Raw genomic sequence first — 72,089 nt, 5'->3', positions numbered from 1 at the left:
CCCCACAGGATTGCGGGCATCATGGATCATTGGCTCAATAGCATTCCTTTATAATTATACCTGGAGTCAGACACAGAATAACATTGAGTTAGCAATGCCATAAGGCCTTGAATAGCAAGTTCCAATACTCAGAGTTTTAGACATGTGACTATCATCTCACATTACTCTCAGAATCCCTTAAACAATGGGAACATTTTAAGGTGAGCCTTAAGTAGTTTGCATAAGTTCTTACACATGTACTAGTTTCTGATTCAATCATACGCCTAAGTAAAATGAAATTTCCCATTAAGATTTCACAAGATAGTTCATGTTACTACTCTTAATAGACATAATACTCTGTAATAATACTCTGTTTTCCAAGTTTATTTACCCTTCTCTAACTATATTCAATATGAAAGAACAAGATACTGCAGAAATTGAATCTTATAGATATGATAAGTTCAAACACTAATGTTAACTCTTGTTTATGCCATGGAATGAATCCAGATCTAAACAGTAAGATCTTTGCCACTTTTGCTCATTACAGTCACTTAGATGCTTTAGTATTCATCACTAGCCTTAGATCCCTGATGCTGCTTCCATTGAACTGCTGACTCTGACTCTGTTTCTCTGAAAGCATCCATTAAGGCCAGTCCAAGGACACAACAAACCTAGGAATGAAAATCAAAACTCACAGTAGGTTTGGATATAATTGTTATCAATATCAAATTATTAATGCAACAAATTAACTTGCAAATTGAATATTACACCTTCTAAAAATCTCACAAAAGATTTCTTCATAAAACTTTTTTCCTTTCTTAAAAACAGCTTACAATTTATCCTGATGTTAATTCCTAAATACCACAAAACTTCTAGTTACCTAAATTCTCTAGTCAAAAAAGGTGTTTATAATGAAGACCCATTTACTCACTAAGAATTCCACTAAACCAAGTACTTGAATATGGTTGATAAGAATTACAAAGGAGATATTACAAGATCTTTTCTTGGAAAGACACCAAGTTCCCTTTCACAAAAATACTTTTGTAAATACTTGATTTAAACAGTAACTCCAAATAGCTTAGTTAACAGTCTTAGTTTTTTTTAATGTTTATTTATTTATTTTTAGTTTTCAACTTTCATTTCCACAAAATTTTGAGTTCCAAATTTTCTCCCCATCTCTCCCCTCCCCCACTCCATAACACCTTACATTCTGATTACCACATTCCTCAATATGCCCTCTCTTCTGTCACACCCCTCTCTTTTCTTATCCCCCTCTTCTCTCTTTTCTTGTAGGGCAAGACAGATTTCTATACCCCGTTACTTGAATTTCTTATTTCCCAGATGTATGCAGGACAGTTCCCAACATTTGTTCCTAATACTTCCAATGCCAACTTCTCTCCTTTCCTCCCTACCAAAGTGAGTGAGTGTGTCATTCCCTGCTTAAGCTAAATATGAAGAGGGTAAGATTCACTTTTTCCCTCTTACCTCCTCCCTTTTATCCTCCATTGCAAAAGCTTTTTCTTGCCTCTTTAATGAGTGACAATTTGCCCCATTCCATTTCTCCCTTTCTCCTCCCAATATATTCCTCTCTCACCCCTTAATTTCATTTTTTTAGATATTATCACTTCTTATTCCACTCACCCTATGCTCTCTGTCTATATGTGTGTGTATGTATGTGCATATGTGTGTATGTGTGTGAGTGTGTGTGTGTGTGTGTGTGTGTGTGTGTATAATCCCTCCAGCTACCCAAATACTGAGAAAAGTCTCAAGAGTTACATATATTATTTTTCTATGTAGGAATGTAAACAGTTCAACTTTAGAAAGTCCTTTATGATTTCTCTTTGCTGTTTGCCTTTTCATGTTTCTCTTTACTCTTGTGTTTGAAAGTCAAATTTTCTATTCAGCTCTGGTCTATTCATCAAGAATACTTGAAAGTCCTCTATTTCATTGAATGACAATTTTTTTCTCTTGAAGTGTTATACTCAGTTTTACTGAGTAGGTGATTCTTGGTTTTAATTCTAGTTCCTTTGACTTCTGGAATATCATATTCCAAGCCCTTCAACCCCTTAATGTATAAGCTACCAGATCCTGTGTTATCCTGATTGTATTTCCACAATACTTGAAATGTCTCTTTCAAGGTGCTTGCAATATTTTCTGCTTGACCCGAGAACTCTGGAATTTGACTATAATATTCCTAGGAGTTTCTCTTTTCACATCTCTTTCAGGAGATGATCGGTGGATTCTTTCAATATTTGTTTTGCCTTCTGGTTCTAGAACATCAGGGCAGTTTTCCTTGATAATTTCATTAAAGATGATGTGTAGGCTCTTTTTTTTTTCTTTTTTTGATCACGGCTTTCAGGTAGTCCTATAATTTTTAAATTGACTCTCCTGGATCTATCTTCCAGGTCAGTTGTTTTTTCAACGAGATATTTCTCATTGTCTTCTATTTTTTTCATTCTTTTGATTTTGTTTTGTAATTTCTTAGATTCTCATAAAGTCATTAGGTTCTATCTGTTTCATTCTAATTTTTAAAGACCTATTTTCTTCAGCGAGCTTTTGAACCTCCTTTTCCATTTGGCTAATTCTGCTTTTTAAAGTATTCTTCTCTTCATTGACTTTTTAGACCTCCTTTGTCAATTGAGTTAGCCTATTTTTAAAGGTGTTATTCTCTTCAGCATTTTTTTTTGTCTCCTTTAGCAAGTTGTTGACTCATTTTTCATGATTTTCTTGCATCGCTCTCATTTCTCTTCTCAATTTTTCCTCCACCTCTCTTGCTTGATATTCAAAATCCTTTTTGAGCTTTTCCATGTCCTGAGATCATTGTACATTTATTTTGGAGGCTTCTGATGCTAAGTATTGTTCTTTCTCATCCAAAAGGATGGAAGAAAATACCTGTTCACTAAAAAAGTAACCTTCTATAGTCTTATTTTTTTTCCTCTTTCTTGGGCATTCTCCTAGTCAGTCACTTGACTTTTGAGTCCTTTGTCAAGAGGAGGGTATATTCTGGGGGCCTATAAGTTCTCAGTTCTTCCAAGGTAGATCAATCAAAGGAGAGGAACTTACTCCTCTCCTGGCCTGCACTCTGATCTGGGAGCTACCAAAGCTTTTCTGCCTAGCATCTACAAGTAGAATTCCCTTTCCAGAGTCTCTACCAGCTCCACCACACCAGCCAGCACTCTTCCTCACCCCCAGACTGCCACTCACGTTTGAGACCCAGATCAGCTGCTCAAGTCTCCTGGGGGCCTTAGGCCAAGGGCTCCAGAAATGGACGCTACTGCTGCTGCTGCCACCACTGCTGCCACCACCTCAGGCCAGGGGTAGAGAAAGACCCTACACCCTTCTTGCCTAGGATAAAAAGCTTTCTCACTGACCTTTGAAGTATCTTTGGAATTTTTGGGTAGAGGGACCTGAGAACAGGATTCTGCCCCAGTGACCAGTTCTGGTCCTGTCCCTGCTGTGCCACCCAGCCAAGGCTGGGCTGAGCTCCATGGGCTGCAATCAGCTCTGCATTCTGTCTGATAGTCCTTTCCTACTGGCCTTCCAGGCTACTTTGGGCTGGAAATCTCTTTTACTCTGTCATTTTGTGGCTTCTGCTGCTCTAGAATTTGTTTAGAGTCATTTTTTACAGATATTTTATGAGCTGTGTGGGAAGAGCTGGAGTATGTGTGGCTTTCTACTCCACCATCTTGGCTCTGCCCCCAACAGTCTTAATTTTCATAAATGAGAGCCAAATAATTTTAGCTGAAACTTCACTTTTAAAATATGGACAAAATTTGGAAGTTTATTATTTCTTAAACTATAGTACTTTAAAATATGACAGCACAGTGTCAAATAGAATGACATAACAGTTTCCTGATTCATTCATCACTTTTTTTTTCCTTCTGAGAGTACAATTCTTAATCTAATAAAGATTGTAAGAGAAACTACTTTCTAACAACATACACGATACAATTGTTGCCAAATAAAACAATATAAGGAAATTTAGAAATATATCAATACCATAAACAGTTATCATGCATTTAAAACTTTAAATAAAACTGCTTAATTACCAATTAGGCGACCTTAATTTAATTGAATGTGCTTTCAAATTACTTTTCACAGAAAATCATTCATCTCTGCACCACCAGCACTGTACTGATGACATGTAAGAAAACTCATAAAAAGTTACCAAGTATGAAATATTTACTTTTAATTAAACAGTTAACATTCAGATAGCATTTGTCTTATACCCAGTATTTTACAAAAATGTGATTCTCACAACATCCCTGGGAAATGGGTTCCATTATTATCCCCTTACAGAACAGTAAACTGAGGTAAATAGAACTTTCTTGAGGCCATACAGTTAATAAATTTCTTAATGCCAAACAATAATATCTTTTTTTGTGCTTAATCCTGATAGGAAGAGCACTCTCAGATGGTGTTCCTATTCCTTCAGGACAGGTTTTGACTCCAATTAAATCTGGATTTATGATAGCTAATGGTAGACATTGTAATTATTTTTAAAGTCCAATATACTTGGCTCTTTAAATGAAAATATTATCCATAAATTAATACATTCCATTAAAAAGACAATTCCAAGTTCTGAATACTTTTTCTTCTACTTCCTTAAAGAGCTGAATTCCTTTGAGACTTAGCAGATAAAGAGCTGATTTAAGCAATCCAGCTCCCTATTTCCATTCTCCAAGGAATTTCAGACTGTATTCGCTAGGAAATGCATATAAAATATTACAAACAGTTTGAAATCACACCTGTCATCATTAGGTTAGCTTAAAATGTGCTGGGCCAATATTCTAAGATTAGTTTGTACTACTGCTTTTGATTCAGACAAAAAGAGACCTAAGGAATTTGATTTAATGCTGACAGGGCATGGTCAGTTTCCCTAGGCAGATACCTCCAGAGCTTCCAGAGGTAATAATTAACTGAATAGTACAAGGAAACATTTTAAGATTTTATATAATAATCTCAAATCACAATAACCAATGTCTCTACCATAAAAAATATTTATGTAATGTTAGATTTAATAAGGCCTTCTTACAGATTTATCCTGAAAGGCAGGTGGAAATAACCCTCTACAATGTTGTCTGTTGGTGTAAAGCAAAATCAAACTTCCTCGCACACTTTCAACATCCTTAAACCATATGAAGCTGGCACAAGCCCAGGACAGAGGGGGTGGTCAAAGCACATGGACTTGCTGTTGATCAACCTATCCCCACCTGCCCCCAAACTATTTTTCTCTACCTTCCATGTCTTTGCTCAAGCCTTTATTTATCTTTCCTAATCTTTCAAACCCATTACTCAGTCTACTTCCATTTTCCTTTACATTGCAAATTACTCCAATTTGTTCCGCTCCTCTGCCGCTTTAGAATCTAGAGAGACTTAATGCTTATTTATTTATAAATCAAGAGAGTTGCATTTCTCTCACACCCTTCACAAACAGCTTTTATATTGTTAATATACATTTTAAACAAATCACTGAAATCCTAAAGTGATCATATTTAAGGCTATTATAGAAAAGTCATGATCAAAGTATCTTAAGAAAATCCTGTAATTTTGCAGTTTTAAATACATTGCTCTGACATCAGATACATTGGCTGGAGGGATAAAAAGACAGTTCTCTAGATTTAATTTAAACATAATCTGTAAACTTTAGCATTAGGACATAATTAAACCTGAATTCAAACTCTTAGCTTTTCTCTCTCAGCCCTCACTATGTTGGGCTCCTGGGTATAGACTTCTATCAGTCTAAAGCTACTGCTAGCTGATTCCACCTTCCAACTAACTTTTAGGAGAGTCTTGCCCTACTTTTTAAATTCCATAGTTTGTTATCTAACTTTATTCTTGTATCCCAACTTGGCCAGTGTTGAGACCACCCCCAAAAAAGTTTCAATCTCAAGCTGAAAGTCTACAGTGGGACTTATTTCACAATGTGCTCTCTAATTACAAGCCTTAGAAGTTCCTTAGAAATTTATCTGGCTGCATTTTAAATCTTCCATCGCAAACATGACAGTCACAGAGATATGGACAGAATGAAAGACAGAGTGCACATGAATTCAATTTTCTTGTTGGATTTTTAGGCTTTGTTGTTTTGTTTTTTTTTTAAGATGAAACAATTTAGAATTATATTTAGACTGGTCAAAATTCAGAGTTATCTTTTAGTTCCACATCCTTTTAAAAGCAAGCAATTCATATTACAATTCAATTTATCCCATGCCAATTTATTCTGCTTTCTTACAGCCAAATTATAAAGGATATCCTTTCAGAGGAGACCTATCTTGAGTCCTTTGCCCCCAGAGCAGCCTGAAGAGAAAAGTGGTCTGCAACCTAATACAGGGAGTCTGAGAGATAAGGAGCAGGAATTTGGGGAGATTTTCTCCCTTTAGGAGAAAAAATGTCTGGTTGGCACCCAGTCCCAGCACTGTTGAGAGGAAAAGTCCAGTCTCTAAATCCCAGTCCAAATCCAAGACATATGGCACCATTTAAATGTTAACCTTCACAGAGTTTGTTCTAAGACAGACAAACAAAATTAGGTTGCATTCATGTTTAATTTCTCTCACAAGCTGGCATGCACTGCATGGGAATTATAGTGCAGAACTGACTCAATTTGGGAGTTGGGGTGCCCAGTTTATATACCTTTTCAACAGGGGCTGATATCACCCTACAATCATTTTATCTCTGTACAGAGGAAATACCTGTTCTATCAGACTACCCCCCAACCATTTGATTAAATCAATTCAGGCTTGGATTAGGGTTTGATTAGGATAAGGAGATTCTATGCAATCTTATTATCAGTATGGTCCTTGTAAAGGAGAGACTGAATTTGGAAGGAGGAGGGGAAGGAGGGAAGCTCTGAGTCTCATTACTAAGAAAAATCTTTTTTTCACTATATACATATACATGCACTTTCAGGACCACTTTCCATTGAGATGGCTATTCAATTCAACAAAATTAGATGAACACTTATTAAGTGCCAAGTATGTATAATATACTATGATAGGTGAAGAAGAATTAGAATTAGAAGAAGAAGAAGAAGAAGAAGAAGAAGAAGAAGAAGAAGAATTAGAATTGGAAGAAGAAGAAGAAAAAGAAGAAGATGATGATGATGATGATGATGAAGAAGAAGGAGGAGGAGGAGGAGAAGGAGAAGGAGAGAAGGAGGAGGAGAAGGAGAGGAGGAGGTGGAGGAGGAGGAGGAGGAGAAGAAGAAGAAGAAGAAGAAGAAGAAGAAGAAGAAGAAGAAGAAGAAGAAGAAGAAGGAGGAGGAGGAGGAGGAGGAGGAGTAGAAGAAGAAGAGTAGCAGTTCCTGTCCTCAGAGAACTTACAGTCTAGTAGGGGAATACAGGTATACAGAAAAGGTGACACAAAGTTTATGTCACATAATAAAAAGTAATTTCAAGAAAGTGACAGCATAGTTTTTGAAAGGCGACATGATGTAGTTGTGAATAGGGAACTGGAGCTGGAATGAAGAAATCCTTAGCTTAAATCCTGATTTAGATCCTTTCTCTGTGATGCTAGGCAAATCAACCATCCTCTTTCTGTCTTAGTTTCCTATAAGAGGGTTGGATGGGATGGTCTGCTTCTAAGGGAACTTAAACAACTATGATTTATTAGAGAGAGGGGAGGAAATCGGCATTTATATAGAATCTCCTATTGTCCCTGGGCACTGTGCTAAATACTCTACAAATATTATTTTGTTTTATTTAAGTCCATCCATCTGGGTTGGGTTCTAAGTAGTGCATATTGCTATCTCTAATTTTCTTCTTGTTTGTTTCAGCAATTAAATTTAACACACCTTTAACTGTAAACTATGTCTGGGTCCTGGGAGTGCAAAGATCCCCAAAGGGGGAAAAAACCCTTGCCCTGAATGAGTTTATATCCTCCTGGGGAATATGTCGTATTGTCAGATAAATAAATGTCAAGATAAGCCAAGAAGGGGGAAAGATCTATTTAGTTAGAAGGATTGGAGAAAGGTTTCTCTGAAGAGGTAAAAATCTATGCTGAGCCTTGAAGGAATGTAAAGATTCTGAAAAGCAGAGATCAGGAGAAGGCCATATCCTACACTCATTGGTATGAATTATGCAAATGTACAGAGGAGGTATTTGGAACTAATAGTAGGCCAGTTTGACTGAAATATGTAAGAGTTATTTTTGTTGTTTGTCCTTCATTCTCAAAAAAAACATCGATAACAGGGAGAGGATGCCGTACCATGCAAGTGAATTGGATTTAAGTGAGGCAGTGCTGTGAAAAGTCACCAGTCTCACTTTCTCCTCTGGAGTCATCTGAGTTCAGTGGGGAGACATAGATCAGGATGACTGGAGATGGCCCTGGATATAATGGGAGACCTTAACCTTGAAGGTCTTCAACAACTCTCAGCTTGACTAAGACAAGACCCATTCAGTGATTAAGGCTAGGTAGGAAATGAGACAGAGAATGGTCTTCTTATCTAGTAAAAAAAAAAAAAATCAATCTGAGAGGGAAACACCCTCAGGATTTCTGTCCAAAACAGAAATAAATGCTACTTACAGTCAGTCTGAGCCAATCAGAACAAAAAACAATGGTGAAGAGGGAGTTGAAGTGTGTGAGATACGCCTGAAAAGTCAGGGTTGGAAAAGAAAAGTAGAGAATCTTCAATAGCAGGCCTATTGGATTTTTGTCCCATGGTGATGGTACACCATTACAAGCTTTACATCAGGAAAGTGAAGTAGTAAGACTATGGACCCTGGTCTCCAGGAATCTTTGAACTCTGGGTCATGTGGGGCTATGATCCATAAATTCACATGCTATTGGCTACTGTTGGCAATCATTTGCTGATTCCTTCATTCTATGGGTGGTTTTGGTTAGAACCTGAAGCTTCTCATGTCAAAGTCATTGGTTTGACCCCTGATGGGCCAGTTAATCTGAGCCACAGTCTTTTCCCAGGTCAGTTGTTTTACTAATGCATGCCATTAGTTCAAAGTGGCTTAGATGAGAAAATGTGTATAGGATATTGCAAACCACCACCACTTTTAAGAAACAGAAGATGGTTCAGTAAAATAAGCTTCTCATTTGTAGGAGAAAGATTGCCAGACTTGGATTCTGACCTAAATTTTAACCCCACCTTCACTACTTACTAGCTGTGTGTCCTTCAGGGATTTTTTTCCCTTCCTTTTGAGGCTTCATATTTTCCTACTCTAAAATGAAAATGAGAAGTATTTTTACTCCTTATTTCCCAGGGTAAGGAGCGCAAGCCTTTGCAAGCTGCAGTGGTGCCTTATAAATGTGAACTATTATTATATGTAAAGTGGGGAGAATATTTGCTCTCCCTCCCCCCCCCCCCCCAAGCTAGTATGAAAACCCTTTGTAAACTATAATGTAGACTTGAATAAGTTGAAGTAATTATTAGATCTCAGAAGGATGGCACTTTTCTATCTAGGTTAGATCCCTACCACTATTTCCTAAAATGATCCTCTCTCCCTGAGGCTCTCCAGCTTGTCTAGTGATTCAGCACATTCACTGAGCCAAAGCCTAAGCATCTCAGCAGCCCCTCCTTTGCACATGTTCCCCTTCCAAATAGCTCAGACATCTGCTTCAAAGACAACCTGGAATCATCAGCTAGAGCAAACTGAATCCAGGTATGAGTCATCGACACTGTACAATGCATTTATATCTCTGACTCAGAATCCGTGATGACCCCCCTTTGGCTTAAACAGGAAATCCAAAGATGGCTTTCAGTTTATAAGATTATTGATTGCTCTCAACCTACCTTATACACCACTATTCCCTTGTCCCCACATGAAAATTCCTCTCCATTCAAATTGTTTCACTCTCTAGGTCCCCCCCAAACAACCCAAACAATCCCCCTCCTCCTCCCATTCTCCACCAGTCCACTCTTCTCATTTTTTCAAAACCGCAGTCAAATTTGATCTCCTTCATGATCCTCCTAGCCTGAAATGATGCCTTCCTCCTCAGGACTTTCACAGCACTTGTAGCCTATAGGAAGAACACATACTCCATGGTTTGGTATGTAAAGCCCTTCACAGAGTTGGCTCCAGCCCACCTCTTCCAGACCTACTTTGTATTTGTATTCCTGTTCACTCACCCCATGTTCCAGATAAACCAGCCTACTAGAACTCTGCGCTCCCTCAGGCTTGGAATGTGCTCTCTCTTCCCCTCTGTCTTGTAGAATCCTAAACTCCCTTCATTCCTCAAATCAGATGTCACATACATGTGTATATATAGAAATATATATATGTATATAATGTTTATATTTACGGCCTTTCCAGATTCCTCCTTCTACTAATTAGTGTTCTTTTTCTTTCTTAAATTACGTTTGTAAAAAGTATATCCTCCCTGAGGTCAGGGACCAGTTTCCTTTTAGCATTAGGAGTCAAGCATAATATTTTGAATATAACAGACAATAAGAGTATGTTGTTTATTACCAGCCATTTGGCAACTAATCCTGTAAATCCTTTTGACATCTCTTCCAATGTTGTCTTAATCTACCGTTTAACTATTTAGTTTTTATTTAACTACTTTTAGTCCTAGGTCTTCGATGAAATGGTGAAGGGTCTTCGGGGGTGGGAACAAACCTTTTCCCTTTACTCCTTTTCATCCCTTATAATGCCTGGCATCTGTCTTCCAATTCAAACGTTTACTATCAGCTGAGTATGGCACTGAAGATCATAAGTATTCAATAAATATTTGCTGATTTGACTTGGTTATTATAGAGATTGTCTCTCTCTCTTCAAGTAATCAGAAAAGTTGATATCATCTTATTTGTTTCTGTTATCCCTTCTGTGCTTTGAAAATCAGGACTTTTCCCATGGTGGATCCTTACCTTGCAGCGTTTCTGCCTTTTCTGTTCTGACAGCACATAATTCAAGACCTATCTAATTAAAGGAGGAATGCAGCCATACGTTTCCAACATATTGGTGGAGCATATTGCTAAACTGAACAGATACCATTGGGAGTAATGCTGTACTGGTCCTCTCCATTTCGGTGATATCACTATTACAATGGAGATAAACCTCAGGGGGGAAATAGAGGGGAGGCACAGGAAGGAGACCACATTTTAAATCATTTTTATTAATGTCTCACCCGTGCAGTGTTTATCAAGTACTACCAGTCTTTTATCTGAAGCCAACAGAGTGACATATTAGAGTTCCAAATCTGGTAAGAGGTGGTCTTTCCTTGGCAAATGAATGGCAAAGTACACCTGGCTTAGAAGTAATTGAGGATAAAAAGACAGTGGAGGAAGCTGGACATGGGGAAATGCTTCATCACACCATATGACTGGAAAGGACAAGAAGTGAAGAAACCAACTTTTCCATAGCAATCTAATACAATTGGTCATTGCACTCAATTAAAGCAACACCTAGAATCTGGCATCTAGAACTTGCCAGATGTGTGACCAGGAGAAAGTCATTCAATTTTTCAAGGACTCCGTGTAAAATGAGGAAATGATACCTTTGGTCACTTGGCTCACACCTATTGGAAAGATCAAATGAGATAATTCCTGGAAAACATTTTAAGAGCCTTAAATCATTGAGCAAATGGCTATAAGTCAGTCAGTCATTCAATAGGTCTTGGTTGTATCCACTGTATGCCTTACATTGTGCAAGCAGATAAAAGGAAAAGGTAAAAAATGGTCTCTGCCCTCAAGGAACTCATATTCTAAGGAGAGGTGGGGCAAAATATGCAAATACCTATGTACATACAAGATATACACAGTGTGCATAGAAAGCAATCTCTGTGGGAACGTTTGTATATACTTGGGTGACAGGAGAGGGAATGATAAGAGCTGAAGAAGGTAAGATTTCATCTGAGTCTTAAAGGGAACCAGTGAATTTATTATTACTACAGAGATAAACCATGAAGTCTTTTTTGCTGGGTGAAAGCGTAGCTAGCACTGACAAAGGCATTGCCACTGCAGAACTCTAGAAGCTCTTGACTTCCAATTTGCCTGACTCCTGTCTTTAAGGTTGGGACAGAGAGCATGGGTAATACTAGATGTCCCTGAGGTGGTACTGCCAGAGTTATGCCCATCTACACTGGCTTTCCACAATCTAGTTGTATAATGAGTTGGCCAGGTGGGGTTAGAAAATATTTTAGCAATAAAGGTGCAACCTTTAAGACACTCACCCAGTGTTTAAGAGATCAATTAGTGTGTCAATTTAGGCTTTCCCAATGCTTGCAGTGTTCCACACTGCTCATCAGATTGTGCTTTGACTATTTCTTCATCCATCCCCTTCCCTCCTCCAGCCAACCCAAGTCCTGACCTTGGTTCTGGATCCTATCAAGAACTAGACTATATGTACGACCTAGAATATTGTTAGAAAAACAGAAAAATCTCTAGTCTCTGCACCAAGCCCCCATTTCTTAATTTTGGGGGGCCTAACTTCTTCATCCATGACCAGTTTCGTTCATGGGACTTCAAACGCGAATGAAGTATCTGATATGTGCCAGATACTGCGTTAAGCAGTGGGGCTGCAAAAAGAGACAAAAGGCAATCACTGTCCTCAAGGAATGCACAATTTAAGGAGAGAGACAACACATCAACAAATACGTATGAAGCAAGCTATATGCAGGATAAATAGGAAATAGCTAATAGAAGAAAGAAATTTAAATGGGGGGGGGTGGATTAAGAAAGACTTCTTGTAGAATGTGGGATTTTAGTTGGGGATTTCAGGGATATCATTAGTCCAAGTGGAGATGAGAGGATTTTCTGAACATGGAGGACAGCCAGAGACAATAGGTACAGTAGAGATGGAATGTCTTGTTGGTGAAACAGCCAGGAGGCTAGTGTCGCTGGAATAAGGTATAAGAAGACTAGAAAGGTCTATGGAATTTATTGAAATTTTGTATAGTATTATCTAACAAAAAAAAAGATAGCATAGTAAACTTAGTGTAAAGAACTTTTGAGAATGAACCAAAATTTAACAAAATTTTTATGCAAGATCAATTCCTCTCCCACCACCACCACCTCCACATTCCCTGCCAGCTGCTCCCAGCTAACAGATGGCAGGAAAGAAGGAAGGAAAAGAACTAAGGGGCTTGTACTTCTTTTGAAAGGAGCAGGAACTCAGAGAAAATAGGAAGCACTAAGGTATAGCATCTCCTTCCATTCAAAATCACCAGAGCTGAGATAGTCACAGTGAGGTCAGTATAGGTCAGCATCATTCTCATTCACTCTGGTCTAACTGGATTTTATTTATTCCTGCTTTTGTCTCCTCTAGCTTTTTCCTGCTGTAGATCTCTAAAGTCTGGCCTTAGTCTAAACCTCTTCCTCCCTCCACTGTACCCCACTTCCTGCATCTGTAGTGCCAGTAAGGCACCTATGGGTGCAATCAATTGGAAGGAATAAAATGGGATGATGGACCAAACAAATGTAAAGCTCCGCCAAAGCCCTTCAGAAATAGCTGAATATGGGGCCACATGTGAATCCCATCTTGTCATCTGCTCATGTATACCACCTCACAACCATATCTGGAAGGGGCAGCGGATGGGGGGGAAGGATGGGCAAAGGGCAATGCAAAAAGTAATTCATGTCTATATTTATGTGTATGCGTGTATAATAATGTTAGTGTTGGTAATAACAATAGCCACCATTTCAGCCAGTGTTCATAGAGTTTCATCCCATCCTCACAAAAATTTTGATAGGTGCCATTATTATTCCCACTCTACAGATGAGGAAACTGAGGCAGATGGAGGTGAAATGCCCAAGGACATCTACCTGGTAGGCATCTAAGACTTGAACTCAGGGCTTCTTGATCCAACAGCAGCACTTTATCTACTGTGCCACCTACCCTCCAAATTATTGGGATAGTATTTTTCATGGCATGAAATTTGCACTTATTTTAACAGTCAGAGTAACCAAACTGTGGGGAACGAAGCACCAGAATAGATGCCCCTGTCAGCTTGTGCTTTTACCATAAATCTTGAGTAAATTTCAGTCAGGGTTGAAGTGGCATGCATCAAGTTGAATCACAAGAAAAGAAAAGTATTCTTCTGGACATTCAGTTCAGATTTTTTTTGACACTTCTCCAGCAATTTGAGAGAAATGGTTATTTTTCTGTTATATTAATAACCAATTATTAAATTAGGATTAAGACTTTTTCTATTTCCTCATTCAGGGACCAGTGGCTATAGGCCAGTCAGTTAGTCTCTGAAGGGCACTGATGATAGATGAGATTGCCTAACTCCTCCTAGAACATACTGCTCCATCTTGGGCAGGGCACCATGCAAGCAGAAGACCTTATTTCTGTTTAGTATAGAAACAGAATCTAATCTAGGTGAATTTCAGTCCCAAAGCTATGTCTTTGCTCTCCTCCATTGGAGTTTATGGTAACCCAGCTCATGAAGGAGAAAAATCACCAGATTGGTCTGAGTAGAGATGGACTCCTCATCCAGATTGCTGGAGGCACTTGTTTTATGATCAAGACATTCTCAGCAGGAGGAGCTGAAGGCCTTCAGCCCACCTCCTCATTGGAAAGTCTATTCCTCCCCTAATTAATTGTTCACCAACCAGGGTTGATTTTAATCTGTCAGGGGCACCATTTTTTCTAAAATTATATTAAGGCATCAATATCTCCATTAAGTATTTTTGGTGACTGAAATCACTGACCATCAATTTATTGATTATCAGCTAGTCTTATTAATAAATTGATTATTAATTACCCAGAAACTCTGTTTCTTGGGTTTCTTATTTGTCTCAAATTCATAATAAGTACACTTTCATTGTAGTAGATACAAAATTTACTTTTTTTCCTAAATGATTAACGAAAGGGTTATCTAGAATATTTCAAAGTAGTGAGTAGTGGTCAGTAACATTTTTTTAAAAAAGAGATTTTCTTATTTTTACTTACTTTCCTTTTAAGACAATTCAAAACATCTAAAATGTATGTCTAAGTGACTTTTCCTAAAGGATAGGTGGCCATAGAAATGAAATGACCGAAAGGATGAGTGTTTCCTTGACATCTACCAGTATTAAGCCAGGTAATGGTCACACCAAAAAAGATGATTCAAAATTTCAATGGACCTGTGTCAGGAAAGATTTAATTATTCTGCAGAAGCAGATGATAACCATTCCATACTTTGTTATCTTGTGAGATTTATGAGATTCTTATGGTTGATCTTTCCCAGATTTCCGGCATCACTGTCCCCCCTCCCCTGCCCACCCTGCAGGCTTTTCTCTAGGTCATTTTCTATCTTGAGAATTCCCATGAAGCCCTCCAGCTGTCCCTTTGTCATCCCTCATTTGTCCAGCATGACCGGTGTACCTCCTCTTCCTGTCATGTCTTTGCTCAGCAATGATCATTATGTCACTTGGCCAGCATATTCAGCATTAGGTGATGATGAGAAGAGCAGTTCTGATGTATTTGGTAGTTGACAAAATATTTTCTTTTCAGTGATATCCCAAGTTTGTAGTAAGGCAATTTAGGGAAGCAGGAGGACTAGGGTCTTTATTGTAGTTTGCTTTGGAGAAAGGTAGAGTCTTTGATCTGGAAAAACAACAGGGAAAATATGGAAGAGGGAAAGGGAGGGGTATGGAGGGGAGGGAAGAAAAAGAAAAAGGAGTCGGGGGAAGAGAGGGAGAGTGGATTAGATCAGGAACTCTAAACTTCAAGTTTTGAAGATTTGACTGACTCATTTGCCATTAGGTCCTAATATCCTTATACTAAGGGAACATGGTCCATTTATCTAGTTCCTCACCAGCCCTTACCACCTGCTCAATGCCAGGCAGCTGTGCTATGAGAGTCTGTAAAAAGGAAATTTTTTTAACACCAGGTATAACATGGAAATAACAAAAGAACACAAAACTGAGACAGTAATTCAATATTCAAAATAATTTGAATGCTGCACCACATAAAAATAAGTCAATTAGTTGGTAATATATTATTGGCTTGAATATAAATGCAATCACTGTGTCAATTATAACCAGATTGTCCAAATGAAAATTATGTAGCCATGGCAACTGAGCTCAACTTTTTTTTTTTAAGAAGAACAATGGAAACAAACAATGAAGCTTTTAAAGAATTGGAGCAGGAAGGAAGGAAGGAAGGAAGGAAGGAAGGAAGGAAGGAAGGAAGGAAGGAAGGAAGGAAGGAAGGAAGGAAGGAAGGAAAGAAGGAAGGAAGGGAGGAAGGGAGGAAGGGAGGAAGGGAGGAAGGGAGGAAGGGAGGAAGGGAGGAAGGGAGGAAGGGAGGGAGGAAGGGAGGAAGGGAGGAAGGGAGGGAGGAAGGAAAGAGAGAAGGAAAGAAAGAAGGAAGGCAGGAGCATCCTTATACCCACTGCCCGAGATCTTCAGTAGGCTATGCCTTTGTTGGTGACTATAACCACTTCCCTTTTTATTAGTCATCTAAGTTCTTCATTAGCATGAGTGTCCAACAAAGGATTGACTGTCATCTGCTCTGCTTGTGAGTCAATGTCTACCAGAATGGAGATAAGCCACCCTTATTTAAAGACAGAGTGAGTCGTCAGCACCTCTGTGAAGGAATGTCCCCCTCCCCCTTATTAACGCTCAAAGTTCTACCTTTTGCAAAGCTTATGAGATCAAAAGAAACAAATGATGGTATCTGGCAAGTAGATGACTAGTTACATAAAGGTGTCTTTTCCTCTTGAAGAGAGAGAGAAAGTTTCCTAACCTCTCTCCTGAATTTGAATCTCACCTCACTGTTGGGTGGGTATCTCAAACTGAATATCCCATAGATATCTCAAAATAAATATAATCAAAATAGACCCTATTATTTCACCCCTTCCCTCAAATCCAATCTCTGATAATCATCCTTCTTACTGTAGAGGGCACCACTATCTTCCCAGTTGCCCAGGATCAAAACCACTTTGTTGTCCTTGATTCTTCTCTCACTTTTATGCCACACTCCATTTTACAAATAAGGAAAATGAGACTCAAAGAGATTGTCACTCATTCACAGTCACATATGCCTCCTCACTCCAAGTCTAAGGCTCTTTCTACTCCATTATACTGCTTTATTGGCATGGAATTAACCCTATCAGGCAGTCAGCTCCTTGAAGGTAGAAACTGTGTCTCATTCATCTTTCTATCCCTTTAGAATCTAATTAAGTGCTTTCATGGGGACAGCTAGGTGGTGCAGTGGATAGAGCACCAGTGCAGGAGTCAGGAGGACCTGAGTTCAAATCTCACCTCAGACACTAGACACTCACTAGCTGTGTGACCTTGGGCAGGTCACTTAACCCCAATTGCCTCATCCTGGGTCATCTCCAGTTATCCTGATGAATGTCTGGTCACTGGATTCAGATGGCTCTGGAGGAGAAGTGAGGCTGGTGACCTGCACAGCCCTCCCTCCCTCAAAACAAAGTCAAGTGCAAGTCAGGTCATTATTTCTTTGATGGTTGGTTTTCTTCAGCAACAAAGGACAAACACACACACACACACACACACACACACACACACACACACACACACGTGGTATGTGCTGTATAGAGTGCTGACTTAGAATTTGTAAGACCTGAGTTCACTTCCTGTCTCAGACAATTAGCTGTGGAACCCTGAGCTAGTTATTTGTTCTCTTTCAGCATAATTTTTATCTGAAAATATAGAGGTAATAATAGCACCTACCTCACAAGATTATTCTAAGGATCCAATATGATACCTTATGTAAAGCATTTTGCAAACCTTAAAAAATTACATGAATTTTCAAAATCATCATTATTTGTGGCTGATACGTCCTGTCCTTTCTACTTTCCCAACAGCTCTCCTTAAATGTCCTTCTCTACATTTACACAGCTGCTACTGTAGTGTCTCACAAAGATCCTCTCAGTACCTTTCTGGATGGATGGTCTCCCTGTCTGAAGTCTCATCCCTCTCAAATCCATCCCATACTTAGGTACCACAGTGGAGCAGTTTTCATCACATGATATTCCTACTCATTAAATTCTAGTCACTGGCTCCCTTTTAAATCCAGGATAAAATAGAAGCCAGTTTGACTCTTCAAGCCCTTCCCGTTCTGGTCCCTTCTCCCTTTCCAGTCTTTACACACTTAACTCATTTCCACATACTTTATGATCCAGTGATATTTTCCTTGCTCTCACTTGCACACTCACTATGCACTATCTCCTCACTCAGGGTCTTTTCATTCATTAGCAGCTCCCTACCCATGCAATGCTCTCCTTCCCCTTCTCTCTCTCTTGACTTTCCACTCTTCCTTTATGATAGATTGTGGAAAGACTTGCATGAAACAAGGCAAAGCAGAATGAGCAGAACTGAGAGAACACTGTACATGGTAACAGTAGCATTGTTTTAGAGGATAACTTTGAATGAATAAGTTATTTTGGCTAGTATACATATTCAAATTAACTAGAAAGGACATATGAAGAAAGACACTATCTGCATCCAGAAAAGGAACTGATAAACAGATGTATAGGAAAATGTAGCATACACATACATCCATATGTGTGTGTATGTGTATACATATAAACACATACCTTTTTGTGTCTAATGGTGGCCATCTCCAAGACACGGGGGAGGGAAGAATAAAAAGACATTTAGAGGATAACTTTGCTGTATGTTTAAAAGGAAGAGTAAGATGTACATAGCAGAATTGCAGTTTCATGTTCAATGATATTTTTATTCTATGTTATGGAAATGCTTGTTTTATTCTATAAATTAAAAAAAAAAATTTTTAAAGATCAAATCTCATCTTCTACAGGAGGACTTTTCAGTGCTTCTCCTCCTACTGCCCTCCTCTCCCACTCTTCCTGGAGCTTTCCTCCTGAGATTACTTTCTACTTGCACTGTATAGATTTTATACATTCACAGTTATTTACATGATATCTACGTCATTTGAATGGGAGATCGATTCTACTTGAGGACAGCGACTATATTACCATATTTTGAGTGTTTAGCATAATACCAAGTACATGGTATGTGCTTAATAAATGATTGTTGCCTTACTAATTGGTCTCAGCACCCTTTCTGGGACAGCTACATGAACTGATTTTTACCTCCAAGATTTCTCTTTTTTGACTGTACCTACAAGGTCACGGCAACTTCAACAGGGAGGTGGATATCTCAAGTCAACATAGTTGTTTTGTCTGAGTCCTATCTGATAGTGGATTCTTAATCCAAGCCTGCACCCCAGTTTCTGAGTCCTGTATCTTGATACTGTCAGGATAAATTCCCTAATCCCTTGTATTTTACCATATCTTGATTTATAGAGTAATTCTCTGTTGTCCTCTGGATTCCCCAGAATAGTATCCTGCAGTCTATTTAGGCTAGCTGGCAGAAGTCTAGGGATGTACTGGCACACCTGGAATTAGTTATGTCTTATATGAACACAGTGTACTTATGTTTTCCTTTGTGTGACAGATGCATTTCTACAATCATAGGATCAAAGGATTTAAAGCCAAAAGGAAAAAAGCTCCAAATATGTATTAGCTGAATCCCATTTTTCCATTGCTTTATATTATAATGTCAGAATTTTTGTTTTTTATTTCTGATTGATCTTCAGTTGGCAGTGATACTTCCCTTCCTCATCCCATGTTTTTTGGTTTAGCTTCACTTTGTAGCCTTCCTCTTCAAGCTGCCAAATATCTGGTCTGTAAACAAATATATGAATGAGCCAAGGGAATCTGTATAGAACAGATCTTTGTTCAGACACTTGTGGTTATAAAAGATGTTTTTATAACGTAAATAATCTGACAGTCACCGTCCTTGTCCCACCCTATTCATTGACTTCAGTAGTGATATGGGAGTAGATCTCAATCCATCACTGACTTTTTTTAAAAAATTAAATTATTTTTAATTAATAAATTAAGTCTTCTAAGGCAAAATGCCTTCCACATTCAGAGAAAGAACTATGGGAACTCAATCACAGAATGTAGCAGATAATTTGTTTGTGTGTGTGTGTGTGTGTGTGTGTGTGTGTGTGTGTTATGTTTTAGTTTCTTATATGATTTCTCCCATTTATTTCAGTTCTTCTACACAGCATGACTATAATGAAAATGTATTCAATAGGAACGTATGTGTAGATCCATAGAATTGTATGCTGTCTTGGGGAGGGAGAGGGTTGGGGGGGTAGTTAGGAGGAAAAAAATCTAAGTTTTATGGTAGTGATTGTAGAGCATTAAAAATAAATAAAATGAATATATTAAAAAATATATTTGTTATGAGATGGTTGTCTGTAAGGAGAAAAAGAAGAATGCTGGAAGAAATCCTGGTGATATAAAAAAAGCCCAAAATATCAATAAAATTATTTTAACAAATAAAAAAATTCAATTATTTTTAATTAATAAAGTTAATTTTACCTCTTTACTTCCCATTATAGCAAAAGAAAAACAAATCAACAAATATGCATAATCAAGCAAAATGAATTACTACAAACTGCCTCATCAATCATTTCCAAAAATGCATCTCTTCTGCACCTTGCATCCAACACCTCAGTGAATTAGGCTGAGTTCAATACAATTTTATGTATAAAATATATAGAGTGCAAATGGAAATTGATCTCAAGAAGAAACTAACAGTAACCCTCGGCAAATCTTAGCCTCAGTTTCCTAGTATGTAAAAGAGCAATATTAGCACCTATCTTAAAGGGTTGCTGTGAGGCTCAAATTAGACAACGTTTATAAAGAGCTGTGTAAATACTAATCAAATTGTTTGTGTTTATAATATAGCTGTTATTAAGTAAATTGGCTTTCATACCTGCCTAATCTCCCACATTTGGTTACAATAATTGGTAGCTATAGCTGTCCAGTCATTTCCCAACATGTAGTTGAGCAAGTGAATCCTGGAGGGAACAAGTCTTGACCCCCAGCAAACTCTTACATAGGCTTCAATTCCTGGATTTCTAACAGATCACTCTGCGGACGTTTTAAAGCTCAGAAGGCAGTGGCTATCTCCTGTGTCTTTTTACCTAAAAGTAAGAAATAATAGACGCAACAGAGACAAAAAAGGAGCTGCTTCTTGTACTCGTGACTTCATCCTGGCTGTTGGAGCTTCCTCTTTCTCCGTGCCATGAGGCTTATGGCAACCCTTGCCTCAGTCATCACCAGGTAAGAAGTATCGGTTCTATCAGCTTTTTCTCTTTTATGTGCATACTCAGTTCTTGTCCAGCAGACAAAAAACAAAACAAAACATTTCTTCCTCATCACTCACTAAGTAGACAGGAAATAGTCAGAGGATATCTGCCTATGCTCTGAAATGCAATGCCCATCCTCTAGATTTCCATTAAGGAAGGACGGTCATCAGGAATTTCTAGAAGCAGGTTCTCTGAGGTTCCATGTGGGCCATCAGGGAGAGACTCTTGTACATGCTCAGAAAACTGAGACCCCAATAGCTAGAGTCCTCATTACATTAGCTATCACTCTCTATCTTAAAGCATGACAGCCAGAACTGAACACCATAGGCCATTTGCAGTTGAACCAGCACAAAGTGGGGCAGTGATATTTCCCTATTAGTGTAGTTTAAGATGATATAAGTACTTTTGATATCAATATCAGACTGTTTGACTAAAATCCCTTGTCTCCTTTACATAAACTCATTTCTAGCAATTTCTCCCCCGTCTTGAATTTATGTAACTGATTTTTAAGTTGAAAAGTTGGACTTGACATCCCCATCAAATTCACCTTGTTGATTTCATCCCCGCATTTCAGCCTTCATTCTGAATCCTGGTTCTTCGCACAGTTAGGTATTCAATTCAAATGTGCTTCACCTCTAAATCTGATCAACGTGACTTTTATTTCTTCATCTGAGCAAAATATAAAAATATTGACAGGAACAGATTCAAAGACAGAGCCCTGTGGCAATCCACTAGGGACATTTCTCCAGTTCTGCACCAGACTTTTAATTAATAATCCACAATAATTCAATAAGTGATAATTTCACTTAAATGTTACTTTTCCCATCTTCTACACACACACACACACACACATACACAGATGCTGCTGCTAGTGTATAAATTATCCACAAAAGTTTCTTGACTCCTAAGAAATACAAAGTTATTTAATATTTGTGGTACAGTGTGAAGGGTGAAGAATTTGGACATAGAAGCACTGGACTTGGAAGTAGGAAGACCTGAGTTTAAATCTGGTCTCAGATACTCACTAGCTGTGTGACTCTGGGCAAGTCACTTAATCCTGTTTGCCTCAGTTTCCTCATCTATAAAATGAGTTGGAGAAAGAAATGTGAAGCACTTCAGCATCTTTATCATGAAAACCTTAAAGGGGGTCATAACAGCATATATAACAGCATATATATTGCAAATAAAACTTATAAAAGCAAAAAAGAGTCACAAGAAATGATATACTTTTTTACTCAGTTTTGGCGGTTCTCAAAGAATAAACTTTCTAAAACCTTAATGGTAAGCAAAGTAATATTAAAACAACATTAGATTTCTCATTCTTATTTTGTAAACGACTTGCATTTCATCCGGTCTTATTATCCATCTAAACACTGCTAATCCATGGAGCAGACATCAGGCCATCCACCTAAAAATCTTCTGAAATATCACTTGGCTGAGATCGCAAAGGAGTTGCTATCAGTGGTCTCTTCGGTGAAGTACCTGAGCATCTCTACATCATTCTATCCAGGAAGGAAGGAAAAGCCACAGGAATCAGAGAGCTTATCACATACAGGTCTGCTTATCCTTCAGTCTCTCTCTCAGTTACAGAGCATCAGCTTTCAGCTGCTTGTTTTCTTCCTGGTCTGTATTCAACACATGCCCCACAAAGAAAATATGATCTATTTACTCAGACACACAGTAATCCCATAAACAACTGATGTGAAAGGAAAGTGCAGTCAGAGAAAATAGAGGGTTTTTTGGGGGGTGGAGATGGAATGGCAATAGGAAGGCATAAAAACTGAGGAAAATAAGAAAAATATGGTTCATTCATGAACTTGGTTTGACTTCCAAAAATGTCTTCTGAAATAAGAATTTCATGAGCTAACAGGACAGGGTGGAAGCAGAAGACGGACTGTGATGCCTGATTTTCAAACCCCCTCTAGCACTCACTGACTCTGTGTGTGAATACGGGGAAGTCAGTGACAGGCAGCTTCTTCATAGGTGAAATTAATACAAAAAGTGATAGCTTAAAGAGCTATTGTTAGGCTCAAACAAGATAATGTCTGCAAAAGTGTTTCAGAATCATAAAGTGCTACATACATACGTGAACTATTATTACAGAAGTCTACAGGTACTCTGTGGAAAAACTCAGCTGCGTTCATTAGGGAACTGATAATTTCACATTTCCCTGCTGGTCATTTAAATAAGCTTTTTAACTCATTTATTTGAAATATTTGATGCAAAATGTATATTTGTCAAAAAAAGCTCTGAAAGTGACAAAACATTGTCCTTAATCCTCCTTCCCCAAAGATCTACTCTTACAATGAAGAAAAATAATTCAACAAAAAAATTGAACAAAACCAAATAAATATGACCACTCCTAATAGTAATAGTAGCAGTAGTAGCAGCAGCAGTAGTAGTAGCACTACTACTAGCTAACTAGCTACCACCACCACTACTACTACTACTGCTGCTGCTGCTGCTGTTGCTACTATTACTAGTAGCCAACTAGCCAAAATTTATATAGTCTCTACTATTTACCAGGCACTGTGCTAGCTAAGAGCGTTACAAACATCTCTTTCGATCCTCATAACAACCTTGAGAGGTATTATCATCATCATTTAACAGATGAGAAAACTGAGGCAAACCAAAGTGAAATGACTTGACCAGGATCACATAGCTAGTGAATGAGACTTGATATGAGCTCAGCTTTCCTGGCTGCAGACCCAGTACTCCATCTACGGTGCCACCCAGCTCTGTCATGTGCATCAGCTTTTAGCTGATGGCTTTCTTCCTAAGTAGTCAGTCGTACTCCTTAGATATTGTGAAGGAAGGGAGAACTGGCCAATACAATAAATGAATGAAATACAAACTCTGGTGCTAGTCAGAGTCAGACTGGGTCAAGAGTAGACCCTGTGCTTACAACCTGGGTGAAATAGAGAGACCTAGTTATACAAATTTATACATATAGAGATAATTAAAAATAATTATATTATTATGCACATTTATTTGTGAATATATACATGTGCTCCCATACATGCATATGTGTGTTTACTTCAGAAAGCCAAGAAGAATCTCCAGAGATGTATTAAGTGACATGGAACTGGGACTGGAGTTGGGAAGACTTGGGTTTTAATCCCTTACCATCTACATGTCATCTCTAAGTCTTTGTTCCCTCTTCCATAATCCAGCACTTACCTTAAAGAGATGTTGTAAGAAGCAAATGAGACGATAAGTTCCACATCAGTTTGAGCTATAATCGTTACTTCTTTGCTTCTAGACAAGGCCATCTAATCTGTGTGATAAGATTTAAGTGAATAATAAAAATAATTATCGTGCTAGAGGAAGCTTATATAGAATAATTTACTTGCCATTTATGTTTTAATATTTTAAAATTGGATGTTACAGGAAAAGGCAATATCCTTTAAAAACATTACTGAATCCGGGTGGAATGGAAAGAACAGCAGATTAAAGGGTCAGAGGCTGAGAGTGTTTATATTCCTTTGGCCTTGTCCTGCTTAAATGGTGCCTCTTCACTGTGTGCAAGGAAGAACTGACAATATATATTATTATAATACAAATCAAATTATTATATCCATACATAATAATGGAACTATATATATCAATCAATGGGAATCAGATTTTTAGATGACTATCTTTAGATTATACGCTCCTTGCTAGATTGTAAATTCCACAGAACAAAGAGCTTCACCTTTTACTTTGTACCCCTGTCATTTGGCACATAGTTGTCATTTAATAAATGTCTCTGAATTGATTGGCTGATTGATTGGCTGCATGACCCACAAGTCTTCAAATATGATGCTGAAATATCCATTTATCAGCTGAACAAAAAACAATCCAAAATAAGATGAGTGGCTTATCTTCTGGCTCTCATGTGTTACATATAAGTCATATGCAATGTGCACGTGTGTAGGGCCAAATCAGACTCTTATCAAAAGATTCAATGGCTTCAGTTCTCCAGGCTATACGTTAAAGGTGCACTGGCATCAGAGTGACTACGGGGGGAAAGAAACATTGATCAGTTTCACTGAATTTTTTTAATTTCTTCCAATATTTTAAAAAACAAAGTATAATCTGACTGGATAGATTAGAAAATATAATCTTAAATGAATTCAAGTTCATGATGATAAAAGGGTTAATCATAAAAGCATTATGTGAATATTCATCCAGTTCTATGATTCCTCCATAACCACCTACATATACATTTGTTTACATGCATGCTTAAAATCCAATGTAATTCAATTCGACAAATTGCTATGTGCTTAGTGCTGAAATAAGGGCAAGTCTGCAGCATTAAGCCATTAATTAATCCAATAATTAATTAAACTCAATAATCAAAAAAGTGGTACAAGCTGAAAATTCGAATGTATCATTAAGATCATGAAGAATTTAACTTAATTCAGGGAGGATGGATCAATAATGGGAATATTTGAAGTAAATCATTCAGCACATGATGTGATATACAGGACAGATAGTTCTTATCACAAAATATTCTTTTGAATCGGTGCCAGAGATAAACAACAGGCAGGAATATGAACAGACCACTGGTCTGGTGTGTCCATTCTGATATCTTAAGCTAAATGAAATATAGATATCCAGATAATTTATACAAAGTAATTTTTTATTATTTTTTGTGTGCATTATTTTATTATTGTGTATACTATTTTAGTGTGTATATTGGAAAAAAAGATCGCAGGAGAACCAGGTAAGTACTCTTTCTGGTATAATAGTAAAGTTTTTGAGATCTTTTTTCGTGAGTAGATTTCTTTGTGTCTCTGTGTAGTTTCATTATGTGGTGAGCGTCCTTGTGGAAGCTGTGTGTTTCATGCTGGGCTACAAGATGCCTGAGATCTTGGGCACAGAAAACCCTTAAGATCTTAGGTGACAGTGACTCTATGTCCCCAATCAATGGCAACTGTTTCTTAACACCCTTACCATTCATCTCTGAAGGGTCTTCTTCTGGACCCATTCAAACAGCCAAAAGCAAACACCAACTGAGTAATTTCTAATGATTGTGGAATGGATAAAGTTTCACTTTTCTGTCCTCTGGGCACCGATGACCTTTGTTTTTGTAATAAATGCCAGTACAAGAGTGTGAAAAAAGATTTGATAAATTTTTTTTTCTCCTAGATTCTTTTTCCTCCTTCTCTGAAGTGGAAGGACCAGAAGTCAGGAGACAACATGTGCACTTGGTATAAGTGGGATAGTGGTACAGTCAGGCCAACTTGTCAGCTCGGGCACTGAGGTTTAAAAACGGTCACCATCGTCCAAGGTCCATTCAGGTCCAACAGCTACAAATTCCATTCCATTCCATTCTAATCCCATTCATTTCTTTAACTCCATCTCTGTGCTGGGGGCTGGAAATACAAAGACAAAAAGTTACCATACCTAATGTTGAAAAGCTCACATTCTAGTGATAAAACATATAGCCAGAATATCAGATAATATATCTGCATAAACACACATATGCATACAACTTATCTGTGTGTGTGTTCACCCTTCGTTGCCAAAAAAGACTATGCCGTCAGAGAAAGGATGACATGAGTTTTACTTGATTTTGTTTTGAGTGAGGGAGGGCTGTGCAGGTCAACAGCCTCACTTCTCCTCCAGAACCATCTGAATCCAGTGACCAGATATTCATCAGGATGACTGGAGATGATCCAGGATGAGGCAATTGGGGTTAAGTGACTTGCCCAAGGTCACACAGCTAGTGAGTGTCAGGTGTCTGAGGTGAGATTTGAACTCAGGTCCTCCTGACTCCTGCATTGCTGCTCTATCCACTGCACTACCTAGCTGCCCCACAATAGACACATCAGATGTATGTGCATATATAAATACATATACATTATGGATATATATGTGTGCATGTGTGTGTATACACATCTACACACATACAAAGTAATTTCCAGGAGGATGGCACAAACAATCAATTGAGGAACTAGGAGGAAGGAAGAAGGTAAGAGCATAGGCTTCCTGTGGGAAGTAACTCTTTACCTGAGTTTTGAAAGTATTCTGTGAGGCAAAAGTGAGGAGAGAATGCACTCCTCCAGGTACAGAAGTCTCTACAAAGGCTGAAAGGACGAGGGTGTAATGTTATGTATGTGGCACAGCAAGTAGGTGAATTTGCTTGAAAAAGAGTGTGTATGAAGGAAAGTAACATGCAATAAACCAAGAAAGGAAGACCAGAGAAAGATTATAAAGGGCGTTAAAAGACCAGTAAAGGAGTATGTATAGTACTCGAGCCAAGGTGGAGCCCCTGGAGAGCCTTGAGCAGGAGGATCATCCAGTCAGAACCGTGCTCTAGGAATATACACTTTTCAGGGATCTTAATTATGAAGTAGAGAGGAGAGACTGGATACAGACAAACTAAGAAGTTATTGCAGGAAATTATAGAGGATGAGAACAAGGATGGTAGTTGTATGAATGGAAAACAGAGGACAGATGTGGCAGCAGAATTAATAATCTTTGGCCATTGGTGTATGGAATGAAAGAGCAGGAAGGATAGATCACTCTTACACTGCAATTCAGAGTAACTGGCTCCCTCTACAGAAACATGATAGAAAGGGGCTTTTGGCTGTGGATGAGGGGACAGATGATAATGAGTTCAGTTTGGACGTGTTGAGTTTTGGACACCTAAAGGGCAACCATCATGATTCTTGTTGATCTCTTGCCTATTGAGTTAGATAAAGCTGTCTTCTCTGTTTTTCCTTTTAATCAATGAGCCATAAGAGAGAAGTCATAAATGTTTTCTGCACAATCCTTTTCTTTAAGAGTATGTGTCTAATAGTTGGGGAAGCTTCTCTTTCACATGAAACTTCCTCTTGAGGAACAAAAGTAAGTACATATACACCTCTATATAAACACAAATGCAGCAAATGCACATGCATGTGGTCAGGCAATACAGCAAGCTCTATTTAGTCTACTATGTGCCAGACCCTATGCTAAGTGATAGAGATACAAATGCAAGCAAAAAGAAATATAGACCTGACGTTGACTAGCTTAGATTCTAATGGGGGAAGGCAACACAAGCAGGAACGGAAAAAGGGGTAGAGGATTGTTGCAAAAACCCCAAGGTCAAGAGCAGAAATGAAGGGGAATGAAGGTTTATGCAGGCTTGCAGCAATAAATAACCAATGGGAAGAAGAGGACTGGCCTGGGGGACAGAGAAAAGTCCAGAACAAGGTAACAATTTAGCTGTAGTTTTGAAGGCCAGAAAGTTAGGGAGACAAAAGAAGGGAAGCAGCAGTTGTCATCAATGGTACTCATAAAAGCCTCCTTACTCTCCCACTCTGAGGTTTCCTGCAAGTGACAGGGAGATCCACCCAAAAGTTTCTTAGGTTGGATGATTTTATTGTAATAGATGTGCTCTATGCTGGAAGAAGGAGGTCAAGAGAACCAGGTGAAAATAGTGCGATTCTGGGGATCTTGGTTAACTAGGTAGATCACCTTCTAGTTCTATATATGAATATAATGCATGTTCTAACACATTATATTAATTATATGTCATGACACGACATGGCATAAAATTGTATTATTGTTGTTCATATCATCTTGTGTTGTATTATATCTACATAATATATAACAAGAAATAACAATATACTACGATGAATTACATTATAATAGGTGTATATACTACATATATATGCATATACAAGTAAACATATGCATATATGTATAATCACACATTATTAAAAACTGTATGATCAAAATATCATGACATACTAAGTGTTTTGACTGATGAGTGCTGTGAAAAATTACCTGACATAAGTGGAACAAACCCTAGAAGCTGAACCTTAGTTCAAGTAGATGGCAGATCTAGTATCAAAATATTTTATTAATATTTCATGTCCCAGATTTTGTTGGAACCCCACTCCCATAGCATTCTAAGAATTATCTTGCATATGATTTTTAACGCACATGCCATAAGCTGCCAACCTTTACTCCACACTAACTTAAATTCTGACAAAATAGCTGACAGCATTCATATGCAGGGGAAAAAATAGTGATACTAGAAAATTTCTGAAAAAAATCCGTATTTTCGCACTGAGCTGCCATTTTCTAATTTTGTTGGGTTTTTTATTTAAATTCTAAAGCAGCAGTTCAAAAGAGAAAGAGTCCTAATGTTCCAGGAAGATGACAGATCATGATGATTTAGAGAACATAGGTTGAACTTGAAAGATAGTACCATTCAGATCAAGGAGAGAGGAATATAGCATGGGGGGGCACCACTGGGGCACAAAATTATCTAAAATTGAATGAATAGACAAACTTATGACAGTGGAAGATTAGCCTTTGGGAATATTGATAGATGTATTTGGGAAGTCAAACTAGGAAAAAATTCTGGAAAATCTTAGCAGATTCCTGGCAGATAGGGGCTTAACAGCTTTTTATTGATTGGTTGATTGGCCACTTTGTAGATGATTCTGTTTACTGTCATCTTCATCAGTTCATGTAGTATTTTTTAAGTGTCTCTGAAATCTTTGTATTTGTCATTTCTTATGATGCCATAATATTCCATTGCATTTACTTACTATAATTTGTTTAGACATTTCTTGATTGGTGGATGCCATTTTCCTTCTAATTCTTTGCTACTTCAAAAGGAGCTGTTATAAATATTCATTTGTATATATGTGTGTGTATATACACATGATGTTTCTGTCTGTCTATAACCTAATTGGGCTGTATACCTGGTAGCTGGATAGTTGAGGCAAAGGTATGTAGAGTTTAGTGACTTTTTAGTATTATTCAAAATTATTTTGTACAATTGGGCTGTTTCATAGTGCCACCAAGAGTTACCAGTCTGCCTCTCTTCTCACAGCCTCTCTAACATTTACCTTTCTCATCTTTTTTTTTAGATTTATTTATTTAACTTTTAACATTCATTTTCACAAAACTTTGGATTCCAAAGTTTCTCCCCATTTTTCCCCTCCCTCCACCCCAAAACACCAAGCATTCTAAATGCCCCTATCCTTGATCTGTCCTCTCTTCTATCATTCCTCCCTTCCCTTGTCCCCATCTTCTCTTTTGTCCTGTAGGGCCAGATATCTTTCTATGCCCCATTACCTGTATTTCTTATTTCTTAGTAGCAAGAACAGTACTTGACAGTTGTTCCTAAAACTTTGAGTTCCAACTTCTCTTCATCCCTCCCTCCCCATCCATTCCCTTTGGGAAGGCAAGCAATTCAATACAAGCCATATCTGTGTAGTTTTGCAAATGACTTCCATAATACTTGTGTTGTGTAAGACTAACTATATTTCCCTCCATCTTATCCTGCCCCCCATTGCTTCTATTCTCTCTTTTGATCCTGTCCCTCCCCAAGAGTGTTGACTTCAAATTGCTCCCTCCTCCCATTGCCCTCCCTTCCATCATCCCGCCACCCTGCTTATCCCCTTATCCCCCACTTTCCTGTATTGTAAGATAGGTTTCATACTCATAAATGAGTGTGCATTTTATTTCTTCCTTTAGTGGAATGTGATGAGAGTAAACTTCATGTTTTTCTCTCACATCCCCTCTTGCTCCCTCCACTAAAAAGTCTTTTGCTTGCCTCTTTTATGACAGATAATTTGCCCCATTCCATTTCTCCCTGTCTCCTCCCAATATATTTCTCTCTCACTGCTTGATTTCATTTTTTTAAGATATGATCCCATCCTCTTCAATTCACTTTGTGCACTCTGTCTCTACGTGTGTGTGTGTGTAATCCCACCCAGTACCCAGATACTGAATATTTTCAAGAGTTACAAATATTGTCTTTCCATGTAGGAATGTAAACAGTTGAACTTTTGTAAATCCCTCTTTGCTGTTTGCCTTTTCATGCTTCTCTTCATTCTTGTGTTTGAAAGTCAAATTTTCCTTTCAGCTCTGGTCTTTTCATCAAGAATGCTTGAAAGTCCTCTATTTAATTGAAAGACCAATTTTTCCCCTGAAGTATTATACTCAGTTTTGCTGGGTAGGTGATTCTTGGTTTTAGTCCTAGTTCCTTTGACTTCTGGAATATCCTATTCCACGCCCTTCGATCCTTTAATGTAGAAGCTGCTAGATCTTGTGTTATCCTGATTGTATTTCCACAATACTTGAATTGTTTCTTTCTAGCTGCTTGCAATATTTTCTCCTTGACCTGGGAACTCTGGAATTTGGCCACAATGTTCCTAGGAGTTTCTCTTTTTGGATCTCTTTCAGGCGGTGATCTGTGGATTCCTTGAATACTTATTTTACCCTCTGGTTCTAGAATCTCAGGGCAGTTTTCCTTGATAATTTCATGAAAAGTGATGTCTAGGCTCTTTTTTTGATCATGGCTTTCAGGTAGTCCCATAATTTTTAAATTGTCTCTCCTGGATCTATTTTCCAGGTCAGTTGTTTTTCCAATGAGATATTTCACATTATCTTCCATTTTTTCATTCTTTTGGTTTTGTTTTGTGATTTCTTGGTTTCTCATAAAGTCATTAGCCTCCATCTCTTCCATTCTAATTTTGAAAGAACTATTTTCTTCAGTGAGCTTTTGAATCTCCTTTTCCATTTGGCTAATTCTGCTTTTTAAAGCATTCCTCTCTTCATTGGCTTTTTGAACTTCTTTTGCCAATTGAGTTAGCCTATTTTTCAAGGTGTTATTTCCTTCAGCATTTTTTGGGGTCTCCTTTAGCAAGGTGTTGACCTGCTTTTCATGCTTTTCTTGCATCTCTCTCATTTCTCTTCCCAGTTTTTCCTGCACCTCTCTAACTTGATTTTCCAAATCCTTTTTGAGCTCTTCCATGGCCTGAGCCCACTGAATATTTATTCTGGATGTTTGGGATACAGAAGCCTTGACTTTTATGTCTTTCCCTAAGGGTAAGCATTGTTCTTCTTCATCAGAAAGGATGGGAGGAGATATCTGTTCACCAAGGAAGTAACCTTCTATGCTTTTATTTTTTTTCCCTTTTCTGAGCATTTTCCCAGCCAGTTACTTGACTTCTGAGTTTCCTCTCCACACCCACCTGTCCTCCAGAGCCACCCAGCTAGCACTTAGGGGCTGAGATTCAAGTGCTGCTTCCCAGCCTCAGGACTCTGGGCAGGAGCAGGGCTGCTACTCAGTGTGAGATTAAGTTCAGGTGCTTGGGTGGGGGTAGGGCCACCACAGGGGGGCTCAGTTCCCTCAGGGGTTTATGCAGAGACCTTCAACAATGGATCTGAGCTCCTGCCTGTTTTGGGAGTCCTTGTCTGCTGCTGCCTCTGCTGCTGCCTCCCGAGGGGGCTTGGGTTATGGAGAGACCCTGCTCCCCTCTGAACAGGCTGAAAAGACCCTCTCACTGACCTTTGGCACCTGTCGGTGGAGGGACCTGCTCAGCTGCTGGAGATTTTGTCCCTGAAGCCTGCTCGGATCTGCTCCTCTCGGTGCCACGTGTCCAAGGCAGGGCTGGGCTCTGCTCTGGATCTGGTGTGTGACAAACCTTTCGTGTCAGTTTTTTAGGTCTCTCTGGTACAGAAATCTCCTCTGCTCCATTGTTCTGTGGCTTCTGCTGCTCCAGAGTTTGTTGGGAGTTCTTCTTTACAGGTATTTTATGGGCTGTGGGTTAGGAGCTAGCATATGTGTAGCTTTCTACTCCGCCACCTTGGCTCCTCCCCCTCCCTTTCTCATCTTTTGTCATCTGTGACAATCTATAGTTATAAAATAGAACTTCAGACCTATTTTAATTTGTATTTCTCGTATTTTAGTTTTTTGGGTTGTTTTGAAACATTCCTGGTCATATTATTTGACCACTTTTTTATGCAAAATTACATGTCATTTTAATTAATCACATATCTCTAATATCAGATCTTTATCAGAGATAGCTACTGTAATTATTTTTTCCAGTTAATGTTGCTTTTGGTCCACCTACAAGAATTTTGCACATGTTTTGCCTTTGTATTTATATAATTGAAATTAACCATTTAAATTTTTTATAAAGATACTTTTAAAATTCTCATTTCATAGAACTAGAAAAAATGATAGAAATAGAAAATAGAAAAACTTCATCTGGAAAAACAAAAGGTCAAGAATATCAAAGAAATTAATGAAAAAATGCAAATAAAAGTTATCTCCCCATAACAAGATCTAAAACTATATTATAAAAAGGCAATCATCAGACCCATTTGGTATTGGCTGAGAAATACAGTGGTGAATCAGTGGAATATATGAGGGTCACAAGACAAAGTAGTAAGTGACTATAATAATCTGCTATTTGATAAACTCAAAGATGAAAACTTACTATTTGACAGAAACTGCTGTGAAAATTGGAAAATGATAAGAAAGAAATTAAGTGTTGACCAACATCTCACACTGTATACCAAAATAAGGTCAAAATGGGTGCATGATTTAGGCAGAAAGGGTGATTGATAAGCAAATCAGGAGTGCAAGGAATAGTTTACCTGTCAGATTTATGGAGAAGGGAAAAATTTATTGCCAAACAAGAGACAGAGAGCATTACATAATACAAAATGGATAATTATGATTATATTAAAAAAGGTTTTGGATAAACAATTCAACCAAAATTAAAAGTTAAGCAGAAAGTTGGGAAACAATTTTTATAGCAAGTGTCTCTGGTAAAGGACACATTTCTCAAATGTATAGAGAACTGAATCAAATTTACAAGAATACAAGTCATTTCCCAATTAATAAATGGTCAAAGAATATGAACTGGCAGTTTTCAGATGAAGAAATCAATACTATCTATAGACATATGAAAAAATGCTCTAAATCAATATTAATGAGAAAAATGCAAATTAAAACAACTCTGAGGTACCATCTCATACCTACTGGATTGGCTAATATAACAGAAAAAGAAAATGACAAATGTTGGAGGGGATGTGGGAAAATTGAGTTACTAATGCAGTGTTGCTAGAGTTATGTACTGATTCAACCATTTTGGAAAACAATATGGAACTATGTCCAAAAATCAATATAACCACACATATCCTTTGATCCAGCAACATCACTACTAAGTTTGTATCCCAAAGAGATCTTTTAAAAAAAGGAAAAAAATCTACACGTACAAAAAATATTTGTAGCAAATCTTTTTGTGGTGGCAAAGAATTGGAAATTGAGAAGATACTCATCAATTGGGAAATGGCTGAGGTGATTTATGAATGTAAGGAAATAAAATTATGCCACAAGAAATGACAAGTGGGTAGATTTCAGAAAATCCTGAAAACTTGCATGAACTGATCCTGAGTGAAGTGAGCAGATCCAGGAGAACACTGTACAAAGTAACAGCAACATTGTGTGATGATCAACACGATTGACAGCGCTTCTCAGCAATTTCAAGTTCTTTGTCACCACAATAAGAGCTGCAGTAAATATTTTTGTAAATGTAGGTCATTTTCCCTTTTTTATGATAACTTTGTGCAAGAAGAAATAGAATGAAAGGGAGAAAAAGCATGAAAAAAATTATGAAAACAGTATACTTCTCAGCAATATAATGATCCAAGACAAGTACAAAGGATTCATGATTTAAAAAAAAATACTATCCACCTCCAGAGAAAGAACACATATAACCTATATCATTGTTGCCTTCTTGGGGAAGATGAAAGGAGGGAGAGGGGTAGAAGAATTTGGAACTCAAAATCTTATAAAAATGAATGTTGAAAATTGTCTTTAAATGTAATTGGGGAAAATAAAATACTATTTACATTTTAAAATAAAGTAAGAATTCTCTGCCTATCATTACTTAACATAAATTATTTAGTTTCATCATTCACTATTTTTTTGTGATGTGATATTTTTTATCATGGTCATAGATTTATTTAGTGATTATTGTGATATAAAGTGAAAGATGCTGGTTTAAACATAGTTTCTACCAAACTATACTTTCCAATTTCCACAGAAATTTTTGTCAGACAAGGAGTCCTTAACCCAGTAACTGATATCCCTTGTCTGACCAAAAGCTGTAATATTATCTCAAAATGCTTCTAAGATGCTTAACTCTATTTCATTGATCAGATTTTCTGCTACTTATCTATTACCAAATAGTTTTAATGGTTAGTCCTTCACAGAATAGTTTGAGATCTGCTAATTCTAGGCATCCTTCATTCATACATTTTTTTTATTATTCCCTTTTAATTTCTTGGCCTTTTTCTTCCACGTGAATTAAAAACAGCTTTGTCTTAGTCTATAAAATAACATAATAATTGTTTGATGTTGCATTCTACCTATGAATTGATTTAGGTAATATCATTATTTTGATTGTATCAATGTGTCTTCCCCCATGAACAATGAATATCTCTCTGAATATTTTCTTTTTCAAAAAATTGTCTCCGAAGAACATTTTAGAGTTAAACTTTTATAAGTGGTAGCTTTGTTGTAGTAAGATTCATTCAATATAGTTTATGTGTTTTGTAGTTAAATTGAATGGAATCTACTTGTTCAGTTTTGTTAGTAATATATAAAAAGACTGAGGTTTATCGTCTATCCTTCTATTTTACTAATGTTACTATTTTTAGCCGTTTAAAACAATTGTCTAGGAAGAGGTTTTAGCCACTATTCCATGGCTACCTGTAGTTGAGCTGCCTTGGATAACATAGAAGAAGAGTTCTTAACAATTGTTTATCATAGTCCCTTTGGCAATGTGGGAAGCTGATGAATTCCTCAGAATAATGTATTTTAATACATGAAATAAGATATTGTGATGACAAAGTAAAATAATTATAATGAGACATAGTTGCTTAAATATATTTTTAAAAAACTGTTTTATAAACTATAGATTAAGAACACCTGCCTTAAATTATAGGAAAAGGGGGAAATACATGTCAGATGTTATACACCCAGTAGGTACCAGAGAACCACTCAACTGAGATCATCAGGGACCAGTGGAATAACATGTCCAACAGAGATTTCAAAACCTTTAGAACAATTCTCTACTAAAGACTATGCATAGTAGACATCAGTGAAAATCAGTGGCTATTTGGCAGCAGAGACCAGAAGAGATGAATATCCATTGATCCCAGTGGAATAAAATGATCAGAAAAGATGCTAGAGTCATAGAAAATCAGCCTTAATGAGCCCAGTAGAACAATTATCTCAAATAGAGTGGCTGCCAGGGGCAGCATGATGACATCACAAGAAATTATCTTCAGAGCTTCTAAATAAAACACTAGAGGTATGAGCTTTCCCTTCACTACTGTTCCTTACATGTGAATTCTTCTGGGGTTTCCTATGTAAACTTACTCTCCATAACCCTGATGTATACATTTCTGGGAGAAAATACCCTCAGTTTATGGTGGCAGGAGAGGGTGTGCATGTGTGTGTGTGTGTGTGTGTGTGTGTGTGTGTGTGTGTGTGTGTGTGTGTGTGTGTGAGACAGACAGACAAAGAAACAGAGAAAGATGTTGGGCACAGTTCAAATCTTTTTACTTCATTACTTCAATGATTTTTTTTTTGCTTTGAATTAATTGTGTCTGCTGACTCAAAAGAGAAAAAGGAAATACACTGACAACAAATTGTGAGCTGCCATTTCTTTTGTTAATATATTTTTAATGGAATGGGAAGATCTTTCCCATCTATTAACAGGCCTGTGTGACCTGCTTAAGTCACATGGAAGCCTAAGTCATATGAGTTTGAGTCATATGAACTCTGTGGACGGAGGAGCTTGCTGAACAGGTGGGGCAGGAAGGGTGGAACAGGAAGAGGCAGAGCTGGAGTAGAGGTGAGAGCAAGCTGGTCAGATTAGTCAGAGCTGGGAAGGACAGAGGAAGCAGGCAGCTGGCTGTGAGTGGGAGAGGTATTTTGCTTAGGGGAGCCTGTTTATGGGAAGGCCTGATAATGTGTATAGACTTCTTGGTTACTATGATAGATTTGGTTTTCTGGTGTTTGAATGAATGTTTTTGTTCTGTCTTCTATGTGTAGAGTCTGTTATATTTTGTGATTCAGAATTGTGCTGGCGTATTCATAGCTACTGTAGGTTCTGCAAATGTCTCATTGGTGCTGCATCATTTTAAATGGAAAAGGACCCACAGAGTATCTTAAGCTTGCATTAGTCATTCTAGAGGATCCCTGTATGGGGAGAGGGGGAGAGCTCTAGGTAATACAACAAATATAGTCATCAAGTGGCTGAAGTACTTAACCCACCATCTGTTTCGATGATATTTACTTATATGATTTGCTGCATCAAATTCATCAGTGAGGGCCTGATCACTGCTTGACTCATATGCAAATGGTGATCCAAACAAATAGTCCAGACCTTGCCTAATTTTCAAATTTCAATGTTCTCCATCAAAATATATTTGCCATTACATCTCTTGGCCTAATAAGTTTAATAGTCTTCATTTTCTTTTTACATAGTAGTAGAACACTGGCCATCAAATCAGGAAGATCTGAGTTTGAATTCTGTCTCAGATACTTGCTAGCTACGTGATCCTAGACAAGTCACTTTTCCATTTCAGTCTTAATTTCCTCATCAGTAAACTGGGGGTAACGATAGCTCATACCTAGGGTCATTGAGATCACATGAGATAACACATATAAAGCACATTGTAAGCTATAAAGTATTAGCTGCTATTATTATTGTTCTTATTATTTCAATCTATAACTTTCTTCCCCAGCATCAATTGTCATCTTCCTTCTGAAAATTACCTGTGCTCCATTACTTCCATAGCTCTTCTTATCCCACAATAATGCTAACAAAACATTCTGGTCAGCCAGACGATGAGCCTCCCATTCTTTTTTCTCATCTGTGTTTGCTTCTTCCTCTTCTTTTTTCTAAATTCATATAATTTTGACAACTTGTAAAAATTGACAAAAGTTAAATCTCATTGCATTCCTTTTCTTTTTTTGCATTCCTTTTCTACATAAACACTGAAGTACTTAAACTCATTTAAGGAAAAATCTTGCCAATATCTTTTTCTGTCATGACATAAGAAATGTCAGTTAATTGTAATTGTGATAGAGAGAAGGACCTGAGAAGAAATTAAGAATAGAGAACTCAAGAAACAAATGTCCTCAGGTATAGAAAAGCATAAAACTTAACATAAATGTGTCTGCATATGATAAGTAAATCATATGCAAATATACATTAACCTTAAACAGCATCCCTAGTGGATAGAGTGCTGGAATTGGTTAGAACAAGGAAGACCTGGGTTCCATTCCTTCCTCTGACATTTAGTGGTTCTGCAATAATGGCCAAATCTCTCAGCCTTCCTGTGTTTCAGACAATTCCCCAAGATTTATCTACTAAGTGTTGAAATGGTATTTATCTGTCCTTGTGGATAAAGTACCTACAGCTACAGAATCAGAAATCACAAATCTTTTATATAGGATCACAGAGAACATGTATATAGTATCCTAAGAACTATAGGTACCTGACTGTAGCCCTCAAGACATTCAGAGATGTGTAATTTCAAGAGTAGGATATTCTGAGTAGTATGATGCAATGCATATTTGAGTTTAGAGGAAACAATAAGGATTTTAAAAATGTAATTAATAAACTCATGATCTAAAAGAAATCATTTAAATATTTTCAAAAACCCTCTCTATAGAAAATAAAAATTGATTTTTTTAAATATGGATTCTACAAGTTCAGACCTTTATAAACCATTTATTTTAATCTTGGATGAATAAATGAATGGAATTCAGATCATTTTATTTAAGGACAAAACATAAAGCTAGTATTGTACACAGAGTTATAGCACTAAGATTAGAAACTGGTTCCCCTCAGATTCAGCCCTGTATCATTAATTATCTATCGCACCGGGGGGGGGGGGGGGGGGGGGCGGAGCCAAGATGGCGAAGTAGAAAGACGCACATACACATAGCTCCGAACCCACAAAACACAGAACGGCAGAGGGGACTAACCCAGGGCGAATTCTGCACCCAGAGACCACGGAATATTGGAGCGAGGGAGATTTCTGTTCCGGAGAGACCTGCAAACCTCTCGCGGGGGGACCTTCGCGCCGTGGACTGGGCGCTTGGCGAGAAGCAGAGAGCAGCCCTACCGCGGCAGCGACAACGTTGGAAGAAGATCCGAGAGGGCTGCGAGACGGGATCTCCAGCGGCCACGCGGGTCCCCCCACCCACAGAGGGACCTGCAAACCTCTCGCAAAAGGTCCGTTGCGCTGCAGACGTGGAGCCCAGCCCGGACCTGTGGTGGCGGCCGTGGCTCTGAGAGGCACAGTCCTAAGAGGGCTCGGGAGGCGGGATCTTCAGCAGCGGCACGGGCCCCCCCACCAACAGGTGACTGACGGGGGTAGGTGAGAGAGTCTCTTTGGCAGGTTGAGAGGGGAGTGAGGTGCCCCCATGGCTCGGGCCCCCCCCCGGGAGGTGGGGACTGAGAGGCCACTTCAGACAGCCGATCCCCAAGCGGGCGGGAGCCTGGATCCATTGTGGAAGGTCTGTGCATAAACCACCTGAGGGAATTGAGCCAGAGAGGCGGCCCTGCCCCTGACCACCTGAACTTAATTTAACACTGAATAACAGCCCTGCCCCCGCCAAAAATCCTAAGGCGGGAAGCAGCATTTGAATCTCAGTCCCCAAACGCTGGCTGGGAGGACCAGGAGGCGAGGTGGGTGTGAGGAGAACATTCAGAGTTCAGGCCACTAGGTGGAGAATATGCCAAGAAAAGGGAAAAGAAATAAAACTATTGAAGGGTACTTTATCGGAGAGAAAAAAACACTTCCTCCCCTCCTTTCTGATGGGGAGGAACAATGCTTGCCATCCGGCAAAGACACAGAAATCGAGGATTCTGTGTCCCAGCCCACCCAATGGGCTCGGGCCATGGAAGAGCTCAAGAGGAATTTTGAAAATCAAGTTAGAGAGGTGGAGGAAAGACTGGAAAGGGAAATGAGAGGGATGAGGGAGAAGCATGAAAAACAGATCAGCTCCCTGCTAAAGGAGAACCAAAAAAATCTTGAAGAAATTGGCACCCTGAGAACTAGCCTAACCCAGCTGGCAAGGGAGGTGCAAGGGGCCAATGAGGAGAAGAATGCTTTCAAAAGCAGAATTAACCAAATGGAAAAGGAGATTCAAAAGCTTACTGAAGAAAATAGATCTCTCAAATCTGGAATGGTACAGATGGAAGCTTTGGACTTTTCGAGAAAGACAGACATCTCAGAACATACCGCGCAGATTCGAAAAATGGAAGATAAGGTGAAACATCTTATTGGAAAAACAATTGACCTGGAAAATAGAATCAGGAGAGACAATGTAAAAATTCTGGGACTACCTGAAAACCATGTTCAAAAGAAGAGCCTAGACATCATCTTCCATGAAATTATCAAGGAAAACTGCCCTGAGATTCTAGAACCAGAAGGCAAAATAAATATTCAAGGAATCCGCAGAACACCGCATGAAAGAGATCCAAAAAGATAAACTCCTAGGAGCATTGTGGCCAAATTCCAGAATTCCCAGGTGAAAGAGAAAATATTGCAAGCAGCTAGAAAGAAACAATTCAAGTATTGTGGAAATACAATCAGTATAGTACAAGATCTGGCACCTTCTACATTGAGGGACAGAAGGGAATGGAATAGGATATTCCAGAAGTCAAAGGAAATAGGACTGAAGCCAAGAATCACCTACCCAGCAAAACTGAGTATAATACTTCAGGAAAAAAAATGGTCTTTCAATGAAATAGAAGACTTTCAAATTTTCCTGATGAAAAGACCAGAACTGGAAAGAAAATTTGACTTTCTAACACAAGAATGAAGAGAACCATGAAAAGGCGAACAGCAAAGAGAAATCATAAGGGACTTACTAAAGTTGAACTGTTTACATTCCTACATGGAAAGACAATATTTATAACTCTTGAAACATTTCAGTATCTGGGCACTGGGTGGGAGTACACACACACACACACACACACACATGCACACATGCACACATACATAGAGACAGAGTGCACAGAGTGAATTAAAGAGGATGGGATCACATACTAAAAAAAAAAAATGAAATCAAGCAGTGAGAGAGAAATATTGGGAGGAGAAAGGGAGAAGTTATATGGGGCAAATTATCTCTTATAAAAGAGGCAAGCAAAAGACTTATTAGTGGTGGGATAAAGAGGGGAGGCAAGAGAAAAACATGAGGTCTACTCTCATCACAATCCACTAAAGGAAAGAATATAATGCACACTCATTTTGATAGGAAAACCTATCTCATAATACAGGAGAGTGGGGGACAGGGGCACAAACAGGATGGGGGGGAGGATAGAGGGGAGGGCATGGGGAGGAGAATGCAATACGAGGTCGACACTCATGGGGAGGGAAAGGACCATAAGAAAATAGAAATAATGGGGGACAGGACAGGATGGAGGGAAATATAGTTAGTCCTATACAACACAACTAGTATGGAAATCATTTGCAAAACTAAACAGATATGGCCTATATTGAACTGCCTGTCTTCCAAGGGGAAGGGGTAGAGAGGGAGGGAGCCAAAGAAGTTGGAACTCAAAGTGTTAGGACCAAATGTAATGTTATTACCACCGGGTAACAAGAAATACAGGTTAAGGGGTCAAGAAAGCTATCCGGCCCTACAGGACAAAAGAGAAGACGGAGACAAGGGCAGGGAGGGAGGATAGAGGAGAGAGAAGATAGGTCACAGGGGCAATTAGAAAGCTTGGATCTGGGGGGGGGGGAAGGGGAAAAAAGGGGAGAAAATTTGTAACCCAAAAATGTGTGAAAATAAATGTTAAAAGTTTAATAAAAAAATAAAAAAAAAAAAGAAAGGAAGAAGAAAGGACAGAGATAACCAGAGGTAGGGCAAAAAAAAAAAAAATTATCTATCGCACCCTTCAAACTGAATGTTCTGGAGACAGCTCAAAGATGTCCAACAACGATTCTATATTGCTCCTACATCCTCTTCTTTTTTAATATTTTTTCTGTTAAAACACCAGAAACCATCTAGAGTCCCAGGTATTTAACCTCAGCACTAGCCGGAACTCCTTGCTCTCCCTCACCCACATAGATATTATTTTGTGTCTCATCTACTGTAATGTAAATTTGCTGTCAGTAGGGATTTTTTTCATTTTTTGAACTTTCATTCCCAGCATCTAGCACAGTTCCTGGCACACAAAAAGTATTACAAAAATTCATGATTATGGGCTAGCTGATTGGTTAACATAAGATTCATGTAAAAATATTTTCCACGAGCCTACAGAACTGATAAATACTTAAAGCTAAAGGGAAATTTCCTTAGCTAGTTATTCAGGTCTAGAGAGTAGATCTGACATAGTATTCTCCTAGAAAGGCTCTTAACCTCATCAGCCTATTTGTTATTTATCTGTTTATCAGTTTAAAAGTCAGTAGCAAGACTGTATAAGGAAAACATAATGTATGATGGAAAATAAACATTTTGCCATACCTCCTAGTCACCTCTTCAGCTGACTGAACCATTCACAGATTCAGAGGAAAATGATGATAAGGAAATATTTGCCATCAGAAAAAACAATCAAACTTTGAACAGTATAGGTTTAAGACTCACTGTGGCTATGTGACTTTCAGAGAAAGATTATAGGCTCATAAGAGTATATATTTTAAAGGTCATAGGGACCTTAGAAGTCATCTAGTCCAGTCTTCTCATGAACTAGGAGATGCATCATTGTGGGGAAGGGGAAGTCTAAGAGGGGTGTAATTGGAACTATAAACTGATCAATTTGCTTGATTATTTACTGATGACCAATGTTCTTTGAATAAATGATTTATATCATTTGATAAGGCTTCCTGAATCAACTACATTCGCATGTGTGTAAAATTTTTAAAAAGTAACTAAATAGGTAAAGTAATAAGGGAAATTATTACATAATAAGGATGAGAAGGAGGAAGGTAAATATAAGAAAATCATTTAAAAATGTTAGGTGATTTTGTTTAACTATGAGGTTGGTTGGTAAAATTGCAGATTATTCTCTTTACAACTCCCTAATTTCCAACCAAATAACTTTGGATTTATTCTTGCCAATATATGAATGGGTTAAAAATCTTTTAAAGGCATTTTAACCAGATTTCCAGAATATCATGTTGGGGATGATTAGTTTCAATTTACCAAAGCCCAAGCTAACCATGTTAACACTACTAAGCAATGGTCAAGACCTAACCGGGGCTAAAACCTTCAGGTTGATTCCCAGATTCCAGGGAAGGGGAGACTGGATGGGACAAGCTAGAGTTCTACCAATGTAAAGTTCCAACTTTTAAAATGTTGATTTTCATAAGGATGATATATATATATATATATGCATATATATATGAATGATATATATGTATATATGTATGTGTGTATGTATATGCATATATACATAAGTTGATTTGCTGATTGACAGGTCAGCTCCCTCAGTAAAGTCTAAAATGGATGCCTCATCATAATATTGAAATAACTCAGAACTCTTGAAAGTTGTGGCACCAGTTTTCACTCTCTCTCAGGTTCTACCAAGACGAAGAAGACTCAAGTTCATGGCACATGATAAATTGTATGTATTCGCTCTTTGTTGTGTCTCAGTTGTTTCAGTCATGCCCTACTCTTTATCACCCCATTTGAATCCTGATAAAGAGCAAAAATAATAGAGTGGTTTGATGTTTCCTTGTCCAGCTTATTTCACAGATGAGAAAACTGAGGCAAACAGGGTTAAGTGACTTGCTTGGGGTCACAGATAGCAAGTGGCTGAGGTCAGGTTTGAACTCAGGAAGATGAGTCTTCCTGACTCCAGGCCAGGCATTCTATCCACTGCCCCACCTACCCTCCCTGTATTAACTCTTGGTTTCTCATATTGTCATAGCTCCAAAGATAGAATAATTTAAGTGCTTTGTATCTGGCTTTATTTCACTACTTGGTTGATGCTTCTAGGATTTTAGGGACATAGATAATAATGTTAAATTCCACCCGCAAGTAACCCTTTACCTTTTCTTCAATGGTATCCCTTTTTTAAACCGTTAGATATAGTTAGACCTAATTCCTCTTGGAGTGGCTTTAGAGTTGAATTTCTATGCAAAAGTTTTTACCAGAATAGAGGGTACTATTTATGTATATGACATATTTCAAGTTTATCTTGGTTGTATAGAATATTCATCCTCCTAGACTTCTGACAAGATGCCAGAGAGAATCTAGTCAGCTCCCTCTGCCATCTTGAGATCACAATAAATATGTCAAAATTGCAAAAACAAAACAAACAAAACTCAGTGAAAACAAAAAAAAAAATAGACCAAAGAGTAGACAGTTATTTTCCTGCTCCCACCTGCTTCCTGGCACTATCCTATTAATCTTAAGGCAATAGCACTACTCTGTTTTCCCTAGTACCTCCCTTCATTGGCCCTTTGTAACTGCTTCATGTGGTTGCAGCTGTCTATCTTTGCCTCTTGGAATCAGCACAACCTCTCAGTCTCTGCCTGACAAGGACCAACCAGACCCTATCTTCATTTCTTAATGTGTTGAAGACCATTAACTCAGTGAACACACAGGACATTCTGGTTCATATTTGGCCCATGCCAGTATGATAAAATATTATTGGAATCACATTAATTTATAGATTGAGTGCTATATTAGACTACTGAGTTACTTTAAAAATTAAACAAGAGGAAACGTTACTTAGAATGAAAGGTCAAGAATTTTAAGAAAAGCTATGAAAAAAACAAGGATAAAGGAAGTCTAGTATTGCTAATAATGAAAATACATTATAAACATGTAATTTGTATTTGGAAAAAAAAATTGAAAAGTAAATTGGTGAAAAAGTCTAGAAAAATAAGCTCTAGACACAATGACCGAAACAACCCAGGTCAATTTGGCCCCATAGGTATAGTAGATACCATTGAGATCTGGGGATATCTGGCCTATTGTGACTGGAAGAAAGCTTTTGAAGATTATGTTTCACTCAAAAATATAAGAGATCCAAAAGGGAGAAGGATAACATGATGCAAAATATCCATGTGAATACATCAGGAATAATGGGGGCATGGAAGGATGTTATGAAGGATATCAAGGTGAAGAGCAACGAAGGCCAAAATAGAAGTCATCCTACAAGGAAAGTCCACCACACACCCCCAGGACTTAAAGTGGAAATAAATGAGTAGTTCTAGAAACAGGGCATGTGACTGCCATAAAGATAAGATACTGTAGTGATGAACGAGTTCAATCATTGATACAACTGCAGGAGCTCTTTTTGCCCAGAGCAAAGCCATTGATGATTTCTTGAGTCTTAGTAATAAGTTCTCCTTTCAAAAGGTAAAAGAATTAATAAGGGAAATTCTTATTCTCAATCTGCTTCTGACACAAAGAAGAACTTGTTGCTCAGTTAGAAATAATGGAAACATTGTGAGGAAATGGCCCCTCCAACTTAGATTTTATGGTAGAGGGGACAAAAGAAACCAAGCGTAGTCTGTCATACATGCTGGGTTTGAGGAGAGTAGATTTCAAGAAGTTCAGGGAAAGAAAAAGTAGGATAGCATGATATTAAAGTCTGTGTAAGGAATAAACCCAAGAAGAATAGGAAATTCATAAATAAATTCTGAGCAAGCAAATAGAAATATTCCAATGACAATGAAAAGAGTTGTCTCAATAGACAAATATGGATATGTCAGCCAACAGATTTTTTTAATAAACATATGCAAAGGCGAAAAGCATAGAATCAATGCCAATGGAAAGGCACAGTCCTATAAACATTGTGCCATGAGCACTATATCGGAGTCTGGTGAGGAGAATTACTGGTAATTAAAAGGGGATAGGGCTGTATATAAGAGCAGATTATTAAATGTTCCGGGTGAGGATTCACGCCTTCAAAACTGACAAATGCTACATATCCAGGCTTGATTTATTGTTTTGTGCATCATCTAAACTTAAAAAAGTGCATGTGTTTAAAAGTGGGTAATGTGCAGAGCTATTTGTTAAATATTTGCCAATGCACCTCCTGAATGGGGGATTTTTAACTTTACTGGGATGGGATAATAAAAGAATGTGAATAAAGGGATAGAGACCCTGCCCTGGAATTCTGTAATATTGACAATAGGCAGTCCCTAGTTGTGTGTGATGAGCTCAAATAAAATAATCAAGGCCCTGTTGAACGGCGTAGTAAAATAACTGGTACACAGATCTGTTTGCTTGTGTGTGTGTGTGTATGTATTATATATATATAGAGAGAGATGCCTATATATGTGTGTATATATAGTTATATATTTCTATAAATATATGTATATCCATAGGTATGTGGTGTATTTATGTATGTATATGTGTGTATATATATATATACATATATACACACACATATATAGATACACAGACATGTATTTTATATACACACACCTCACAGAGTTGTTATGAGATTTGTGAACCTTTAAGTGCTATTTAAATATGAATTTTTAACATTTTTACTTACCACTTGGCATGTGGCCCACCAAGGTAATTGCCCAGCACATACACCATGTAAAGCAAATTTGAGGGTACAAGGAAGAATATCAAAGGCTTTTAAATGCCTCTCACAAACACAATTAATCTTCCACTGCTTTGTTCTATGAACATTTTATCTCCTGAGCATATTTATTAAATATTAATATATACACATTAATTTTAGGGAGGTTTGAAACCTCCATGTTGGACATTTTACCAGGAGATCAAGTGCCCTGGTTGTATTAATAAGAATATTATTTCCTGACTTATAAAACTTCCTAATATTTTACTACAATTTTGCCAATATCACCTCTTCTTTCCCTTTCTTTCCCTTTGTCCCAGTTAGTCATTCTCTTTGAACTAGATCCAATTGTTCAGAATGTCACCTTAAGATCAAACTCTTTCAAGCAGTAGACTTTTCAGACCATTAACAAATACTACTTATCACCAGGATTCTTAAGATTAAACTGTCTGCAAGGAGATAGCTCTTGTGTCCAAAGCAGCATGGTACAGGCAAAGCATATTTGACTTAGACTTAGTCCAGACTTTGATTTGAGTCTTATCTCCAATACTTACTGTGTCATTTCACCTCTAATTTCATTTCCTCTTCTGAAAACAGGTATTCCAATGACAATGCAGTCCACTTGCAATAAATACCCATGTATTAGGATTAATGGGGCCACCGCATGTAAAGAACGTAAGGAGGGACTTAAGAGAGGTATCCTGTGGTATCGATTCTATCAAATAAGAAACCTGCTTAAAAGTTCAGTGGAAAGATGCCCATATAGAATCTTAGGTAACTTTTCCTGGGTTTTCACTAGACTTTGCCTCACAGGCAGCTAGAAGATTTAGTGGATAGAGTGACAGGCTTGCAGTCAGGAAGTCTTGAGTTCAAATTCAACCACAAATATAGACTCTGGTCCAATCACCTCACCTGTTTGCCTGTTTCTTCAACTATAAAATAGGCATAATAATAGCACCTACCTCCCAGGGTTGTTATGAGGCTCAAAAGAGACAATACTGGTAAAGTGCTTTGCACAATGACTGGCACACGTTATTTGCCTTATAAATATTAATCATTATTGTTCCTAAATCTAGGTGTCAACTTACACTTATGTTATTAAAATTAATTTTTATAGACTTCTGTTTTTGAAAAAACTTGCCCTAGATTAGGGATAGTATTTCAATGCATTTGTGACCTCTGATTAGAGTCACTATTTTTCTTATTCTAAAGACCTCAACCTCACTAAAATTATCCCTTGACAAGAATCCAAAACTTTTAATAAATCTCCATCCTCTCCAATATTAATTACATACAAGGGGGAGCAGTCACAGATTTCCTTCAATAAAAGGGAGAGAAAATGAATGACAATGAAAAGGCAGTAAGCAGTATGAGACTGGGGTGGGAGAGGGCAGTTCACATGAATAAGAAGCAGTCATCTCCTCCAACTTTTAGCTGTTCATAAGTCATCTCACACATATACCCCAAATAACCACATGAGTTTCTGATGAGTCAGGGGAGGATTAGGTTCATGATATATACTTCAGCTCTTGCATAGCATTAGTCCTGCCAAGTTGATATCAAAAGCTTTTTTCTATTGGGTTAGAGTCCATTCCTCTTCCAGGCATTAATGCTAACTTGGCATTCGACCTGGCTTCCTACACTCCCAGATGCCCATGTCTCATAGTGCTGAGAAGGATCAGAGACTTTACTTCTTGTGCCTAGAACAGGAAAGACCAAGCCAAAAAGCCAAAGATCCAGGTACATTTCTTGAGGCAACATAATTTAACTGAGTGGGGGAGGGAAGTAAAGGAGGTGGCTCAGAGGGTGCTTCTCCTTTACATCCTGGTCTCATCCTCTATGAAAGAATCACTTTCACCTTGAGTTGTCAACGCAGCAAAGCCCGTGGTCATTGCTAAGTCATGCTAAATCAAAACATGAACATAGCCTGGCATAGTTTTATCTGTGGAGGCCATGAAAAGAGGTTGCTGTCAACCCCTTGATAGGGGGATATAAAATGTGCACATATATTCCAGTCCTCCAGTCTGTTAAAAGCAGTTCCCTAGTATCTTCTACATGGGTAAGACCATCTTAGGTGGTCTGAGAATGCAATAAACCTCCATTACACTTAGAAGAACTAGTTTCGAATTCTGACTCTGCTATTTAGTATCTTTATGACCTTGGGCAAGTCACTTGCGATGCCTGGGCCTCAAATTTCTTTTCAGTAAAATGAAAGAAAGTGAACCATATGACTTCTAATGCCCTTTCTAGCTCTAAATCTGTGTCTTATGCTCTAACAATCATAAAGTTGCTGTGAAGTTCATATGGGTTAAGGTACATAAAGAGGTTTGCCAATTTTGGAGTGTTATGTGAATATCAGTTCTTATTTTCAGTTAACATTTTCTCCTCACCTATTTCATACATTACGTAGATTTTCCATTGAAGCTCCCTCTCCTCTAACCCTCTACCCTTCAGAGTTCAAAATGCTAATTTTATTCCAATGCTAAGAATTGCTTTATCTAAAAAAATCCCATTCCCATTCCTTCAGTCTGTCCCATATTCCTATTAATATGGACACAAACTATATCTTATACTGTTGGTGTATTCTTTATAATATCTACAACAGGGCTGGACACTCAATAAATACTTATTCAATTGTTCAGTTGACATTGGACAACAATTAACTTCACCATAAATCACCTCAAAGAGATAATATCATTTCTTCTCTACTTGTAATACAAAGATAAAATAGACATCATAAACATGGAAAACAAATTGCATTCTGTAAATACAAGGTGTAATATAATGATATTTTATATTTACTAGTAAAATAATAAAGTGGCAAGTCTTTTCAAAATTGTTTTTAAAAATTATTCCTTTTATATTGTGAAATACTTCCATTTTAATATATGGTGACTACCATGGTTTTGGTCAGAACACTTTTTCTACCAAAAACTTGAGTTGACAATGATCTCAACTCAACAACGAAGTATGCAGTAAGTTTTAGTAGTCTGTATCACATTATAAGCAAGTAATTACAAGGGAGAAATTGGATAAGGAATATCAACAAAGAAATGTGTGATGCAAAAGAAAAGTTGGTCACATGACAAGATAACTAGTCATAACGAGTTATGTTTACCATGTCAAAAGAACTTGAGGGAAGCTCCCAGAATACTGAGTGGATGTCCAGTGTCACATTTATGGTAGGACATACGTGGAAGCTGTGCAAATTGAACAGGTATGAATGAGTTGCTATGTGCATCATTGGATGGTATAGCTACATCAATGAGTTCACAAATTCATTGAGTTATTGGAATTTTTTTTCTATTGTCCATCAAGAAATAGTTTGGATAGGCCATATATTGAGAAAGTATCTCATATATCACGGATAGACTTGGAGTTCTAGAGATATAGAACACTCAATAGAATATAAGATTTTTGTTTAAACAAAAAGGTGAAGTTCGGTTTTATTGTTGTCTGAGCTCATAATTAAGACACCGTAAAAAAGAAAATAGATAAATCCTTTTATTTGACCCTTGAGCAAGTCATTTAACATCTTAGTCTCAGCTTTCCCATTTGTAAAATGAGGATAATATTAAAGGATAATCCTAAAGTCTTCCTTGCGATAGTTGTGAGATAGAAGCCACATGGCACAACCAATGGAAGTCAGGAAGATCTGAGACTGAATCCAGCCTCAGATACTAGGTAACTCTGTGACCTTAAGGAAGTTATTTAATTTCTGTTGGTCTCAGTTTCCTCATCTGGAAATGAAGATAATAATAACCTTCTAAGGTTGTTGTGAGTATGAAATGAGGTAATATTTGTAAAATGTTTAGCTCAGTGCCTGACACATGGTACATACTATATACATGCTATCTACCAGCAGCAGCAGCAGCAGCAGCAGCATAGTAGTGGTAGTAGTAGTTGTATAAGATAACATGTATAGTACTTTCTCAATCTAAAAGTATTATATAATATTTAATTGTTATTATTATTACAATTTTTATTGTTTATATTTATCTACCCTTAGAAGTCACCTTGCTGAGAACTACCGGGAACTAAACCATTGTCATGATGTCCTCATTCAGACACACACACACATTTCATATCATTGCATAGCCTGTATTACCATTATTTTGTCCAAATGTCTATCTGCCTGTAAAATAGTAACAATTAAGCTGAATCGATATCCATAGATCTTGAAGCCCTTAGGGAAACCCTCAGTGAAAGCCCTTTGTGAAAGTTTGCTGTGTATTATATAATCTGAATAAATACGTGCCAGGAAAGCAACAAGTAAGTCCTTAAAATAATCAGGAAAGAAGTTTTGTCAGGCTGGCTGATGGTTGTTCTTTCTCAGAGAGGATCAAATTGACATCACTATGTTCAGGGTCAAGGTATAGTGTGTCTGACTGTGGCTGATCAGACAAATATGAGCACAGAAGGATCTACCACAGGTCAGGCACAAATAGTCCACATGAACATTTGGAATGGAGATGTCTCTAAATTTGTACATCTCATGTTTCTTTTGAGGTACTGAAGTTCTGCTTTGCACAGCACCTTCTTTGATGCAGGCATACTATGTTGACCTGTCCTATGTCAGTGTCTCCCACATGTCACAATCAGTTCCAAAGTTCTTCAGAAAAAACTTGGTTGTGTCCTTGTATCACTTCTTCTGACCTCCGTATGAGCACTTCCTTTGTGCGAGTTCTCCATAAAACAGTCTTTTTAGGGAAATGAACATTTGACATTTGAGTGTGGGCAGCCCACTGGAGTTGCACTCTCTGCAGTACAGTATAAATGCCTGGCAGTTCAGCTAGAAAAAAAGACCTCAGTGTCAGGTACTTTATCTTTCAAGGTGATCTTCAGAATCTTCCTCAAACAATTCAAATGGAAGCAATTAAGTATCCTGACATAAATACTGTCCAGGTTTCACAAGCATACAGCAATGAGATCAGCACAACAGTTTGGCAGGCAGACTAGCACTTCTCCCCCATGCTTTCCTCTGGAACATCCCAAATCCTGAGCTAGCTGTGGCAATGCATGTGTCAACCTCATCCACTAGGTGGACTTCCCTGGAGAGGACACTTCCAAGGTAAGTGAGGTTATCCACAGTATTCAAAATGTCTCCATTTGATGTTACCTTTGCTTCCAACTATAGATGGGGTGGTGCTGGTTGGGGGGAAACCTCTGATTTCTAGGTTTCAGTTGTCAGGTCAAAATTAGCACAAGAAACAAGGAATCAGTCTATACTCTGCTGTCTATACTCAGAGGCTGAAAGAACCAAGGAAAGAGTTATGTTGGGTACTATCCCTGTGAAATGCTGCTGTGCTAAGATGACGATGATGATGATGAGTGTTCATTTTGAAGTGCAAAGTTTAACAAGAACTTCATGAATCTAATTTCATTTGACCCCCACAAAAGTACTGCAAATTAATGACATTTTTATTCCTATTTAACAGTTCAGAAAACTGAGGCTACCTAAGCCAACTCCTCATTTTACAGGTGAAGAAACTGAGACTCAGAGAATTTGTGACTTGCTCACAGATAATAAGTATCCAAAGTGGCGCTTGAATATTGGCCTTCTTTGACTGGGTAGGCCAGGTGCCTTCACTTTACCATGCTGCCAGACTTCTATGAGACCTAAGCCCCTGCTGGCCCTAAGTATTGTGGGAACTTCAGACTTATGGCAAGCCGCTAAAGAAAAATGCCCAGGGATGCTGAGGTCTATGGATCTATACTGGTTAACACGCCTTCTACAGCCTTGTTCCTTTCTTTTAGATCTTATAGCTAAATGAGCCCTGCCCAAAGTTCCTACTTGTATCCCTCAGGGGCTTCTCATAAATCCTCTCCTGTCCCCACTCCCTTTGCATCAGGAAGCAGAATCAGGAAAGGCCCCTCCCTTTGTTCTCCTCTCACCCTTTGGTCTCACGGTAGCTTCCTAGACCCCATGGTGGGACAACAGGCTTATTCTCTCCAGGCTCAGGCAGAATTAATTTACATCTCAGAGCATCTTCCAGATGGGAAGTCTCCAAATTAAGCAACATCCTGCCTGGGGGGTGGGGGGATGGGGAGAGGAAGGTCATCTCAGGCCATCTCTTCACATAACTCATGATACTGCCTTTTTCTGGAAATTAAACAAGGGACCATACATAGAATGAGATGGTGCATGAAATGTTCCTAGGAATAAAATGCAACTCATCGTTCCAATCTATTCAGCAAATATTTGATCCCTTGATGAATCCATGCTTTTATCAGAGCCAGTGCTTCCCCTGCTAATGTCAATCACAAGTCCCTTCAAACTTTTTCATCCTTTACAATTCTTGCCCACATCTTTGGGACCCAGAGTTCTTATTTCTCAAGCAGATTATACATTGGATATTCCCTCCCACCCCCAAACTTATATATAGCTTCTCTTTAAGATTCATGCTATATGAACCAATTTTTTTTCTAGAAATCACCCAATTTTAGCTTATCCACAGTGAAGACCATCACTTATACGCATTTACCTTTGGGAAAGAACAGATATATGAAGTTGTTTTACACAGTAGAGAGAGAGCTGACCTGAGATTCAGCAAAATGTGGGTTCTAGCCCTGTTTCTGGCAAGCTCTGATTGTGTGACTATGGACAAAGTCACTTAACCTCTCAGTGCCCCAGACAGTTTCGTGCCTCTCTAAGTTATGGGCAAGTGGTAAGTAGAAGTACCATCTTGGGGGTATGATGGAGTAACCATGAATACAACTTGGAGAGAAATGAAGAGATGGCTGGCCTGGTTGCCCTCCTTACATGGAGGTTCCATCTAAACAGAGGGAGGGCCCACAAGGACTGAGATCTCACAGGTTCATTCAAAGGAGTTAGTATTAGGCATTGCCTTGATAGATTAATGTTTCCATTGATGTGAACATTGTCCCCATCGATGGAAATACCGGCTCCATAATTCATCATACTGTGTGACTCACATTTGCATCTCATCATGAATTCTGCATGGAGAGTATGCACTTTAATACCTCAGGGTACCAATGTTTTTACATGACAAACCTAACTCCTTTTCTGGTCAAATAATGTATTCAATTATGTTTTTATGTCATTTCTTGCCTCTATAGTTCTTGCTGTTGGCTTCCATTCATCCTTAGTAATATTCCCTAGCCATATGGCTGCCAGGATTTTTCTGTAGCTGCTTAAGTACCTTGTAGCATTGGTTCCTTATGGTGCTTCAGTTTATATACATGCAGCCTCAATGGAAAAATATTGGCACTGGAGTCACACCTTCACAGGAGTGAGTGACATGAGATCCTTGAGTAGACAAATTATTGTGTTCATTGTTGAACTGACCCATTGAGAAACCTGATAACAGATGGTAATTAGTACCAGTGTTAGCTAGGATGAAGTTTGATCTATTACTGCTGCTTCTGATCTGCATGCTTCACCGCTGCAAAAAGACAGCCAGAGAAAAGGGGAAGATATGTGAGAAAGGGACAGAGAATCTTTGATTCTCTAAATTGGAAGGGGGCAGGGCAGGGGAGATTACTTTCTTTGATTAGGAGCTTTGATATAAACAAACAAGATATAAGCAGGACAAATTGAAGCTAATCATCGAAGAGAAGGCACTAACATTATGGCAAATTCAGGAAATTCAATAAGTGGGATTGTAGTCTTAAGGAAAGCCAAGGAACATTGAAAAGACAGCTCCCGGCCATTGATTGGATGGGGAGGAGGAGGAGGAGAGAATAGGATCAAGGATGATCACTAGTTGTAAGCATGGGCAATTGGGAAAGTGCTTTACCATCAGTGGTAATAAGGAAGCTAAGAAGATGGATTGGGGGGGCAGGGTAGCAGAAATAATATGCCTTGGTTTGGACTGTTTGAGCTTAAGTTATCCATGAGACATCCACTTTGAGATGTGTGATAGAGAGTTGGAGATTTGAGACTAGAGGGCAGGAAAGAGGTTAGGACTGGATTGATATATCTGAAAATCATCAACATAAGAAATATTAATAATGTATTGATATAGAGCTCTAAGGTTTTGAGGAGGAAAATGGAGATCAACTAAAGAACCTCAAAAGACGTCTATCAGATAAGAAAAAGAAGACAAAGAAATAATCAAATAGTAAAAAAACAAAAACCCACTACGAATAAAAAGTTCTGAAGAGAAGTCATTAGAAGAAAAAATTGAAAAAAATAAATTTACTTTGTCAAAAATAAACACAAGATGTATGAAATTATATAATAAGTAAATTAAGGGAAATAAAAGAGATGCCATGGGGGGATGTCTGGTTGCCTCAATAAGAAAGCAAACAACAGTAAAAAAAAAAATACAATGATTAACCAAAAGTCAACATTGTAATTCCATAATTATTATATTATTATTATAATTATTAGGCTAATGTTAACAATGAAAATAATATTAAAATTGCATCAATGGAAAATCAAATTCTCAGGTTAAAGGTAGATGGCAGAGAATGCAGCAGAACAAGATCAAAGGTTAACTAAGCTAGAAAAAGGCTTAAAATTTTTAAAACAAAAATGATAAAACTAACAGATAATGATGATTAGTGAGATATCATATTTATAATCTGAAAAATTTGAAGTGTGAATCTAACCACCCTATTCCAGGCAATTAGGAACATTTCGTAGGGAACTATCAATAAGATTGTTTTATGAATGGTCATGGAGGAGCTCAGTTCTCCAAATGCATACATACATACACACATACATGCATACATACACATACATACATGTAATACACACATACACACGCACGCATGCATACATACACACTAGAGCAAATAATCATCAAGAAACTCCAAAAGAAACAATATTAAGCTTATTTGCCCAGAAAGAGACTTTGTAAGAAATCAACCAGAAGCCTAAAGGCACTGAGAAAAAATCCTGTCAGGGAGGAAAGTGCAACAAGGAAAGCTGAAGTAAACAAGCCAGAAGCTTGCCAGCTCTCATGAGAGATGCTATAGGGGCACCAGAAACCTCCAATGCTCTGGTGGGGCAGGAGGGCTTAGGAAGGCTCCAGGAGGGTCAAAGACCTTCATATCAAACCCAAATCTACTTCCCAGTAATTCTCACCCATTTCACACACAAACACACACAAAAAAGAAGTTTGCTTTTACATGACAGCCCTTCAAATACTTGCAAACTGCTACATTACTCTCTTAGTCTTTTCTTCTGAACATTAAATATCCCAATGGTTTCAACCATTCTTTGTAGAATATGGACCACGCACATATGGTGGCTGGACCTCTCACCATCCTGGTCACCCACATCTGAGGGTTACCATATTGACCAATAACCTCAGGTCTGGCTGCCAGAACTAAAGTTTTTTTCAGATGGTCTGCCTATCACAGAGAACAATGGGATTTTGTGCATGTCTCCCTCCCTCCCTCCTTCCCTCTCTCTCCCTCTCCCTCTCTCTCCCTCTCCCTCTCTCTCCCTCTCCCTCTCTCCCTCCCTCCCTCCCTCCTTCTCTCTCTCTCTCCCTCTCTCTCTCTCTCTCTCTCTCTCTCTCTCTCTCTCTCTCTCTCTCTCTCTATTGTCATCCTATTGACATAGCCTAAATCTGTATTAACTTTAACAGACACACTTTACTTTTGAACACAATGGAGTCTGTCTTCATCAAAAATCCCTAGCTCTTTTTTCATGTGAATTTTCTCCTGTTGCATGGATTTTGTTTTTCCCCAGGTGAATGAGGTATGACATTGAATTATGACTTTAAAGTACTAATGAAATACACTATTTTTTTCAACAGTGAATTGCAATAAAAATACACTGTGATTTTAAGGGGAGTTGCTTCTCCTTTCCCTTTTCTATTCTGAACAAATGTGATATTTTTAAAGTGCTTAGCACAGTGCCAGGCACACAATTGACACTTTCTAAATGCTAATGTTCTTTCCTCCTTGCTCCCTCCCTGGATTCCTTCCTTTCTGCCTTCCTTCCTTCCTTTTCTCTTTGCTTTTTTTTCATATTTTTCCTACTTCAGATTTTTTATCTTCTTTTTTCTTTCCCCATCACAATCTTCTTTCTTCCTCTTTCACTATTTTTCTCAATCACATTGTTTTCAATATTCTTACTTTCTCTTATCTCAACATGCTGCCTCTATCACCACACACATTATCATCAAGCTCTACATATTCTTCTAAGTGATCAATAAATAACTTGTAAAGTTAGACAGAAAAATCTGACACCCAAGCTGCATTGCAGAATAAGATGTGCTTTGCAGGTCTGGGTCAACGTTATCCGTAAATATCCATCTCAGGGGAAACCTGAGGTTCTGAGAAAATTCCTTCTGCTCATGTTTCCTGATAGATTACTAACTAGGTCAGATTTATAGTTTCTGTAATAAGGATATTCTAGCCAACATTGAAAAGAAAGACTTCCTTTCATGTGTTCAAAATGTCTCTTTCTAATAATAATGGCTGGCATTTATAAAGCACTTTGGGATTTACAAAGTGCTTTAAAAACATCTCATTTGGTCCCAGTAACTAACCCTATTATTACCCCAATTTTTCACAAGCACCAAGGAAACTGAAACTCAGAAAGGGAAAGTTACTTGCCCAAAGTCAAACTTCTACTAGCTAATAGCCTTGGACTTCAGAAGCAAACTCAAGTCTGCTTGTTTGAAATCTAGTATTCTTTTTTTTTTTTTTCAGTTCCTCAGAATTGCCCCTTTCTGGGCAATTGCCCCTTTCTTCAATCAGTATAATGAGTAAGGAGTGTGTGTGTGTGTGTGTGTGTGTGTGTGTGTGTGTGTGTGTGTGTGTGTGTGCTTGTGACTGCTGGTGGAATAACTTGCATGGGATAAATATATGTTTTTAAGATTTGGTATAGCCTCTGTTTTACATGTGCACACACATGCTCAAACATATAAACCTAATACCTGGAGGCCTCCCTTTTAGTGATAATCCTCTCCTAATTTAGGTTAGGTTCCCCCCCATCCCATGTAATAGCAATTTAAATGGAAAGATTTTAATAGGCCTGTTTGACCTGCTTAAATCACCTGAAAGCCTAAGACACATGTGGTGGGAGGAGCTTACTGAACAGGTAGAACAGGAAGGATGGATCAGAGCTGGGAGGAAGTAAGTGAGCACAGTCGAGGTGGAGGAGAGAGGATGCAGGCAGGCAGGCAAGCATGGCAAGGCTCAGGCTCTTGAGTGTTTGATTGTGAGAAGGTGCTGGTAGAGGAGGCAAGGCTTGGGAATGGTTTTACTCCCTGCAATGATCATGTTTATTAACTTCTTGGTCACCATGATGGATTTGCTTTCTGATTCTGGGACTTGGCTCTCTGCTGTCTAAATAAATGATTTTCTTCTGCCTTCTATATAAAGAGTCTTTTATATTTTGTGACTTAGAACTACACCAGCATATTCAGTCACCAAGAGAGCTGTGAATATTGCCTTGGCCACACACCCCAGTACATCTCCCATTTCTAGAACTTTATCCAGCGAATCCATTTTTCACTCAGTAGAATTAGAAAAAAAATTTGTCTTATGTGTGGATTGTATGTCTGTGTGTGTGTACCAGTGGAACAAGTGACAGAGGATAAGTACATATGCTCACTCTAGTCCGAAACAAAAGGCCCATTCAGAAAGCCTTTGTATCTGAATAGACCTACTTGAGTTTATATTCCATTGACATAGGTCTTAAGAGCTCAGGATCATCATGACATGGTACAGCTTCAGTGTAACAATATAGTGCAAGGTATACACAGATTATATAATTGGTGCAAAATATAGCTGCAGTAAGGAATACCTAGATTTTATAAACTTTCACTAATCACTTGTTCTCTGTATGACCCTGGGGAAGTCACTTAACCTCTTGTCTATCTCACTTTCCTCCTCTGTAAAATAGGAATGATAAATAATAGTACCTGTCCCATAAGGATATTGTGGAGATCGAATGAGATAATATGCGTACAGTGCTTTGCAAACTTTAAAGGGCTGTTTAAAGACCAGTTATTATTTTTATTAGGTACCTATTCAGTACTTCTTTATTGAATAATATATACACAAATATACATACTATACACAACATGATCTAGATATCTTTATACAATAAACCCTTGCTTTGTGGGTGCATATGTTTGTCTCAACTTGAATAAAAAGAAATTTCAAGTCAAATATAGTAAGATATAAGACTATAAGTTCTTCATCTGTAAAAAGCAAGGCTTGGAAGAGATGACTTCCAACTCCTTTTCCACTCTAAGATTCCATGATTCTATGCTTCTAAATTTAGGGATAACATTACAAAGTAATTGGTGGGTAAAATAAGCATAGTCTTTGCAATATAATCAATCCAAATCAACACAATTAGCATCTATTGAAGGTCTACAATACGGAAAGAGATGGTCAGAAACTCTTTAATAGGGTTAAAGCTGGACAATTTATTGAGCTTTACTCAAATCAATGAGATTGCAAACAGAGTGATAAATCAGACAGAGGTTTAGCCTAACAGTTAAAAGCACTGCTAGGCAATGGACTTATCCCTGAAATTAAAATCTCCAATAGAGATATTAACTGACTCCCCTGCAATTAATTTGTTTCATGCTCAACTTCTCAACCTGAAGAAAATGTCCACTGTTTTTAGATAAATATTGCTGACCCAGGACAATGGAAATGTAGGGGCTATGCATTCCATCACGAGCACATAAGCCTGGCTCTTCTCTCTTATAATTCTTCCTCACAGATTACCTAGTAGTTCTCTTTTTTTTTTTCTATATAAATACCAGTAGAATGCCAATGTGGACTTTAGTGACAGAGGGAAAATAGTATTAGGGCACAGGTTGACTTTTTCAGAGGTGTTAATGCACAGAAGAAGGCAGCTAGATGACATAGTGGATAGGATATCAGACGTAGAGTCAGCAAGACTCATATTCCTGAGTTCAAATCTAGCCCCAGACACTTAGTAGCTGTGTGGCCCTGCGCAAGTCACTTAACCCCATTTGCCTGAGTTTCCTCATCTGTAACTATGAGCTGGAGAAGGAAATGGCAAACCACTCCAGTACCCAAGAAAACCTGAAATAAAGTTATGAAGGGCTGAGCATGACTGACACATGACTGAACAGCTGACATAAGAGTGTTTATATTGATTTATAATGGGACTTAGTAATAAACTGACTTCTATGCCTATCACTCGTAAATGTCACACAGATGAAATGAGCAAAAGCAGATGTAGAACATCCCTCATTTAAAGTGTTTTTCTTCAGAGGTCCCCTGACGTCAGAGTGATGGGCCTTCACCAAAACTATGCATACTCTTTTTCTTTAGTAGACATAACCTAAGTCTTGCAGACAGGACACACGAATTCACAGGCTTTCGTTTAATTATTTCATTTCAAATCAGCAAGAATTTATTAAGCAACTATTATATTCCAGGTCCTTTTCTAAGGTCAAATATAAAAGGAAGACCGTTCCTACTTTCAAGAAGCTTACAGTTTAAAAGGGAGGGATATGTGTATTTGCTATGTTTTTCTTTTTAGGGGGAAGTACGAGGAACTAAAAAAAGTAAAGATTTGCCTACACGTGTGTGTGTGTGTGTGTGTGTGTGTGTGTGTGTGTGTGGAGATAAGACATAACACCACTAGGGGATTGCTGACCATGGAAAGGTATTTTGGTCTGAGAAATCACAGGAATAGTAAATGGAAGCATAGGGCAGTCAATTGACACACTTTTTCCAAAAGGAATGATATTATTGAATTGATTCTAATTACCAGAGGAAGATGTGGACAGGAGCAGTTCCTGCATAGTGACAGGGAAGATTCTAAGAAGATAATTGGCATGCTGGGATATGAAGTTTGGTGTAGTCTGGGGCTGGCTAGATATAGTGGGTGATGCCAGTTTATACTTGCAGTTTGACCACAGGGCAAGAATTTCAAGTTGCTTAATAAACATTTTTTTTAATTTACTTATTGATTACAAGGGGAAGAAAGCCTTGACTTTTGCTGGCACTTTACAGATCTGGGATTATTAAGGCTAATGCTTTAGTGGCCATAGAAAACTTCTTGATTTGGTTATGTGTTTTTTTAAAAAACTATATATATACATATGTACATAGATATATATAAAATCAAACATTAAAGCAATTTTTATGATTACTATATACATAAATTAATATACAGTTAGAATATTATTTCAAGATATACAAAAGTGGCACTAACCTTTAACAGCTATAAATTTTGTCCTTTCCTCCCTATTTGTATATTTTGAATATTTGCATGGAATTCAGGCATTCCTACATAGCTATGAGGGAGTTCAAAGGACATTAGCCAGTTCAGTGTGGACAGTCTTTTCCCATACTATGTCATACCTGGAGATCTACCTAGAGACAAAACAAACACGCCAAAAACCAAACAAAGGACATAAACAGTAAGCTGAGTCAGAGAGCAGGATAAGGGCAAAGACATAAATGTTTGTTTCTCACAATAACCCATTGCAAAATAACATCAAAAGTCATGCCCACACTTCACAGAGGAAGAAGTGAGGATTTGAGATATTAACTAGAGTTGAGAAGACATCTGTTTTTATTGGTAGAAATGAAAAAGTACTACAAAGATCATTCATCCCTATTAGTTTTGCCACCTCTGTGATTTATATGGACCATAATTGTCATCACAGAAGTAGAAAGGAGATGACTGTAATTTCCTCATGCTGAGTCAATCCTAAACAGCAACAAGAGTGTAAGATAATTTGAAATATAGACTTAAAATAGCTATGAGATTCTCCAGCTATCTGTCTTCATGAAGATGAAGGTCTCCATCACAGAAAAGCTAATATAGCCACTGGAGCTATAAGCTAAATAACTAGCATCCCCCTCAACTACAAGAAATAAATGACGTCACAGATGAGGACAGTAGCAGAAATAGCAGCTCAACAAAGAACCTGCATTGCAGTTGAAGACCAGCAGATGGTGGCAGAAAGCAGTAGGAGCCCAGTAGAGAGCAGAGATGCTGAAAAGAAAGCAGCAAAGAGGAGCATATTCAGGTCTCCAAAGGATGCTGTTAGCTGCTCAGTGACAGTCATGAGTTACCTGGTCATATATATTTGCTTTATAAACATACTTCCTTTACATGTACCTTTCCAATTTTTGTCCCAAGGTGGTAACTATGTATGAGTTATTTCATCAGTGTTCACTGCTAATGACACCTCTATTTCCCCATTGGTGGTATGATAATACTTGGGAGAGTACAGCTCTTTATATTCAGTGGAAATCATTCTTGTCCTATGTTTTTATATATTGTTTGGTTAAATACCTTTGCTTTCAACTGTATCTTCTGGTTAGCCTAGTATAAGAAAACACTTTGATGGGGACCTATAAGCTATAGTTGAAATGAGAATTGAACTTGACACATAATAAGCACTTGGTAAGTGCTTTTTATGCATTTTTATCCTTTTATTCACTTAATATGTATTCAACACTAGGTTTAGTGGTGTAGACCATAGAAAAAATGTATTTCTTATTTCTCAAAGCTTGAAATCTACTTCCAAGAGGAGGTATGAGCACATAAAACTTTGACTCATAATATGACAGATATCTGTGCCATAACTGGCAGCGTGTTGGGTTTTGAGTTTGAAACCTTCAGGGTGAAGTTGAGCACATCATGCTTTTTGAGCCTCAAGTTTTTCATCAGTAAAATAGCACCTACGCCCTATGGCTGTTGTGAAGATCAGACACGTAATGGAGTGAAAGCTCATTGCAAACCTCAAAATGCTGGATAAATGAGAGCTATCGTCATTGTCTTCATTGAGGACATCGTCACCATTATCGCCACCACCACCAGTATCATCATGGCTAGGTGCTCCATGATTACTTTGGCCATGAACGCATCCTCTGACTTTGACAGCATTTGTTGATCTAGTCTTTCTCTGACTATCCATGTCATTTAGAGTTTTTAACCACAATATTTAATTTTATACTTTTCTAATTATCTTAGATGGATAAGTCTAATTTCCACTAATAGACTGCACCCTCCATGATCAATAGGCTCATAGATTTAGAGAGCGAAGGTATCTTAGAGGCCACTAAATCCAAAACTTTCATTTTACATATGAAAAAAACATGAGCCCCAAAGGGGTAAAGTTATATCATTAAGACACAAAGGGACACAAAGGAAGCATAGATTTCTATTGTCCAAGTATGAACTGGTCTTGACATATAGTGTATATTTAATAAGTTCTTATTAGTCATTTATTCTTTCCACCACTTACCATGTGCTCAGCATCAGGCTCAGTGTGCCATTGCTGCTCATCATTTGTTCTTGAAGAAGACCAATGACTTTAGGAAGGTGGTGTCTTGACTTGTAAGTGAATTGGATTTAAATGATACAGAGGTGTGCAAAGTCATCAGCCTCATTCTCTCCTCCAGGGTCATTGGAGACCAGTGGCAAAACATAGGTCAGAACAACTGGCATTAGCCCTGATACAGTGGGCGATATTGGCCTTTTAAAGGTAAGTTTTGCCTGAGGCAATGCCCATTCAATAATTAAAGACTAGATAAAAATTGAGGCAAAGGATGACCTAGTTTGCCTTCATGAAACAATCAATCTGGGAAGGGAAGAACCTTAGAGTTTCTGGACAAAATAGAAGCAATTTCTATTTATATGAACTCTTAGCCATCAAAACCCAATCAATGAGCAAGTGAGGCTTAGGTTGAGACCAATTATTGACCAATCAATGAGAGCCAGAGTGATTTGAATTTAAAGGCATAAACAAGTAGCCCCATTTGAATCACAATGGGCTTTAACAAAGCTGGTTTTGCAAAGCTATATTTCAAGAATCATAAATGAAAACTACATGAGACAAAAGAGTTAATTGTCCCAGTTTGGGGGAAACAAATCAGAATAAATGGATAGGGAAGTAAAAAAAATTCTAGCCCCCAAACCTCAAGATACCTTATGAAGCATAAACCACCAAACTTTTATATTCCTTTGGACAGAGCACACATATTCCCTATGTGGACAGAGGGAAAAGAAAAGGAGGAAGAGAAAGAGGAAGAGGAGGGCAAGGAAAAAATAGGAGCATTGTCCAACTGAAACTGGTAGTATGGGAAATACAAGGGCCATACATAGAGACTGTATTTGAACCCATGACTTACTGCCTTACTTTAAAATCATCTCTTGTGAGGCTCAAAAGATTTGGAAGGAGGGTTTGGGGGTTCTCCAGGATAGATAGACTCAGAATTGTCTATTAATTCAAAGGACCTGCTGACAGGTGAGAACTGCCTATCAGGCAAGACTCATACAAGCCAATAACCAAAACAGAAAGTGAAAACTTGGATGGACAGACAATTCTGGCTGTCATCACTTTCTGTAAATCTGCCATGGTAATGGCAGAACAGGCTGATTTAAAGCAATTGTTCCACAAAACATTTCTGCTGTTAGGAAATTGCCAGCTGTACCCATATATACACTTGTTTGTCACGTACGGAAACACCAGTCTGTCACTATGTAGTTTCAATCACAAGACCTACCTAAAAATGTTATATGCTTTCTTCTTCCTCCACACCCTTTTCATTTACTCCAGTCCAGAATAAATGTGTTGTCTGAGCAGCATATCACATTTGTCCAAAGTTAGAGAGATTGGAAGAAACACCCTTTGATATACTGTTTCATTACTTAGATTTGTGACTGACCCTCTTTACCAGTATCTTCCATCACTTAGAAAACCACCTCTTCTTCCTTGTCATGTTCTGTCCTGGAGAGCTCCTTCATGAGAAGGAATAGATGTCAACTCTGTGTTTTCACTAGAGAATATTCAGGACCCTGAAAGCAAGAGGTCAGGGGATTATTCTCCTGAAGCCATGGATTCACAAGCACTATACTTAGAAGTGGTGATACAAAGAATTAAACAAATTAGTTCCTGTGCCCAAGGAAGCTACCTCTTCATAAGATGACAAAGTATGTCTGTGTATAGGCAGCTAGGTTGTGAAATGCGTAGAATACTAACCTTGGAGTTAAGAAGACCTGAGTTTGAATCTGGCCTCAGACATTTGCTAGCTGTGTGACCCTGGGCAAATTACTTAAAGTTTCTCAGCCTCAGATACTTCATTATTAAAATGAGGATAAAAATGGCATCTATATAGTAACTAGTGAATATCAGATAATGCATTTGTAAACTTTAAATGTCTATATGAGTGCTAGTTATTATGTATGAATGTATATATGTACATATGTACATATGTGCATCAGTATGGGTATATGTCAGCTATACCTACATCTATAGCTATACACTCTGTAGCTAAAACTATGTCATCTATGTCATCTGCTATATGCAGAATAGGGACTAGGCATATGATTTCTTTGGTCTAATGGATTCACAGATAAGGAAAGACCCTCTCCCAGTTCAGGTCAGCACCTTCTCCATAACTTGGACTCTTGGAACAGAGATAGCTTAAATGATTATCCCAGTGTCAAAAAGAGAATATATGTCAAAAACAGGACTTGATCTAAACCATACTGCCTCTATTAACAATATAATAGATAAGAAGAAGAAGAATAGACATAAATATCAGATTTTTTTTTTTGAAGAGGAGGCTGAGGGGCGAGCAGCTGGGTAGGTCAGGGATGTTCTCATGGACAAAATGATACTTTTTGAGCTTTGAAGGAAACTGGAGATTCCAAGAGACAGAGGGAAGGCAGGAATAAATTCTAGGATGGGGGACATCCAGCACTAAATCCAAGAGTTGAGAGTGAAGAGATGGAATGTTTTGTGACATATCACATATACACACATACACACACACAAACACACACACACACACAGAGCTTCTGCAGAGACCAGAAGCTAAGGATCCTGTGTTATCTTTAGGACAAATTGAAAATTTCACATCAAAAATAAGATTGGTCATTTCAAAAAGTTTGATTTGTGGGATGAATAGTGGGGTGAGTTTGATGGTTAAGAAGACAGTGCAAGCTGCACACCACCATCAAAGCAGAGATCCATGGGCCTCTAGGGAGCATTAACTTTTTGAAAAAAATTCCAACTGGCTAAATTTAGGGTGTTAAGAAAATAAAATCTGAGAATATTCACTGGTTCTGAGCCCAGTGCTTTTTAACTTGTGTTTGAAATAGATAACATCTTTATTCATTTAAATCCCTGGCCTCTCAGATTTTGTTTTGAGCTAGTTAAAAAAAAAGTGTTGAGATCCATATGAAGTTCAGTAATTCTACTACCTTTACTTAAATAATCTATTTCAGTTGGACTCCTGCCTCATAGTGATAGTCCTGTGGCTTTTCTGTGAAGGATTTTCAGTGATTGTGCAAAAAATATTGACATCTTCCTGAAAACCTCTTCTCCTCCTCCCACATTAAGGTGGCCCTTAGTCCCAAGGCCTTTCAGTCCCTCCCACACCCTTTTTCTTCGTTAAAGCCAGTTTACAAAGAAAGAGAAAAAAAGCAGCATCTATTTGCCAAACACTGTGGCTTCCTTCTTGCAGATTTAATCTGAGGAACTTCTCCCTGCGAGGCCCAAGAACTGGCCCCTAGTCTTCTTTCCTTCACTCAGGGGACCCTCTAGGTGGTATGTACCAGATTCAATCCTGACAGCCTAAGAAATATGCTGAGTTCCTCTTGCACTCTTTGGCTCACTAAATCTCAACTCTGCTGCCCTAGAGTAAAAAGCACTTAAAGTTTGGGTTTTGACATGTCGAGAGTGTCCCTAAATTGAAAAGTAGAAAGACACTTAACATAAAATATGAATCAGACATGGGCTATTTGTTTTTTTTTTCCTACACACAAAAGAAATGCTAAATATAAAATAATAAAAGTATGCAGAAAATCTAAAAGCAGGGTTCCATATTTGAATGTAAAACTTCTGTTATACTCTCCTCAGATTTGTTTCTTGGATCTTCTACAAGTTTGCAGGACTTCTAATGAGGCACTGTAACATTTCCCTGTCGCCTCAGAGTTCATTTCTGCTGGCCAGTCAGGCTATCCTTTGGAGGCCCTCTATAACTCTCAGACTCACAAGGTGGCTGCCCAGTCCCGACATATCCATAGATATTCAGTCACCTACTCATGAAAGGAAACACAAAGTTCAAGGTCATCCAATAGAGTCCCCATCCCCAAGTTGCCATATAGGAGCAGTTGCCATGAAGCCAGATTTTGGGAAGGAGGCTATCCTCAGTCCTACTACTCAAAAGAGATGCTTAAAGTATATTTTCACTCTGAAGCCAGGAAGAGAAAAGAAGAAATAAGCCAGAAACAGTTACTTGCTTTATTAAGATGGTATATTAAGGTACACTGTCATGGGCCCTTTCTGTTAAGTGTCCAATAAAAGGACGGTTTCATCATCGCCCAGTATGCCTAAATATTGTCGTAGCACACATGATTAAGCAGAATTAGGCAGGGAGCTCTGTACCTGCCCTGCTCAACTCCCAGTTATACCAGTAAGTATATGTAAGGATTTTTACAAAGCAAGGGAGATGAAACAAATAATTCTTTCTCGTATTCCTTCTTTGGATTTACTTAAATTTGGGGGCAGCTAGGTGATGCAATGAATAGCGCACCAGCCCTGGAGTCAAGAAGAACTAAGTTCAAATCTGGCCTCAGACATTTGACATTTACTAGCTGTGTGACCTTGAGCAAGTCACTTAACCTTGCCTTCCCCCCTCAAAAAAATTTAAAAGGCTATTCACTCACTGGCTCCAAGTCCTACCATATGGTAGTGTGGACTTGTTTTGCTACCTTCTTTCTAAGATCTGAACTGCTATTACCACATCTTTGTTCTCTACCACCTGGCACATAGTAGGTAGTTAATAAATGTTTGTTGATTGACTGACTGACCATGTATCATTTTTCCTGGGAGAATGTCTGCTGTTTGTTTCTTCTTAGTCTTCATTCTCTGTGACAGTCGTGTCCTCTTCTCATGGTTCCATGTGATATGGTGAAAAGAACCCTGGGTTTGGAATCTGATTCCTTGGGAAGGTCAAGTTCAACCTTACTGCTTACTACCTTTGTATGTGTGTTTGTCCTTTGTTGCCAAAGAAGACTATGCCATCAGAGATATGACTTGCACTTGACTTTGTTTTGAGTGAGGGAGGGCTGTTATGACCTTTATGCTTCTGAGCAAAGGACTCTCCCTCTCCCAGCCAGTTTCCTCATATGAAAAGAAAGGAGATTGGGCTAGATGAGGTCAAAGCTAAGAATTCTGGTGCCTAGGACAGAGTGGGAAAGAGGGGAAAGAATAAATTCCCCCTAGTTCTTTCTATGTTCTGGCTGGGAAATCCTAGGAAGGAGAGAGAGGGAAGAGGAGAAAACTACAATTTTCTTGTTGAAAATGTTCCTTTAGCAACCCCTGGGAAATGGTGGAAAAGAAGTAAGGCAGTGTATAGTAAGGGTTGGGGGGGGGGGAATTTTCTACAGTGAGGAATTGTGGACTTTCTTTGTGTAATACTAGCTCCCCTGGACCTCACCATCTGAAGTTCAGGTGTAATAGATTTCACCCCTTCCAAAAGGCTCTCCAGGAATCTTTAAGAGAGACTGGGGGTGGGGAGGAGACTAGGGGCTCTCTGCCAATGGCTTCAGTTCCCACCAAAGGGGTTCCTTCATTATTAGGGGGTGACCCCCTGAACTTCATTTCCATTTAGCTACTAATAGAATAACTTTAGCAAAGAAATATTTCCTTCAAAAGTATAATCACAAACATACAAATTATTCCCTGAAAAAGTAGGAGGTATATTGTTTACCTCATCCCCATGTCACCTCCTGCTCTGAAGCGGGGGGGGGGGGGGGGGGGGGGGGGGGGAAGGAATTAGTTTCATGGCTTATTTAAGTTCCTATAGAGTACACAGTCCCAGTTCCAAATCTAATCCCTGCCTGAGGCTTGAGTCCCAGGCACTCTGGCTTCTCAGGACTTCCCTACTGGGATGGTTTGACTGTATCATCCTACCTGGGATCCTAGTTCCAAGGTCACCGTGGTTCAACCTCCTCTAATGGGGATCACCATCAGAACTTGAAACTGAGAAGGACCAAAAAAAAAAAAAAAACAGAAGAGAATAAACACCCTGAGCCTATTTCTCAGAGCTGGGGTAAGAAAGGGAAAGCAGGAAAAGGAAGTCTTTCCCCTTCCATGGGTTCAGTTAGTTCATGGTTCCTTCACAATGGGTAAAATAGTAATCTTCACCCTTCAGACATAGCAGGAAAGGGTGAAAGCCAGAAAAAGAGAGGTTGCCTCAGTCTCATCAGTTTTAAAGACAAAGACTGTTCTAGTTAGGCAGCAGATCCAAGGAGGCTACCCTTTTCCAAATGGTAGAGGACACAGAGCACCTCCATGTTAGGCAATCTACCATACTCCAAAGGCCCTGTAATACATTCCCTTTATTTGAAATTTGTCATCCTTGGCAAACCAGCAGGAGTGTGTGTGTTTTTTTTAACACAGTTCTTGTTCCCAATCCAGAACCGCTCTCTATGGTCACTGAGGAGGCACAAGCAATATTCATTCTTTTACTTCCCCTGTGTCATACAGTGAAGTGTCCAAAGAACCAATGTTGTGTGGCAACATACAATGAACAGTACGTGTAAATATCACAGTTATTCCCACAATACAAAGTTCTGTAGATTCACAAAACAAGAACATTTCCCAAGGTTCCCAAATACAAAAGCTTGCAAATTCAACAAAATAAAGACTATTTTCAAATTTCATCCAATATTTTCTACTTATTTAGATCTAGCTTTACAAGACCTTTATGAATCTAAAACTAATCAATAAAAGTGTGTATAGAATGATGTTACACATGTATGCATATTAGTGTCTAACGGTAACCATCGCTAGTGTGGGAAAGAAGGGAAGGGAAGAAAAAAGGAAAAAAGGTAAACGATAATTTTATGATATATTTAAAGGGAATTGCAAGTTGTACACAATAGACTTGCAGTTTCATGTACAATCATCTCTTTTATTATATTATCTCATACAAATGCTTATTTTACTTCATAAATTAAAAAGAAAATAAATAAAATTTTAAAAGAAAAAAATCTAGGTTCCATCTTGAGCAGAAACCTTGTCCACACAGCCATCTAAACTACATGGAACTTTCCCCACAGTGATTTGGGACCGTCTTTTTCAAATGAGAAACTGTCCTGGGTGGAAACTCTTCTCATGATATTTTCGGTGCATAAGGTCATCTGGCAAGGTCTGCACAAAAAGGGCCCCTTTCCACAGAAGGCACAGCAAAATTCTTTAGGCGTCCCTCTAGCATAGGCACACTTCATAGATGTCCGTGCAGTTTCCTCTGCATCCCTTATCCTAAAGGGCACCTGAAATTGCCCATTAAACCCTTGCTATAACCAGGGCATACCAAACAGAATTACAGAATCAACCATCAAGTGCTCATTTTGAGAAATAGGCATTACCTTTGTAAGAGTATACCAAGGAACTCTTGGGAAAGGGGAAGGGAATGAGGTGGAAGGAGGGGCGCAGAAGACAGTGTGACCCATTCATATTTGTCTCATTCCAGAAGGATATGAAGAGTTATCAAGGAGGAGGGACAAGCTTTCTGTGGTGGAAATAGGCACTACAAGAGGGGCAGGAACCTCAAGGTAGAGTTGAATGTAGTTCCCCATGGGAAACAGCAGCAGGCAGAAAATGGCAGGTGAACCAAGGGTCTGGGACCATCCTAGAAAAGTGCTCATACTAGGAAAGGGATCTTATTGATGCCCTAGCATAAGACATCCCTGGAGAGGAAGTAAAGAGTATCCTTAGACAATAAATGGTCTGTTCAGTCTTGTAGGTGCTGAAGGAAATAGGAAATCTGACAACAGAGTGGGAGGGGGGTGAGGTCCTCATGGCACAAGGCATCCTTCTTATCCTGCCCCACTTTTCCTTTCTGTAAAGTCTAGAGAGGTCTGGCTAGAGCAAGAACATACCTTATTTTTGATGAGAGCCAGAATTCCCTTTAGTATATACAGCTATAATCCCTGGCCCTTACTCTAGCATTTAAAAAAATATATTTCACTGTTTCTTTCAGCCAGCAGATTTTGCATAAATCCAGAAAGATTAAACCAATCTAGTTCTACTAATAATAATTCAAAAGTAAAGAGGCTTCATCAAGCTCTAGCTTTCTCTCTGATCCGACTCTTAGCTACACCATTACAATAGACTAATTGCAATCATCTCCTAAGTCATTATCAAGGAACTTGACTCTTACTTAATAGACAGAAGAGTTTTTCTTTCCCCTTCAGGCCAAAAGATCATTTAAATACCTTTTAAGAATGGTTATTTAAAATGTACAAAGTCACTAGTTAAAGAACACACTTAGTCAAGCAAAGATTTTGTGAAAGCTAATAGATACTGCTCTGTAGGATGTGGATCATCTTTTTTTTTTTTTATCAGAGCATTTAAAAGGTTAATTAAAATTATTCTTAACTGCCATTCCCAATCATTTTACAATAAAGGACCTTGGCAGAAGAGAAACACGTCTCAGGAGAACTCAAATTCCACATAATGTTTTATGATTGGCAAAGCTCTTTCCTCTCTATGACCTTGCAAAATAGGTAGCATAATTGTTTATAAGCTTAGCAGCCAAATGGCACAGTGGATAGAGAAGGAGACTTGGAGTCAGAAAGATCCAAATTCAAGTAATGTTTGAGGCACATCTAGCTGCGCTACCCAGGGCAATCCTTTTAATTTCTCTGAGTCTCAGTTTCCTCTTCTGTAAAATGAGGATCATAATACCTGATGGGGCTGTTAAAGTTTAAAATGGGATAATGTTTGTAAAACACTTAACAAAACTTAAAGTGATATATAAATGCGAGTTATTATTAGTCATTCAGTAGTTAATGAGAATTTATTTAGATATAGATATGTGCCAGGAACTATGTAAGTACTGGGGATAGGAAGAAAGCAAAAGATAGTCCTTGCCCTCAAGGAACTCACAAACTAATGGGGGACACAATGCAAATTATTATATACAAAAGAGATATGTACATAATACATGGGAAATAATAACGCATTATAATAAATGCATTAGCATTAAGTAGGATTGGAAAAGGCTTCCTGTGGAAGTTGGGATTTTAGCTGGTACTTGAGGCTAGCCAAGGAGACAGAGATAAAGACAGATAGAGTTCGAGGAATGGGGATAGCCTAGAAGAGTCATGAATTGTCTTATTCAAGAAATAGCGAAAAGATGAGTGTCACTGGATTGCAGCATATGTGATGGTGATAAGAAGAAAACAAGAAAGGCGAAGGGTTATGAAGAGCTTTAAACACCAAACAGATATTCGTGTCTGATCCTGGAGGTAACAGGGATCCACTGGGGTTTATTGAATGGGGAAAGGGGTAGAGGGGATATGGTCAAACCTGCACTTAAGGAAGATCAATTTCATAGCTGCATGAAGAGTGGATTGCAGTTAGGAGGGACCAACCAGTAAGCTATTGTAACAGCTCCAGCATGAGGTGATGAGAGCCCACACCAGGGTGGCAGCAATGTCGGAGGAGAGAAAGAAGTATATAGGATAGATGTTACAGGGGTAAAATCGATAGGACTTGACAACAGATTGGAGTATGAGAGAGTGTGGAGTGGAGGAGATCCTAAGATCTAAGTATCAAACTTATGCGATTGAGAAGATGTTGGTGCCCCCAACAGTAAGAGCCAAGTTCACAAGAGGGAAGGATTTTTAGGGAATAAAATAATAAGTTCAGTTTTGGGCATGTTGAGTTTATTATTACTATTATCATTGTTTTAGAGATGAGAAACTGAATCTTAAAGAAATTAGATGAATAGTCCAAAGAGAGAAGGGAACAAGCATTTTATGAAGCACCTACTATGTACCAGGCATTGTGCTAAACACTTG

Source organism: Notamacropus eugenii, chromosome 5 (genome assembly GCF_028372415.1).
Source record: "Notamacropus eugenii isolate mMacEug1 chromosome 5, mMacEug1.pri_v2, whole genome shotgun sequence".
Lineage (NCBI taxonomy): Eukaryota > Metazoa > Chordata > Mammalia > Diprotodontia > Macropodidae > Notamacropus > Notamacropus eugenii.
Note: the sequence above shows the minus strand (reverse complement) of the source record.